Source organism: Hyperolius riggenbachi, chromosome 9 (assembly GCF_040937935.1).
Source record: "Hyperolius riggenbachi isolate aHypRig1 chromosome 9, aHypRig1.pri, whole genome shotgun sequence".
Taxonomy (NCBI): Eukaryota; Metazoa; Chordata; class Amphibia; order Anura; family Hyperoliidae; genus Hyperolius; species Hyperolius riggenbachi.
In genome coordinates this window covers 99,941,399-99,994,171 of record NC_090654.1, presented here as the reverse complement: position 1 = coordinate 99,994,171, position 52,773 = coordinate 99,941,399, and the positions used below count along the sequence as shown (strand labels likewise).

General features: G+C 43.1%; 1 protein-coding gene across 1 annotated transcript; it reads left to right on the top strand.

Annotated features, from left to right (window-relative positions):
* Positions 1 to 15,282: 15,282 nt before the first annotated feature.
* On the top strand, positions 15,283 to 51,913 carry LOC137531684 (cathepsin K-like). The gene is made up of 8 exons (XM_068251635.1): positions 15,283 to 15,350; positions 18,742 to 18,871; positions 31,944 to 32,066; positions 33,868 to 34,017; positions 44,654 to 44,872; positions 48,656 to 48,821; positions 50,329 to 50,434; positions 51,633 to 51,913. The coding sequence occupies exons 2-8, from the start codon at positions 18,746 to 18,748 to the stop codon at positions 51,730 to 51,732; spliced, it is 990 nt and encodes a 329-aa protein (XP_068107736.1). The 5' UTR covers positions 15,283 to 15,350; positions 18,742 to 18,745; the 3' UTR covers positions 51,733 to 51,913.
* Positions 51,914 to 52,773: the final 860 nt, after the last annotated feature.

The following is a 52,773-nucleotide window of genomic DNA, read 5'->3' as shown; positions in this document are numbered from 1 at the left end:
GACCGATGTGCTAGCACTCAATAGGGCTTAAGTGAGGAACAAGAGCACAGGCCTAGCTAATGCTTTCCCTACCTATCTGCAGCAAGTCTGACCCTGCTCTCACTAACAGTCAGCAACTAGCAGACAATTAATCCAATAGGGCCACCGCAACTGCTTTTTGATAGGGGGTGGGGGGTCCAGGAGGGGGTGCTAGCTGATTGGCTGCCATGTGTCTGCTGACTGTGAGGTAAGGAGTCAAAGTTAAGCTCAATTATGATGTATAGGGGGCAAATCGAACACGCCAAATGTTTGCTATTCACCGTGAATGCGAACAGCCGATGTTCATAGAAAACTGTTCGGGCCATCTCTAGTTTACAGTTTTTAATACTTTTCAGCTCCCACGCTGAAAAACCTTGAGCTATTGAATTTTGTTGTTTGTTCCTTGCCCTCAGAAGTGTTTCTACGCCCAAGGCCACAATGGCCATGGCCCAGGGCATTAGGAAGTAAGGGGCAGGCAGCGGGCTGGCACACTCGGGCAGGAAAACTGGCAAATATGTGAACAGCAGTGGCAAGCATAACTCGTGATGGCTGGAAAGGTCACGCTGGGGCTGACGCTAAGGAAGGACAGAGAAACTCCAGGGCGCAGATAGAGTGACCTCCCTACAGAAGAGTAAAAATAGAGTGCTTACCGCCTGGTGGGAGACTGACCAGGGGCTTGGAGCTGCAGCAGTAAAGGAGAGACACAATGATGTGTGCAAATTGTGTGTGCAATGTAATTTAAAAATATTAATTTATAAATTATTTAGTCACAGTTTCCCCATTGTAAAATCTTTCCTCTCCTTGATTTACATTCTGGAATTATTCACCAACAGCAACATCTTTAATCCTGTCAGGTGCACCTCTGTGGAATGTGTATGTTTCCTAATAGTTCTAAAGCCAGTACTAAATATACCTAGTCTACCAGAGTGATTTGGGAGGAGAATTGTGCATATTTAAACAGCCTAGGCTAGGCACCACTGGGAGGATGGGGTTACATAACAGTATACAGCAACGTATAGATATAGACAGTGTTGCTGATGCTGAAACCAGGCAAGTTACCATAAAAGTGGGTATCCTGAATAATTTACTGAATTCTACTATATGTCACTAGGGACGCTCATCCTGATTCTGCGGTTATGCAATTTCCGAGATTCCAATCATAAATTCGCATTTCTGCATTGGAATGTGGAAATACTAGTGCGTGCGGTAAGCGGATTTCCACGGAAACAGGTGGTAATTTCCACAGAAAATCTGCTTACCGATATGCGATAATTATAAGCCAATCAGAAGACTGAGAATGAATAAACCAATCAGAGAATGTGGATTTAGGTGGACATTTTGGCAGAAAATCAGCATTATAGATATTCGGTAATGCTGATTAGTGTGTAAACTGCAAATATTAGAGAATGATGCAATGTTATAAAAACACTATATAACTGAAAATAAAAATGAGAATATTTTCTTTCCTGCTAATGTTCTAGTAATTATCTATACTAGACAACCAATTCATTATATCATCATTTTTTTTTCGCTTCAGTGTCAATGAAAAGACTCAGAAATGAATAAGCCAATCAGAGAATGTAGTTTTTTGTGGAACTCCGCTTATTGTTATTCAGGAATTTTAAGCCAATCAGAAGACTTAGAATAAATCAGCCAATCAGAGAATGCGGAAATTTTCACGCTTTTCCGCACATGTGCAGACCTGTCACGCCAGTCGGCGTGATGACGTGAAGCGGCCGTCGTGATGACGCTATGCGTCATTAACCAGGAAGAGCCGGCCCGACGCCGGGTGACGCCGGTAATGGGGGGCCGGCGGAGGCTGAAGGAGAGGAGCCAGGAGGACGCCGGGGGACCTCGCCGCCTACGGTGAGCTGGAAGAAGCCCCAGGTACGTGTACTCTTTTAAATTCAAGAAGTTTTAAATCAGGATGATACCATTTCGGGCACTTCTCTGAGTCCCTTTAAAGCATGTATTTTAATTGCATTCAGTCCTGAAAGGATATACGGTATGTCTCTATATTTCCTACATTAGCCCAGACAAAATGTTTAGTTAATTAGCAGATATTTTTATTCAGAGGAAAATGTGTCATGTTGTTTCTCCTGCAGTCCAGGTCAGAGTCTGCTGACTGAAGATCATGTGAGCTTCCACAATGGGAAACAGATGTGACTAAACATCTGTCATTCCTCTTCCCATCCCCATAACCACTGCTCCATTCCTGCAGCATCTACACATACACTGGACCTGGAACGACTTCTGTCAGGCTGGGGGAAGCAGTGTGTGGCTGTGATCTGTATCATAAAGTGATCTTTAGGCTACGTTCACAGGAGGCGTTCTGTTGCGTACTATGTAAAAGCAGGAGCACAATGGAAATGTCCCATTGCCCGTTATGTGTGCATTGCGTAGCACACAGGGAAGCATACAGTCAATGAAAAGTATGCCCTGTGAACCTCGCATAGGTTTTGCATTGCAGTGCGACATTCCGTGTTAAAGTGGGCCTGTTATGTCACACCGCAACGCCCCTCTGTGAACAAAGCCTTAAAGTGAACCTGAAGGAAAAAAAGTGCCCCTAGGGCAGAGGTCCCCAACCTGGGGGCCGCGGCCCCCTGGGGGTCCGTGGGCAAATTTCTGGGGGCCCGCGGCGGATCTGGCCTTTCTTCCTCTCCCCCCCCCCCCCGCGGCCTCCGTTTCTGTTACCTTAAGAGCGGCGGCCACTTTCTCCCTTATATTCCCCATAGCCCCTCTCCTATCTCGTATTACAGCAGCGCTTCCTGTGTGGCTGCTGTAAGGAGGGAAGGGGGCGGGCAGCGGTTCCCATGGTAACGGCGATGGCCGCTACAGGAAGCCGCTGCCCTGTTTCCTTCCCTTCTTTACAGCAGCCGCGCGGGAAGCGTCGCTGTATTACGAGATGGCGATGCTGCAACCGAGGAGAGAAGCACCTGGGGGAATATAAGGAAGGAAGCGACCGCCCGCTCATAAGGTAACAGGAGCGGCGGCCGCGGGAGGGAGAGGGCACCTATCCTGGCTACACTGGGGCACTATACTGGGGTAACTACTGGCTACACTGGGGCAGCTTTACTGGGCTAACTGTACTAGCTATACTGGGCTAACTGTACTTGCTATACTGGGCTAACTGTACTTGCTATACTGGGCTAACTGTACTTGCTATTCTGGGCTAACTATACTTGATATACTGTGGTAACTACTGGCTATACTGGGGTAACTATACTTGCTATACTGGGCTAACTATACTTGATATACTGTGGTAACTACTGGCTATACTGGGGTAACTATACTTGCTATACTGGGCTAACTGTACTTGCTATACTGGGCTAACTGTACTTGCTATACTGGGCTAACTGTACTTGCTATAGTGTGGTAACTGTACTTGCTATACTGGGCTAACTGTACTTGCTATACTGGGCTAACTGTACTTGCTACACTGGGCTAACTATACTTGCTATACTGTGGTAACTGTACTAGCTATACTGGGCTAACTATACTTGCTATACTGGGCTAACTGTACTAGCTATACTGGGCTAACTGTACTTGCTATACTGGGCTAACTGTACTTGCTACACTGGGCTAACTATACTTGCTATACTGTGGTAACTGTACTAGCTATACTGGGCTAACTATACTTGCTATACTGTGGTAACTGTACTTGCTATACTGGGATAACTGTACTAGCTATACTGGGCTAACTGTACTAGCTATACTGGGCTAACTGTACTAGCTATACTGGGCTAACTGTACTAGCTATACTGGGCTAACTGTACTAGCTATACTGGGCTAACTGGGCTAACTGTGCTGGCTAACTGGGCTAACTGTACTTGCTATACTGGGCTAACTGTACCTGCTATACTGGGCTAACTGTACTTGCTATACTGGGCTAACTGTACTTGCTATACTGTGGTAACTGCCGCCGCCACTAGCCACGCCCCTCCCCCCCCCCCCCCCCGGGGGGCCCCGGAGAAAAATTTTGGGCGGGACAGTGGGCCCCGGGCTCAAAAAGGTTGGGGACCCCTGCCCTAGGGGATACTTTCCTCGGAAGGGGGAAGCCTCTGGATCATAATGAGGCTTCCCCTTCCTAATCAGCAGAGGCGATCCAGCAGTGAGACCCCCCGAAAATCCGCTTGTCGTCATTTTTCACTCAGGCTCCAGTGGAAATAGCAGAGCCCGATTGGGTCTGCTCTACTGTGCTGGTGCGAGACTTGATCGAGCCTGAGTGGAAAACCTCTAGTGCGCCTGCACAGGCTATTTTTATGGTTGTTGTCAGTTCAGAAGTCCCAGTACTGGAACGAGCTGGCTGAAGAGGACTTGGGACGCTTCATTAGGATCCAGAGGCTTCTCCCTCCCCAGGTACAGTAAGTATCAGATTCATTTTATTTTATTTAAGTCATGACTTTTATAAAATAAAAAGAACCGGATACATACTCCTCTTTAAACTTCCCAAAATGTATAACAGAGGTTTTAAAGGTACTCAAACACTCTTCTATATTCTGAATACATTAGATGTTGAAGTGGCCAATCGTTAGATGATTGTTTTGTGTATTGATCTGAGGTTTGAGCAGAAAATACATCTAATCAAAGTGTAATGAATGTAAAAATCAAATATCTCTCATGTGAATTTGATCAATAAAACACATTAAAGCTGATCTTAAGAAGAAAGCGGAATGTCGTTATTTTTATGAATGTCACCTGCTTATGACTGAGCCAACAAGGTGGTGGTACGATTACTGTATTATGTCCATTCTAGCTCAGTGTTCTCTAGATCGAATTAAACAAAATGATGCAAAAGGTTCCTGTCTAATCTAAGGTCAATGGTATCATTTTACTTTAGCTATGCAAATTTGATTCAACCGTGGTTTTCGACTGATAAATCTAATCGATCATGACATGGCATCCTTACAGTGGCTGACAGTTACAGTTAGTTGAGCTAGGTCTCGAGTGAAGCACCCAGGGCATATCAAAAGCACATTAAAAATGCATAATAACAGTGTGGTTCATTACTAAATAAAAATTCATTTTACCTATTTTTTTTACATTTAAGGGTTAATTACAGGCAGTATTCTGCTACTACCTCTACTTCCTCCATCCACAGCCCTCTGCAAGCCACAGAGAATGGAAAGCAGATAAGGACTCTTCTAATTAGACTTAATTGCCCAGAAGCTGAGATTAAACAACAGATAAGATAATCACACTTGAACTTCATAACAACAATAATGGCAGTGAAAAGGGGAAAAGGGAGTGTGGAGGGGGTTAATTTCTCAAACAGGCAGCCCTTTTAGCTATTTGAAACCAGGTGCTGCTAAGATCCCCTTAACTGTCCTTCAGATGGGCTCACAGTCTAATTCCTACCATATGCTGTGTATGTATCGTGTATGTAGTAGTATGTGTCGTAGTCTTGGGGGGATTTAGGGTCCAATTTAGGGCACAGCCAATGATTTTATCTGTATGCTTTTGACATGTGGGAGGAAACAGGAGTGCCTGGAGGAAATCCACACAGACATGGGGAGAACATACAAACCCTTTGCAGATAGTGCCCAGGCTGGGATTCGAACCAGGGACCCAGCGCTGCAAAGTGAGAGTGCTAAACATATTGGGCACATGTCCACTCCCTGGCAGATGTGTGGAGGTGGAAACATCAATCTACACTGGGCTTTACATGCCATTCAGCCTCCTTCCGCACTCTGTCACGGATCGGCCTAATTTATGCGTCCAACGCTATGCAGTCCCTCATACAAGATATCTCCTTGTTACCGAGAGGGATCTCGGATCATTGTCCCCTAAATTTGGTTTTAGACTTTGGTATCTCACATACTGAATGTGTATGGAAACTAGCTCCACACTGGCTGGAAGAACCACGAGTAAAATATATGGTAATGGACAGAATAAAAGAATACTGGAATGTACCCCATGACCCGGTTTCACCACTTATTGTATGGGACGCTTATAAAGCGGTCGTTAGAGGTGCCTATATCTCTAGCATTGCTGCGGAGAAGAAACAAAATAGAATAATCATGGAAAGATTAGAGGAGAGAGCGACGCAAACGGAGCGGCTGTACGTTGAGACTGGGTCCGGGGAATCCTACCAGGAGTGGAAAAATGCACTTCTGGCTCTTACTAGCAAACAAATAGATCATACAAAACAAGGACTTTTTGCCAAGCAAATAAGAATATTCGAACAAGGGGATAAAACGGGGAAATTACTGGCATATCTAGTGGGCCAAGAGAAACTCTCTGTACAAATAGCTATGATCAATACCTCCTCTGGGGATTGCCTGACTCATCCCGGTGATATAAATGACGCATTTAAGAACTACTACTCATCACTTTATAGCTCTAAAATAACTAAAAGCACTGAGGAAATATCATCATATTTGAGGAATATTTCACTTCCGTGCCTCACGGATGACGACAGGCAGTACTTAGACTCGGAGATAACCGAACCTGAGATAATAGCTGCTATAGGTGCACTTAAAAAAAGGAAGTCCCCTGGATTAGACGGACTCCCTTCGGAATTATATGCCACTTATAAGAAAACGTATACCCCTAAACTGCACTCTTTATTTAAACACATTCTGGAATTAGGTCAGGTTCCCACTTCTATGACAGAAGCTCTTATCACAGTTATTCACAAAAAAGGCCGTGATCCAGCCTTATGTTCCTCGTACAGGCCGATCTCGCTACTAAATGTAGATGGGAAGATATTAGCCAAAATACTCGCTGCCCGCCTCAACACTGTCATTACTAACTTAATACATAGTGATCAGTCGGGATTTATCCCGGAAAAAGGCTGTGACATAAATCTAAGGAGACTTATGACCAACCTCTCTATTACCCACACTAATGCTGGTACTAGGGTCATTGCGTCATTGGACGCCGAAAAAGCATTTGATACTGTGGAGTGGGCATATCTTTGGGAGGTACTTAGCAAATTTAAATTCGGAGATAACTTCATTAACCACCCTGGCGTTCTGATAAGATCGCCAGGGAGGCTGCGGGAGGGTTTTTTTTAAATTAAAAAAAAACTATTTCATGCAGCCAACTGAAAGTTGGCTGCATGAAAGCCCACTAGAGGGCGCTCCGGAGGCGTTCTTCCGATCGCCTCCGGCGCCCAGAATAAACAAGGAAGGCCGCAATGAGCGGCCTTCCTTGTTTTGCTTACACCGTCGCCATAGCGACGAGCGGAGTGACGTCATGGACGTCAGCCGACGTCCTGACGTCAGACGCCTCCGATCCAGCCCTTAGCGCTGGCCGGAACTTTATGTTCCGGCTGCGCAGGGCTCAGGTGGCTGGGGGGACCCTCTTTCGCCGCTGCTCGCGGCGAATCGCCGCTGCTCGCGGCGAATCGCCGCAGAGCGGCGGCGATCGGGCAGCACACGCGGCTGGCAAAGTGCCGGCTGCGTGTGCTGCACTTTATTTGGCGCAAATCGGCCCAGCAGGGCCTGAGCGGCAGGCTCCGGCGGTACTGGACGAGCTGAGCTCGTCCATACCGCCCAGCTGGTTAAGTATATCCAGGCGTTATACTTTAATCCCCGGGCAAGGGTGCGTACTGGCGGAAGAATATCTTCCTTTTTTAGTCTGGGCAGAGGCACCCGTCAGGGATGCCCGCTGTCACCCGCCCTTTTCGCACTTGCAGTGGAACCCCTGGCAGCATCATTAAGATCTAATAAAACCATAGTAGGCCTCTATGTCTCAGACCTAGAAGAAAAAGTGTCACTTTACGCTGACGACCTTCTGCTCTACCTAGCTGATCCCTACTCCTCCTTGTCCTCAGCACTAGGTAACAGTAAAAAAGGGCGCAGGAGGCTAGTGGACAAATCGGGCGCCGCCATTCACTCCCATAATAAATATCGTTTAATGGGCGCCCGATAGGAAAAAAGGGCGCCGGAGAAAAATAACGTTTTAAAAGCGGCGCCCGGAGACTTAATGTTTTATTACTGCTTCTCATGATTACACATTATTTAATGATTTATACATTTTTTAATATTATTTTTAAACGAAAAACAGTACAATATTTTTTTCAAACATTATTTTTAAACGAAAAACAGTACAATTTTTTTTTTTACATTATTTTTAAACGGAAAAAACCGCACAATATGTTTTTGAAACTTTATTAATGCTTATCACAGGGGGGTCTTAGGTTTAGGCACCAACAGGGGGGTCTTAGGTTTAGGCACCAACAGGGGGGTCTTAGGTTTAGGCACCAACAGGGGGGTCTTAGGTTTAGGCACCAACAGGGGGGTCTTAGGTTTAGGCACCAACAGGGGGGTCTTAGGTTTAGGCACCAACAGGGGGGTCTTAGGTTTAGGCACCAACAGGGGGGTCTTAGGTTTAGGCACCAACAGGGGGGTCTTAGGTTTAGGCACCAACAGGGGGTCTTAGGTTTAGGCACCAACAGGGGGGTCTTAGGTTTAGGCACCAACAGGGGGGTCTTAGGTTTAGGCACTAACAGGGGGGTCTAGGGGTTAGGGGTAGGTACAGGGAGGGTTACTTAGTAATTTTTTTTTTAAACGTTATTATACGTTTCACTATTTAAACGAAAGATTAACGTTTTTACAATTGCCGATTTAATGCACATTATTTAATGATTTATAACTTTATAAAACATTAATTTTAAACGAAATACAGTACAATACATTTTTAAACGTTATCCATGCTTATCGTTTAAAACCCTGCGCCCTTTTTTCCCAGCGCCCCTTTTTAACGTACGCTCAGCACTAGCCCTTATATCTGAATTTGGGGAGTATTCAGGTTTACAAATAAATTGGACTAAATCTCTACTTTTACCTTTAGACCCCCTACCAGGCACTCCCGCTATTACGGCACCGCTGCAGGTGGTCAGCCAATTTACATACCTCGGAATAGAAATCACTCCACGGGTGCCCTCGTATCTTGGTCTCAATGTGCTGCCGCTTCAGAACCATATCAAATCGAAATTTCGGGCATGGAAAACCTTACCTGTATCCTTGATAGGGAGAGTAAATTTAGTAAAAATGTGTATTCTTCCTCGCCTCCTATATGTCTTTCGGAACACACCTGTTCTGATACCTAACTGCTTTTTCTCTACCATAAATAAACTGATCACATCCTTCCTATGGGGCTCATCAACTCCTCGCATAGCTTTATCCAGTTTACAGCTGCCTGTAGACAGGGGGGGGCTGGCGCTACCAAACCTCAAATTTTACTATTGGGCGGCGGTACTTCATACAATATACTGGTGGTTTGCACAGTCTACATACAACCCAGCAACGGTACTGGAAGCCACCATTATCGGCTCATATATGGCATTATCTGCCCTTCCGTACCGAGGGCCTAGGGCCATCCCCTCCCTAACAACCCCGATGAAAACCACGGCACATGTATGGGAAATGGTGCAGCGATATTTATTAGAGGATAATCAATGGTCCCCCCATATCCCCTTGTGGAACAACATCAGCCTAAAAGAATTCACTACAATCCCTGATCCCTCTGTGTGGGCAAACAAAGGTATCCTCAAACTAAAAGACATTATAGGAGAACAAGGACTGATGTCATTTAACTCGCTCAAAGCACAATACCTACTCCCTAATTCTATGTTTTTTCGGTTCTTGCAGCTCCGACATGCGTTCGAGGCCCAGTTCTGTTCTAAGCCAGTAATTTTGCAAACCAGCAAGATGGAACAAATGATGATGCACTCAGGCCTCAAGGGTATTACATCACAAGTATATGATATCCTTATTACTCAACCCACTAAAGTGCCCAACAAATTATTTGCGGCCTGGAGTACTGATCTCCCGGATCTTTCTTTAAAAGACTGGGAAGGAACGATAGCGGACTTTGTTAAAATCCCAATAGCGGCTAGGCATAGGCTGAGTGCGATAAAATACCTATATAGGGTATACTATACCCCCCGCAGATTATTCAAGATGGGACTGGTTGCGGAGGACGCATGTTGGAGATGTGGAATGGAGGGTGCAGGATTCTTCCACATTTTTTGGGAATGTGGACAAATTAGGCAGTTTTGGGCCTTGGTCCACGACTTGGTCGCAGAGGTAGTGGATCCACAAATCCCATTTACAGCCTCAGCAATGTTAATTAATCACTTTGGGGAAACCACTCTCAGCGAAAAAAAAATTATATTTTGCAAAACTATTACTATTCTACGCGAGGAGAGTGATAGCCCTAGCCTGGAAAAAACCAGAACCGCCATCTATTTCTGAATTTAAATCCTCCATAAATATAGACATACCAATATACAAGAACGTATACGAGAATCGAGGTTCCATTAAAAAATTCTACAAGGTGTGGAAGGGGTGGCTAAAAAAAATTCAAAATTGATATATAATCCTAATGTGAAGACAACTATGTTGGGAGATGCTACCTTCAATATTAATGTATTTATAGGTGGTGGGGGGAGGTGGGGTGGGTGCGGGGGGAAGGGATGGGGAGATACTCTGTATGGGGTCATTGAAGTTTATCTGTTGTATGTGTTATGCTTTCTTGAAAATCAATAAAATGTTTTTTCAAAAAAAGAGAGTGCTAAACATTACGTCAAAGTGCTGCCTATAATGAAAATCTATTCAAAACATGGCGTTTACGATCCATAGTACAATCCAAATATTGGTCAATTATTCAGTGAATGTGCCCATTTTTTTGCTCACCAATCCTAGCATGAGTTTGCAGGGTGCGGGGAGTGGTGAGGCGTAGGCAGCAGCGGTACCACATCAAGATTTCATAGCAGCTGTGGGGATTCTGCTGAAAAACAGTAACTTGTGCAGGTTCAGTATGGCCATGCTTGTGCAGGAAGGGGGGCACAGTGACAATCTTTAAGAGGGTTCCGGGTAGCGGTGATGGTCTCCAGGAGGAAGTGGGGAGCCTCTGGGGGGGTCTTCCTTTTTCTTAGCTTAGTATCTTATTTTTATTGTTTAGGTTCTTTTTAAATGGAAGATCTGGGGTGTATAAAAAAGATCTACTTACCTGGGGCTTCCGTCAGCTCCTGGCAGCCATCCTGTGCCCTCACCACAACTCCGCTACCAGCCAGTGGTCCGGGGTCCACTCTGTTGCAGGTGCCAACCATCTACTGCGCATGCACAAGTGCGCAGCCGTGCCCACTCGCGACCGTGCACATGTATCCTGGAGCGTTCTGCACAGGCGCAGAACTACTGCGCCTGCGCAGAAGCCTCCAGACCACATGAGCACAATTGCAAGCAGCGCTCGTGCAGGGGCAAAAGATGCCGACCTGGCGAGGGGGGTCCCTTGGCCACCGGCTGGGAGCGGAGCTGCGGCGAGGGCATAGGACTGACTGCCAGGGGCTGGAGGAAGCTCCAGGTAAGTAGATTTTCTTTTTTTATTTTGCTCAAACCTTATAACTTAGATGTGTCAGTAATTAAAGGGATGAGTTGGCAACACTGATGGTAACATAGGTATGCATTTGTGTTACATAGGGTACTTCCGGCGCAGCACACCGCACCACTGGCAATGTGATATGACCCATAGACTTTCATTGCCATGCGGTAGGCTGCAGTGAAAATGCCACAATGCACTGCCCCAGTTTGAAAGGACCCTAAGGCTGAGTTCCCATTAGTTAGATTCCTGTCTGTTTCCCGGTACAATATTACAGCCCATTAAAATCAGTAAAGTGCTTCCGTATTCCTGCGTGGGAAAAAAAATGCATCATGCCTGCAAATCCTTGTAGCTGTGCATGGCTAGAGGGACTCAGATGCACTCTTGCATTAGAACAAGTGTTGGTGTGCGTTTCGGAGACGCATACCAGCGTAAGTGAAAACGGAGCCTAGGGGCTGACTTCTCACTGACTCGGTCATACTGAATAGATGTTTTACTCCAATGAAACTGGCAAGCAGCCTGTGAAACAAACAATGGCAGCCTCCATCAGAATAATATTTAGCTTAGTGTTACATTCCCTGAATAATTTTCAGATCTAAGCCCAAATGAGGCGGTACCTCCATTATGGAACTGATTACAGATATTTTCATGTATGAGAGTGTAAAAGTACGATTAGAGACAAGCCTGGCAAGAAGGATGTATACACACGCAAGATGTGCATCTGTGTTTTATTAAGTCTGGCCTTTGCTTTTCTCCCCCGCGGACCATATTGTTTATTAAGATTCAACATTCATTGAGCAATTTCAAACAAAATGATGTGACCGCGGTTAGCCTGTCCCTCACTTCTGCAGCAGAGTAGTGTAGCAGAGCAAAGAAAGTGTATTGGGCCCAGTACACTATCTGCATCGCTTTGTGATTGGCCAATCAAAATTGGATGTGTGTACTAGGCTTTAGCCTCACCTTGCTCACAGTTATTCCATCATTTGGATTGGTAATCCAAGTACCAGCAAGCTAAGATGGACATCACACACAATGTGTTGCTATTAACCTGTGCCCATGCACGCACACACAGATATCTGCCAACAAGTGTTTTTTCAGCAAACTGTGACACACCAGCAGTGATTATGTGTGAACACACCCATGGAAAACTGATACAAAACTGACAGGACAAGACAGTACTGGACTGGACCGGGCCAGCACCTATGCAGTAGGAGACCTTGGGCAAAACTCCCAAACACTGCTACTGCCTATAGAGCGCGTCCTAGTGGCTTCAGCTCTGGTGCTTTGAGTCCACCAGGAGAAAAGCGTGATATACTGTAAATGTTCTGCATCTATGCCCATATGCAATTAATGAGGAACTCCAATGAAAATAATGTACTAAAAAAGTGCTTCATTTTTACAATAATTATGTATAAATGATTTAGTCAGTGTTTGACCATTGTAAAATCTTTCCTCTCCCTGATTTACATTCTGACATTTATCATATGGTGACATTTTTACTGCTGGCAGGTGATGTCAATGGAAGTAGCTGCTGCTTGCTTTTTTGTCATTTCCCAAAATGCAACAAGGTTCACAGACAGGAAACTGCCAGGACCATGGTCCTTACAGTTTCCTGTGGGAGGGGTTTCACCCCAATATCAGCCATACAGAGCTTCCTGATGATCCGTGTTTTTGAAAAGGAAAAGATTTCTCATGTAAAAGGGGTATCAGCTACTGATTGGGATGAAGTTCAATTCTTGGTTACGGTTTCTCTTTAATGTTTTCTCCTAAGGGATATTTTCAAACTTGTCAATAAAATGCCTTTTAAATCACCAGCAAGCAAGAAAATACCTAAAATAGTTTTGACAGTACTTTTCCGCCTACTTTTTGGTACTTTTTAATTTGCAAAGTCCTGAAAAGTTTTTCTAAAAAGAAGATTAAAAATTATCTCCTATCAGAAAAATCCACAGAAAAGTTAATTGTATATGGACCTGTGTCTTCTATGCAGAGACAACTGGCCTGATCCAATTCACTTTTTCTCTGAAGTTTTCTCCTAGGAGATCATTTTTCATCTTCTATTTAAAGTAACTTTTGCACTCTATGGGTTTGATTCACAAAGCGGTGCTAGCAGTTAGCACGCTTGTGAAAAGCCCCTCTTCATGCCTAAACTGAGTTTAGGCGTGTAAAAATGAACTCGCGCGCAAAGTATCGCGCAAAACTTTGCGAGCTCACAACGCGTTGCGTGCAAAACGTCGCATCGCGGTGCGACAAAAACGGCCTTTAAGGTAACATCACACTATGCGACGTTAAGGTCGCACCTTATGTGACCTCATAGGCGCAGTTTTCGTCGCACCACGATGCAACATTTCGCACTCACCAAAGTTTTTCACGCAATACTTTGCGTGCGATTTCATTTTAAAAACGGTGCTAACCTAGTTAGCACCCTTCTTTACACGCCCAAACTCTTAAGGCGTGCTAAGTAGGTTAGCACCGCTTTGTGAATCAAGCCCTACAATTGAAAAAGTACCAACAAGTTGATGAAAAGGTACTATCAAGTATTTTCTTGCTTGCTGGTGGCTTAACCAATTAATGGCAAACTGACTTATTAAAGCGTCCTGTTTGAGCCTGTTAACGGCAACAGGACGTTTTAATAAGTCGCTCACTCCCGCCGACACTCCGCACGTGTGCGAGCAGGTCCCGCCACCGTTAACTGCCGGGTCTCCGTGTTCTGTGATTGGGGAAAAGCCCAATCGCAATGCCTGGAATGAATGGACGTGACAGCGATCAGCGATCCATTCATAAAACAGGAAGCCGTCACAGTTCAGTAAAATGTAAAAAAAAGTGAACGCTTCCTAAACAGGAGAGTGTTTACTAGCACCATCTTGTGGCCAAAAAGTAAAATTACAGATACAGGCACATACACATACATTTTTACACAATATTAATAAAATTAATAACTTACACTTGCAAAGCCCCCCCCCCCCCCCCCAAAAAAACAAAAAAAAAAAAAAAAAAACCACTTGTAAAAGAAATCAGTAAAAAAATAAAAAAAAATACATAAATAGTTGCTTTAGGGACTCAGTGTTCATATTTTATTAGGGAATATTACCATAACTTTACTACATATGGGGCTTGTAATTATGGACCAGATAAAAACACAAAACAAAACAGAAATATAACACCTATATTTCCACATAATATATTGTCGCCATACATTGTGATAGGGACATAATTTAAACAGTTTAATAATCGGGACAACTGGGCAAACAGAATTGGTTGGGTTTAACCACAGGAGAACTTTAATTTTAAAACTATAATGGCCGAAAACTGAGAAATAATGAATTTTTTCCATTATTGTCTTAATTTTCCTGTTAAAATGCATTTAAAATAAAAAAAATTCTTAGCAAAATGTACTACCCACAGAAAGCCTAATTGGTGGCAAAAAAAATTAGGTATAGATCATTTTGTTGTGATAAGTAGTAATAAAGTTATTAGGGAATAAAAGGGAGGCACACTGACAGGTGAAAATTGCTCTGGTCCGTTAGGGTAAAAACCACTTGGGGGTGAACTGGTTAAAAGGCATTTTAATGATAATGTGAAAATATCACCTAGGAGAAAACTAGTAAATTTGATTGTAATGAATGAATCTGGTTGTAATTGCCTTATTTTATATTTTCATTTTCAGCTCATAAGCACACAGTGAAAGAGAAGTAAACTTCAAGTTATACATTTGCTCATCCATTAAAAGTGCTGTTGTCTAAATATTTCCTGAAATACAACCATAAAGATTTTTTTTTTTACATTCAAAAGAACCATAAAGATTTAATCCAAGCGTGTCTATTAGATTAGGGGGATTCTAAATTCCATGGTGAGTCAGTAAACTCAAGATCTCCTACATCCAACTTTTCCACCAACACTTCCCTAGAAAGTACAGTATAAAATGCTGAGCAAAGCCAAGCAGGCATCTGTGAGGACAGCCTGAGGTCAGACATACAGGTACCGAAGCAAGAGGACATTTCTGCACTGTAAGTAAAGTATATATAGTCTAATATGTTACTACTTTGTGTAATTTTGCCATCGTGGAGCCTGATCCTCATTACATAACAGGCCTGTGATAGCCGCATAACGATTCACAGTGGTTTGGTTTCTCTTACAGACCCCTACCAGAAAATGATAGTTTTTAAAGCCCACCCCTTAGTACTATGCAGCTGGGATCTCAGGCAACCCCATTCCCTATTGTCTCATCCCCTGGCAGCCCACTGATGATCCTAATGATACCCATACACTGTACAAAGAATCTTTTTTTTTTTTTTCAATCAAGAAAAAAGACATATTATTCAGTTTTTTAGATAAAAATCTGATCGGAAATGTTGGAAAAATCTTGGTGATTATTTTGTGAAATTGTATAGTGTATGGTAGGCTGTATAAGAAAATACTGTTAAAAAACAAACAAAAAAACAACTTTTTCTTAATATTTAATTGTTTTTCTCAGATTTTTGGAAAAAAATCAAACATTCGTGTATAGCATCTCAAAAACAATTTTAAAAACTATTCGACCTAATGAAATAATTGATCAAATTTCTCTGATCGAAAAAACATGAAAAAATTGTACTGTATGGGCACCTTAAAGGAGTTATCAAGGCATTTAAAAAAAAAAAGTGCTACTTACCCGGGGCTTCCTCCAGTCCCAAGCTCCCAGCATGTCCCTTGCTTCAGCTCCATCGTCAGCCGTTCGCCGCAGCTTCCTCCCGGTCCCCAGCGATGACGTCAGGAGGTCGGCCTGTACTGCGCCTGCGTGAGCGGCGCTGTCAATCATCCCCACGTCGACTGGAGCGTACTGCGCCTGTTAGATCCCATCATCTCATTTTGGACGCTATGTATAGCATCCAGCATCGGCTGCAATTACGGTTCCATGTCCCCCTTAGTTTGTCCAAGAAATTCTCTGTTAGCGTCCGTGACTATATAAAGTCGCTGACCTTTGATACGGAGGTACTTGCACAGAGCGCATTATTTTATGCTAATTATATTGATATTTATATGATATGATTATTGACTTATTGAGATTAGTTTGGTTTTCCGTTCTCTATTCCAAATTCTTATTTCTCAACCAACAACTCTGAGACAATATTGCTTTTCTCTAGAGGAATCTGGAATCAATTTGGTATTGGTTGAATGATATGTTCTATTTAGTTCAAAAACATCGGCGTAGCTGAGGAGCTTGGGGCTCCAGTGCAAGATTTACATGGGGCCCCGAGGACTCTATTGATATGAAATCCCAAAACCTACCAAAGACAGTTTCAGTGTCAGAGAGATGTAATCAGAGTAAGGAATCCGTTTTTTAAGGGTTACCACTATTTAATGCACATATAGAGGTGTTCATTACCAGCAGAGCACCAATGAAAAGCTAATAATGTTGGATTAAGGAGGGCCCATACTAGGGGCCCCTCTGGTCCAGGGGCCTCGGTACGGTTGCAACCTATTGCTACGCCACTGTTCAAAAATATACTGACTTATTTAGTGCAACGGAAATCTGAGCTTCTACCTACATGTGAAAAGCTTGAAGCCTGGCCCTGCCATCTCGGGCTGACGAAGCTGAGAATCATGGGGTACAGTCATTAAATATCCAAGGTTACAGATTGCCCACAAGTTCATGGTGCACCAGAACTCCTAGGAGTGTGTAAGGGGCTACAAATGACCAAAAAGCCCTCCTACTAAAGAGATAGAGATAGAGAGAGAGACTCTTTTGGAAGCATTTTAAGCCATTTTCAGGTCACTTCCGGTTTTCTATATGGATATCTGAATCTGGCCGGATATCCAGGATATTGGGTTCGGATATCCGAGTTTACTTGGATACCAAAAAGTTTGGATTCGGATCTGGATATCTGGGTATCTGGATCCGAATCAATTCGGATTTTAAAAAGGGGTATCCAAGCACCCCTGCCCACAATGCATCATAACTGAATATGCAAATTGTCCTTGTGTTGTCCCTGAAAGCCTAAACACACCTCCAGAACCCCTGGAATGCAATGATGTGTCAGCCTTAATTGTACAGAGTTGCAATAATTCAACATGGATACAGACTGGTTGCAGACTGGTTGATCCTCATCAGTGCATGGCAAGGATTAATGTGTCTCTTTATGTGGTAGGGATTAAAACACCCAGAGCCACATAGAGCCACATTAATCTATGATGAGGACCAACCAGTCTGATACAGTCTGTATGCATGTTGGATTGTCGTAGCTCTGCACAATTAACAGGCTGACACATCATTGCATTCCAGTGGTTCTGGAGGTGTGCTTAACTTTCATGGATGACAAAGGGGTGATTTGCATATTCAGCATTAAAGGGAACCTAAACTGAGAAGGATATGGATTTTTCCTTATAAAATAATACCGGTTGCCTGACTCTCCTGCTGATCCTGTGTCTCTAATACTTTTAGCCACAGCCCCTCAACAAGCATGCAGATCAGGTGCTCTGACTGAAGTCAGACTGGATTAGCTGCATGCTTGTTTCAGGTGTGTGATTCAGCCACTACTGCAGCTAATGAGATCAGCAGGAGAGTCAGGCAACTGGTATTATTTAAAAGGAAACATCCATATCCCTCTCGGTTTAGGTTCCCTTTAAAGCATTGTAAGATACATCATATGCTCATTCCAACCTGAATAATCACAAATACCTTCTGTTTCAATATAGAAGGCAAAGGCACATTTCTGCTTTAAATATCCATGTTCACTTTACTAAGTACTGTATATTCTGGTGTATAAGACTACTTTTTAACCCTTGAAAATCTTCTGAAAAGTTGGGGGTCGTCCTATACGCTGGGTGTCATTGATGCCGGGTGATACACCCTATCCTGTTGCTGACTCTCAGATCTCGCTGCTGAGGACTGTAGTGAAGCGGTGAAGGCACACATGCGCGAGATCTGAGAGGCAGAGAAGGAGGTAAATAGAATACAAGAGTGGGCCAGAAGAGTGAAAGAGGCGTGTTTTATGGGCACAGTGCTATCTATTCTTCCATACCACTCTGATAAACAGGTAGTAGACAAGGAGAGCTGACCAATCTGCTTCGGGAGAGGGAGAGTTGACCAATCCACCCAGTCAATCACCAATATACTGTTATATACAGTGTACCAGTACAGTACCAGTATCTGTTCACACCAGTATATGATGTTTTTTAATGTGTATTTGGTGTGAGTTGGAAGAGGGGTAGTCTATCCCAAACCCTATATTTTAACTGGAAAAGTTGGGGGGTCATCTTAAACGCCCAGTCGCCTTATACGCCGGAATATACGGTAAATCCATGAACAGTAATTCCTATTACTAATTGGCTGTTGTAGGTTGATACTGTTGATACTGTTTATTTCTCCACCTTACTGCATTGGGTCCATTGTAAACATATAATTATGTTTATTTGCAGTATAATGTATTGGCTTTGTATGCTGGCTGTGGTACTTCCTTTGGTGAGGAGTGCCGTGTTCTGGGATGATGTACTGGACTCTGAGTGGGAACTTTGGAAGAAGACTCATGGCAAGCAATATAACAGTGAGGTAATGTGTTGTCTCAGGGTTGGGTTGTGGGGGATCCGATGACTTCTTTTGTTTGAGTATCAACAGGATTATTACCTAATCTGCAGGATAGTAAAACAACTAAAAGATGTCACTGTGTGTAAAGTGCAATGGTGATATTTATGGGATTGTCATTTCCTGTATTCACTCCATGTTCTCTCTGTTCTAATCATGCTGCATTATCTGATGGTTGTGTATGATTTATATCTGCATGTTCTCCTTCAGTAAAGAGTTCTAACTTGTTATACTGGGTGCCTATCTGCATGTAAAGAACCCTAAAGTGAACTAGAGATGAAGCACCCTCATGTATTTTACCATATTTATCAGTGGGAACATTAGAGAAAACACCTACCCTGCTCTCTATTTCATTCTTCACTGCTCAGCTTGCTATAATCATCATAGCTGAGTCATTATAGCAGAGCCAGAAGGGGGCAGGCTTGGGCTTGAAAAGACATCAAAGAAGACAGACTCAGCTATAATGATTCCTGAGCAAAGCCAGACTGAATGCTCAGTCGAGCATTTTATCAGGGCTGTTAACAAGCAGGCTGAGTAGTGAAGGATGAAACAGAGAGCAGGATAGGTGTCTTCTCTAATGTTTCCACTGATATATATGGTAAAATACATAAGGGTGATTCGTCTCTGGTTCACTTAAAGCGGATTCGAGATGAAAAACTAACTATAACAAGTAACTTGTCTATATATCTTATCTAAAGTTTACACAGCACATCTAGCTGCAAATAGCTTTAATAGAATAAGAATATTTCTTCCTGTGATACAATGGCAACGGCCATGTTGTTTGTAAACATTACACAGAGACAGGCTTATCTGCATCTTGAGCAAAGAAAACTAATCCCCCCTCCTCCTCCCCTCTGCCTCTGAAATCTCTGGCTAGCAATACCTCCCCCTCCTCCTGCCCAGACTGAGCTCCCATGAGCCCTTGCTACTGTCTGAAAATGCCTTGGCTCTCTGAAAACTTGTGGGAGTGTCTTATTTAGTTTATAGGGAATTAGAGCATTAAAACAAAAAAGTATTTGGCTTGAGGAATGCCCTATAAACAATAGGAAAGGAACACAATTATGCAATGAGTAAAAGTTAATCTCGGATCCACTTTAAGCTTCAACATCTTTGACTAGATGTCTGAAAAGTCATACCAACGTGGACTGCCAGACTGGCAACCACAGTATAAAAGCCTGTGAGGAAAGTCCATCCTCACTTGGGTTCTCGGGTCAGTCAACCATATAGGTTGAACTCCAAAAGAACTGTTGCAGTTCTGGGAAACAAATGAGTGGCTGTTGTAGCTAAATAACTGTAGAGAAGGAGGCACCCCCCAAAATGTTATGGTAGTACAGTAAAGGCTTGGATTGAGAATAACTTGGTTTAAGAGCGCTTTGCTATACAAGCAAACATTATTATGAAATTTTGACTTGATGTACAAGCAATGTCTTGATATACAAGCAAAAAAAGCCTACACGTGTCACGTCATCACAACTGAGCTGATAGTTCTTCTCCCTTTGGCGTTGCAGGATTGTAGTTAATCTCAGTATAGAGACAGTGCAAAGTCACCTTTCCATAAAATCTTCAAAAGTAGACAAAAGCAACTGTCACTGGATAAGTTCCTTGCTAAAGCCACACACAAAAATAAAAAAGGATGGTGTGAGCCAACAGATGACAATGATTCTGTTAGTTATAGTGAACATCTTGTTTACATTTTAATTTTTATACTATTTTACTATAACTGTTTTTGATTTGCGGAACAAATCAGCTAGATTCATCAGGGCCAGATTTAGGCCAAGGCCGCCTAGGCCATGGCCTAGGGCACCACAGGAGCAAGGGCTAAACTGTTGCAGCATTTGCAAGCTTGCAAATGCTGCAATGCAGGGAGATCAGGTGAGTGCCTTACCACAGTACTCTGCTGCTAGCTGCCTGTGCAGCAGCCAGCTTACTCTCTGTGCACGTTTGCATTGTGGCCGGCGGCTCTGGACTTGGGCAGCATTGGAGACAGAAAGAAAGAGAAAGCTTCTGCACTGGAGACGAGTGGATAAATGAATGACACTGATGGCTGCTGCGGTGTGAAGGTGAGCTGGCTACCTATACTGAAAGGTGAGGGGGAGGGGGAGTAAGGATTAAGGGAGTCATCAGGCTACTTATACTAGAGGGAAGGGGGGCAGCTGGTGACAGTGGCCTTGGGCAGTAAAGAGTACAAATCCGGCCCTGGTGTCCATTAACTCTTATGGGGAAATTTGTTTTGATATACAGTAAGAGTGCTTTGGATTACAAGCATGTTTCCATAACGATTTATACTTGCAAACCAAGGTTCCGCTGTATTTAAAAGCCTGACAGGGGCTCCCAGTTTACAAGCTCTGTTGTTGAGACACTTTGTTACTGATTAAAGCATGAAGCATGAAGGTCAGCACAGGATGAGGGCTGGAAACATTGGGAAGCTCCATCAAAGCTTTGCTGGGGGGAACCAGGATTTGTGATTACACCCCTCTCTCAGGTCTTTGATAGGAAATATTGTGCCAAATGCCCTGTATGAGTTCATCGAGATGTGTTGCTTCTTACAACCACACGTGTATCTGGGTGATTAGTTACTCCCTTCATATATTTGACCTATATATCAGCTTGAAATATATTTTCAGATGCATTATTAAACATGGGGGTGACGGCCATTAAATGAAATAGCGACGTGCTAGCTGCTTAAAGAATGACTGAAGTGAGAGGGATATTAAGGCTGCTATATGTATTTTCTTTTAAGCAATACCAGTTGACTGGCTATTATGCTTATCCTCTGCCTCCAATACTTTTAGCCGGTATTAACCACCCTGGCGTTCTATTTAAATTGCCAGGGTGGCGGCGACAAGGTTTTTTTTCACTTTTTTTTCTTTCATGCTGCCAACTCAAAGTTGGCAGCATAAAAGCCCACTAGTGCCCTTCTGATCGCTTTCGGCGATCACAAGTAACAAGAAATCCCGCGGAGAGCGGGATTTCTTGTTAGGCTTACCCCGTCGGCATGGCGACGATCGGGATGATGTCATGGACGTCAGCCGACGTCTTGACGTCAGACGCCTCCGCCTGAAAGTGTTTGGTCCAGGCAGCGCAGGGCTCTGGCAGGGGGGGGGCTCTTCCGCCGCATGCCGTTAAGCGGCGGCGATCGAAGACCACACGCAGCTAGCAAAGTGCTAGCTGCGTGTGGTGCACTTTATTTGATGTAAATCGGCCCAGCAGGGCCAGAGATACCAGCCTCGGTGGCAATGGACGAGCTGAGCTCGTCCATACCGCCAGGAAGGTTAACAGGTGTTTGTGACATTATTGTCAGATCTGCCAAGATTAGCTGCATATGTTTCAGGAGTGTGATTCATACACTACTGCAGCCAAAGAGATCAGCAGGGCTGCCAGCCAACTGGTATTGTTTAAAAGGAAACATGGCAGCCTCCAGATTCTTCTCACTACAGTTGTCCTTTAATCAGTTTATAACTTATAGAGAGGAGACTGTGTAGTTGGAAAGGGAAAATCCTTGAGGTTGAAACTTCATTATTAGTGAGAAATAGGCGATCCATTTACATTAACACCATACATTGCATCCATTATTGGCAGCCATATTTTAGAATCCTTACTATGTAAGATATACAGTATGCATGTAATGCATAGTTATTCCCAGTGTGATATGTGAGTATATGCGCTTGCTGCCTGTCAGTGAACTAGTTCAGGTGTAGAAAACAACTAACAGCTACTCTGTGTGCAGCTTATTTCTCAAGATGATATATTTCTGGGCAGTCTGTCCTCCACAAGGAGAATACAGATCCCAGGTTTGAACAGAACTTCAGCTTCACTCATTTTTAGAAATTCACAGCTGGCTGCTGTTAGAAATGCAAAGATATATTTTAACAACATTACATTTACAAAAAATCCTAGAATGTAATGTAGCAATTTTCAATGAAAGTGGAGTTTTCCTGTAAGAACTATGTACTCATTAGATCCTTTGCGATCCTTTAGGGAGACGTTGTATAGTGATCCAGTAAATGATCAACCAGTGGCATACCTACTACAAGGCTACAGGTGCTCACAGCCCCGGGTGTAGCCATGGCTAGGGGTGCCACTGTGGTGCTCAGCCACCTGAGACCATTTTTCAGCGTTCGGGCAACATTCGGGAAAATAGCAGCAGGCAGTGCATGGGACTGTACTAGTTCCTGCACTAGATGGAGCACCCCTCCCCCTTCCTGGGAAATGTGTTTCCTTGCTCTCTACACACAGTCTGCAGTGAGTGAATGTGCAGAGCAGGGTGAGTAGAGAGAATGATTTCTGAGCTGCAGCTGGGACATTAGCAGGGAGAGGTGGCAGGATGTGTTTAGGGCTTCATAAGTTGCCTGTCATTAGTAGCCATGTTAATTGGCTTCTGTAATACCAGAGTGCCCTGGACTATTGATTATTTATCCTAATCATCAGTATTAATCAATAATGCAGGGCAGTCTGCTGTTGTGGAAGCCAGTGATACAGGTGCTGACAGCCGACTTTTGTAGTGAGCAGAGAAGCAAGCTCCAGGGAATTTAGATTAGCTTGTGTAACGATCGGTGTAACACAGAGAGGGTCTGATTATTGGTGATCTGCAGTATCACCAAGAATACAGATATATACCCGATTATTGATGATCTGCCGTATCACCGATAATCAGATATATTACTAACCTCTGGACACCTGAGAGATATGAGTGTTTGGTGCAACAGTAATACTTTGAGAACAATACCAGGAGGACAGGTACAAGGCAGTAAGGAATACTGCTGGAGTAGTATCTTTCCACAGCCTGAGACTCTCCCGAGGGGAGGAGTCAGACGGGAAGAGGGAAGGACCAGAGCGTGAGTGACACCAATAGAAGGATGCCACTGATTGATCTGTGAACTATCTCTTAGCTGGGGAATAGCTCTCAAGGTCGGACAAGCCAGGTCGGCAACATACTGCCATACAAGGTACAAAGACAGGAGGCTGATTTGGTAATCCTATGGCAAGCAGGGTTTGGCAACAGAGTATCAGATATAGCGAAGTACCAAATCAGTGAACAGAAGAGTGGTTAGAAAAGCAGAAGGTCATAACAGATAATAAACAATGCCTAGTCTTGGGTTTGAGCTCCGTGATCATCAACACCCTGGAACTAGTCTGAAGTATAACAGAATGATAACACAAGTCCCTAATCTTTGGGTGTGAGGTCCGTGATCATCAACACCCTGGAACTAGTCTGAAGTATAACAGAATGATAACACAGATTCCTAATCTTTGGGTGTGAGGTCCTTGATCATCAACACCCTGGAACTAGTCTGAAGTATAACAGAATAATAACACAGATTCCTAATCTTTGGGTGTGAGGTCCTTGATCATCAACACCCTGGAACTAGTCTGAAGTATAACAGAATGATAACACAAATTCCTAATCTTTGGGTGTGAGGTCCTTGATCATCAACACCCTGGAACTAGTCTGAAGTATAACAGAATGATAACACAGATTCCTAATCTTTGGGTGTGAGGTCCTTGATCATCAACACCCTGGAACTAGTTTGAAGTATAACAGAATGATAACACAGATTCCTAATCTTTGGGTGTGAGGTCCTTGATCATCAACACCCTGGAACTAGTCTGAAGTATAACAGAATGATAACACAGATTCTGACAATAAGGTCTGAGTGCTTCCACGTAGTGATCGCAACGGCAGACAACCAGAGAATGGCCAGCACCCAGTATATATAGCAAAGCGCTCTCCAGCGCCTCCCCTAAGTGCTGGACCAATGAGAAGTGGTTGAATCGTCAGCTGACCGGCTTGGTCAGCTGACTCCCTTCTGGCCGTCATAAAAGTTCTGCCTCTCAGCGCGTCCTTCTGAACCTGTGTGGACTATCAGTCCCAGCCACACCAGACATGTGTTGTAAAGCACCCGCTGCGCTGGACGCGGAATCCGCCGCACTGCTATCAAGGCATGCGGCGGTTTCTCCGCGTTCGGCCATACTACTGGATGTAGGCCTATGCGTGCAAACCGCCGCGTTGGACGCGGAATCAGCCGCCTTGTTCTGAGTACACGTGGCGGCTTTTCCGCGTTTTCTCACAGTACCCCCCCCCCTGAGGAGTGGACTCCGGACAGCTCCTACCCGGTTTCTCAGGATGTAGGGTGTGGAATTCCTTCTTTAATTCATCCGCATACATGCGGCAATCAGGTACCCATGTTCTTTCCTCAATGCCATAACCCTTCCAGTGAACCAAATACTGTACCGAGTTCTGTACAATACGTGAGTCTAAAATCTTTTCCACTTCATACTCAGGTTGGTCATCCACTATCACAGGAGGAGGAGGAGTGGAATCTACCTGCACTGCTGGCTTAAGCAGGGATACATGGAATGATATCTCACCCCACATACTGGCAGGAAGATCAATGGCATAAGTAACATTGTTGATTTTCCTGGTTACAGGGAAGGGACCCACGAATCTGGGTCCTAGCTTGGGTGAAGGCTGTTTTAGGGCTAAATGACGAGTGGACACCCAGACCAAGTCTCCTGGCTGAAACTTCCACTCTATGGAACGTTTCTTGTCAGCTTTTTCTGTCCTTTCTGACTCTGGAAAGCCTTCTCTAAATTCTTTTTTACCATTCCCCAACTGTTTTTAAATGACTTTTGCCAAGCCTCCAGAGCTGTAAATGGAGTAGAGGCCACTGGCAATGGGGAGAACTTAGGCAACCTTCCTGTCACCACCTGAAATGGAGAGAATCCAGAAGTAGAGCTTTTCAAATTATTGTGTGCAAATTCTGCGAACGGCAAAAACTTGACCCAATCAGTCTGTGCATCCGCCACATAACATCTTAAAAACTGCTCCAGAGATTGATTAATTCTCTCGGTCTGACCATTGGTCTGTGGGTGGTAGCCCGGCGAAAATGAAAGTTCCATGCCCAACTGATGACAGAATGCCCTCCAAAATTTGGAAACAAATTGAACTCCCCGATCTGACACTTTATTCTCCGGAATACCGTGTAGCCGGAAAATATGCAGGACGAAAAGATCGGCCAATTCCTGGGCCGAGGGGAGTCCTTTCAGGGGCACAAAATGGGCCATTTTACTGAATCTGTCGACTACAACCCAAATGACCAACATGCCCTCAGACTTTGGGAGTTCGCCCACAAAATCCATGGACAAATGGGTCCATGGTTCACTCGGGGTGGGTAAAGGCTGCAATGTTCCCACAGGTGCCTGACGGGAGGGTTTACTTCTAGCACACACTGCACATTCTCTCACATACTCCTTGCAGTCAGTTGCCAATGAAGGCCACCATGCACACCTAGCAACAAGGTCCTGTGTTCTGGTGGCACCAGGATGTCCAGCATTTTTGTGGGAGTGGAACATCTGCAAAATCTGGAGACGGAATGGCAATGGTACAAACATGACCCCTTCAGGCTTTCCCTCAGGGACATCCTGTTGGAAAGGACTTAAGGTTTCAGTCCAGTTCCTCCAGGTCTCTGTGGCTGCCAACACCACTTTCTGTGGGAGAATAGTCTCTGGGTCTGAGGGCTGTGCTGTCTCTGGCTCGAAACATCTGGATAAAGCGTCTGCTTTAACGTTTTTACTACCCGGAGTATATGTGATTATAAATCTGAATCTCGAGAAAAACAGTGACCACCGAGCCTGTCGGGGACTCAATCTCTTAGCCCCCTCGATGTATTCCAAATTTTTGTGATCAGTGTAAACTGTAATCGTATGTTCTGCTCCCTCTAGCCAATGACGCCATTCTTCAAAGGCCAATTTAATGGCTAGGAGCTTCCTGTTGCCTATATCGTAGTTTTTTTTCTGCGGGTGAAAATCTTCGAGAGAAATAGGCACACCGGTGTAACCTTCCCTGCAACCCAGAACGCTGAGACAGCACAGCCCCTACCCAACCTCTGAGGCATCTACCTCTACAATAAAGGGATAGGAGATGTCAACGTGTCTTAAAATGGGTGCAGTACAAAACAATTCCTTCAGGGTGGAGAAAGCAGCAAGGGCCTCAGAAGACCAGTGGTTATTATCTGCCCCTTTCTTTGTGAGACTGGTAAGGGGTGCGATGACTGTGGAATACCCCTTTATGAACCTTCTATAGTAGTTAGCAAACCCTAAGAATCTCTGGAGAGCCTTCAGACCCACAGGCTGAGGCCACTCCAGAACAGCAGAGACCTTGGCAGGGTCCATAGAAAGGCCCAAGGTAGAAATAATGTACCCCAGAAAGGTGACAGATGTTGCCTCAAAAATGCATTTCTCCAATTTGGCATATAACATGTTTTGTCTTAGCTTGTGCAACACGAACCTGACATGATCCCTATGCTCCGAGAGGTTGGCTGAGAAGATTAGTATATCATCCAAATATACCAGGACAAATTTGCCCAAAACCTCTCTGAACACCTCATTAATGAGTTCCTGAAAGACGGCCGGGGCGTTACACAACCCGAAGGGCATCACCAGGTACTCGTAGTGCCCATCGGGTGTGTTAAAGGCCGTCTTCCACTCATCGCCCTCTCTGATCCGTACCAGGTTGTATGCACCCCGCAAATCCAATTTTGAGAAAATCTTAGCATTGGTGACCTGAGTAAATAAATCGTCTATCAAAGGCAATGGATAGCGATTTTTTACTGTGATTTTATTCAGGCCCCGATAATCAATGCACGGCCGAAGGCCTCCGTCTTTTTTCTTAACAAAAAAGAAACCTGCACCAGCAGGCGACCGGGAAGGGCGACTGAACCCTTTAGCTAAGTTTTCACGGATATATTCCTGCATGGCCAACTTTTCGGGCCCGGATAAATTGTAGAGATGACCTCTAGGGGGCATACAACCAGACCAGAGATCAATCGGACAATCGAAAGGGCGGTGTGGAGGAAGTTTATCGGCCGATTTAGGACAAAACACGTCCGCAAACTCAGAATACTGATCTGGCAATTCTTCCACATGAATCTTGGTCTCACCCAAGGTTACCTTCGCTAAACAATGATGAAAACACTGGGAAGACCAGCTCGTTAGCTGACCAGTCGCCCAGTTAATCTGAGGTGAGTGAAGTTGTGACTAAGGCATGCCAAGAATGATTGTGGAGGTTGTCATACGTAACACAAAAAACCCCCAAATTTTCCCTATGCAACACCCCGATAGCGACCCCTACTTCTGGAGTCCGTGACAGAGGACTGTTACTCTGCAAAGGGGAATCATCTACTGCAGTAACCTGTATCTGAGGTTCTACCGGGGTGACCGGAATACCCAATTTTTTCGCAAATTCAAAATCCATAAAATGTGCTGCTGAGCCTGAGTCAATGAAGGCTTCAGTGACCTCAGACCTATCTCCCCATGCAATGGTACAGGGAAGAAGCAAACGTTTATCATCTAGGGGTAACAATTGCTTGCCTAGGGTATTACCCCCGACTACACCTAGGCAGTAGCGTTTCCCGACTTCTTAGGGCAATTCTGTACTCTACGACCCCCTCTGCACAATAAAGACAGAGACGCTCTGAGATTCTGCGTTTCCGCTCCACTTGAGACAACTTTGACCGACCAATCTGAATTGGCTCTGGTGGAGGTGAAGTGGGTGGAAGTGGAGTTACTGGGGGAGCAGCGTGGGACACCATTCTTACATGATTTTTACCCCGGGTCTGACTCGGATATCGCAACCGGCGATCTATCCTGATGGCCGATGAAATAGCTTCATCGATGGACTTAGGTTCCGGCTGACTTAACATAAGATCGGAGACCTCGTCTGACAACCCTGATAAAAAACAATCTAAAAGGGCAAATGTGTCCCACCTGGCCGATACCGATCATCTCCTAAATTCAGCAGCATAATCTTCAACCGGACTCTTGCCTTGACGTAAAAGTTTGAGCTTCCGTTCAGAAGTCGAGGCAATGTCTGGATCGTCATAAATTATAGCCATAGCTTTAAAAAATTCCTCTACAGAGGTCAGGGCCTGATGACTGGTGGGAAGGCTATACGCCCAGGTCTGAGAATCGCCAGATAACAAGGTTTTAATAAAGGTAACCCTTTGGGCCACAGTTCCTGAAGAATTAGGTCTTAACTCAAAGTATGATAACACTCTCTACTTCTAAAATTTCGGAAGTCAGATCTGTGACCAGAACATTTTTCAGGTACAGGCATACGTATGTCTGTGCTAAGAGGAGATCGCATATCCTTAACAGCCGTATGGAGGGTTTGTAAAGATCCAGACAAAGCGTCCATTACCGTCTGGTGACTGCCCAGCACAATATTGATGTTTTCCACCGAAGTGGTAAGTGTGCCCAGACGGCTGGTGAGTGCGTCCATTTGCATCTTTTGGTCTGCCGTTCTGTAACGATCGGTGTAACACAGAGAGGGTCTGATTATTGGTGATCTGCAGTATCACCAAGAATACAGATATATACCCGATTATTGATGATCTGCAGTATCACCGATAATCAGATATTTTACTAACCTCTGGACACCTGAGAGATATGAGTGTTTGGTGCAACAGTAATACTTTGAGAACAATACCAGGAGGACAGGTACAAGGCAGTAAGGAATACTGCTGGAGTAGTATCCTTCCACAGCCTGAGACTCTCCTGAGGGGAGGAGTCAGACGGGAAGAGAGAAGGACCAGAGCGTGAGTGACACCAATAGAAGGATGCCACTGATTGATCTGTGAACTATCTCTTAGCTGGGGAGATAGCTCTCAAGGTCGGACAAGCCAGGTCGGCAACATACTGCCATACAAGGTACAAAGACAGGAGGCTGATTTGGTAATCCTATGGCAAGCAGGGTTTGGCAACAGAGTATCAGATATAGCGAAGTACCAAATCAGTGAACAGAAGAGTGGTCAGAAAAGCAGAAGGTCATAACAGATAATAAACAATGCCTAGTCTTGGGTGTGAGCTCCGTGATCATCGACACCCTGGAACTAGTCTGAAGTATAACAGAATGGTAACACAAGTCCCTAATCTTTGGGTGTGAGGTCCTTGATCATCAACACCCTGGAACTAGTCTGAAGTATAACAGAATGATAACACAGATTCCTAATCTTTGGGTGTGAGGTCCTTGATCATCAACACCCTGGAACTAGTCTGAAGTATAACAGAATGATAACACAGATTCCTAATCTTTGGGTGTGAAGTCCTTGATAATCAACACCCTGGAACTAGTCTGAAGTATAACAGAATGATAACACAGATTCCTAATCTTTGGGTGTGAGGTCCTTGATCATCAACACCCTGGAACTAGTCTGAAGTATAACAGAATGATAACACAGATTCTGACAATAAGGTCTGAGTGCTTCCACGTAGTGATCGCAACGGCAGACAACCAGAGAATCACCAGCACCCAGTATATATAGCAAAGCGCTCTCCAGCGCCTCCCCTAAGTGCTGGACTAATGGGAAGTGGTTGAATCGTCAGCTGACCGGCTTGGTCAGCTGACTCCCTTCTGGCTGTCATAAAAGTTCTGCCTCTCAGCGCGCGCGCGCGCGTCCTTCTGAACCTGTGTGGACTATCAGTCCCAGCCACACTAGACATGTGTTGTAAAGCACCCGCCGCGCTGGACGCGGAATCCGCTGCACCGCTATCAAGGCATGCGGCGGTTTCTCCGCATTCGGCCATACTACTGGATGTAGGCCTATGTGTGCAAACCGCCGCGTTGGAAGTGGCTTTTCCGCATTTTCTCACAGCTTGATTGCATGTAATCTTATCTCTTTTCCCAGATCCACCTCCCACACTGTTGTCTTCCCCTATGACCCTTTCCTATTTTCAGATTTCAGTGGCTTCTTTTACAGCATGTCCCTTTCAAACAGCACTAGTGATGTCTGCAGTCCTGGTGAGAGGTCTTCCTGCCATTTCTCCTCTCCCACCCAGCTCTCTGTCTTGTGCCTCTTCCTCTTTATACCCCCCATCTTCTCATCCCATGCATCCATACTTTCGTATGTCTCCCTTTTCTGACTGTCCTTAGAGAAGCTCACAATCTAATCGTACTATAGTCATAGTCTTATGTCCTACCATATTATTATTGTGTATTTATATAGCACTGCAGCACTGTATAGAGTACAGTTTCATGAAGGTTAGCTCCATCCACATCCTGACGACTCCTTTTCCCCCAAAATACCCCAAAATTTGCAGCAACACACTTGGCGATCCCAAACCATCAACCCTCCCATCAAGAAAATTTTTGTTTAATTTTTTTGTTTTTTTCTTGGGGGGAGGGGGGGGGGGGTTGTCTGTATAAAAATCAGCACCGAATGTCAAATTTCCTAGGTACACAGCGGCAATCAACATCGAGGACTTCTGTTGTCCTACTATTGCGGTCTCTACAGCGGGGCTCTTTGGGTAGACTGCTTTGTGTAAAAAAAGCTAAATGATCCCTAAATTATTCTTTTGAATGAGAGTGTTTGTATATGGGTCTTAAATTACAGAGGCAGAATATGATCTTGGTTCTGTTTGGTTCTCCAGGATGGCCCATTCCAGGACCGTTTTTATACAAAGGCATTTTAGGCCATTGACTGAAGTGCCATTAGTCCTGGGCGGCACCAATGCCCCTGGTTTAAGCACGCCCCGAAACAACAACCCGCACCCATGATTGTTCAATTACCTCCTTCTGCTGCGTGTGTGCAGCAGCAGCAAGTTTGTCCCTGGAGGGCAGACATCACAAGGCCCGGATAATGTATGTAAGTTGTGTACCTCTGTGCCACCTCCCCCCCCCCACACACACACATCCTTCTGTCCCCCTGGACAGGACTTATTGCCTGGGGAAACAAAAAGTCTACTTACTGAACTCTGAACAGAATAAGGCAGCAAGCAGCAGCAGTGACATTTTTCTCAACTGTCACCGCTTCTGACCACCACTTTAGATCTCTAGGAGGCTCATAAAATATAAAAAAGGTGACTCTATAATTTGTATTTGAAGAACTGAACACATACTAAACATCTGGATGGGCTTGTTTAGATATTGGCACCAAGTTCCCTGTATCTCCTATGTGTTCAGCTATTCATCCAACCCTCTCTTTATTGCGCGTCTTTCATACATTCGTTTATAACCTTGCTCTGTACCCCTTTCCATCTTCAGCTGGATGAAGCAAAGAGAAAGCAGATCTGGGAGAAGAATCTGAAGCTGATCACTGCCCATAACATCGAGTATTCCCAAGGGAAGCACACATATGATCTGGCTATGAACCACCTGGGAGACATGGTGAGAGATGCAAGCACTATTCAGATCCATGTGTGGTCCCAACTTCATGTCTGGAGTGCAGAATTCATTGTATGCTCCTTTGATGTCCTGCCTAGGAATGATTGTAATCACCAGTATACACAAACTGAAATAACAGTTTGTATGACTAATACATAACTGAATAATTATATAACTAAATGTGACTTGCAAGCCATGCTTTGCAATTTATAGCGATGTACAGAACATTCAATCTGGAACATCGAAGGTATGTGGCTCACCGAAAGGCTAGCAAGTATAACAGACTGGACTGGTCAGACATAGAAGGGGCTCACTTGTTATGATGGTCACAAACAATAGATGAGCCTTTTATGATCTAGTTGATGATCACATGAAGCACTTTCATGTCTGTAGTCTCTGCAATTGTCAGATTGTATTTTCTGGAGTATCCACAGAATCCACACACTCTTGTAGACAGCAGGGCCCATATGCAATTCACCTTTTCTCCTGAGTTTTCTCTTAAGCCCCATATACACGCTCAACAGCGGTCTTTTATGCTTTCACAGCTTTTGTTGTGAAACAAGTTGAAACACCTAAAAAAGTATTTTGCTATTGTTCAAACAGCTGATAAGACTGATTAGAAGTCCAACTGATGTTTTTTTTTTAATTTTTCAATGAAATGCCTTTCAAGCCAACAGAGAGCAAGAAAATACTCAAAACAATTTTGATAGTACATTTTCACCTGTTTTGGTACTTTTCTTTTAGTTGAAACATTCTGCAAAGTTATTTTAAATCAAAGATGAAAAATCATTTCCTAAGAGAAAACTAAGGTGAAAAAGTGAATTGCATATGGCCCCAGATGTCCATTTGATTACCAACTGCCATGACATTGGTACCATTCTGTTCTATTCCCCCACAAAAGGGGATCCACTGTGGCCACAAAACAGTTCCTACTGGCATCGATTGGGAGAAAAATGGCCATACCCTATCAATATTCAATGGATATTTTGATGTTAAAGTGACTTGAGCACCAGTAAAAAGCAGTGTCTCAAGCAGGTGTGCCAGAATGCTGGCCAAGCGATATAATCCATGGAACTGAGTACATCTCCTGGAATGCATTGCTGCACACACGCGAGAGGCACTGCCGCCCAGGAACTGCCGCCAAGTTCTAGTTCATAGGTTAAACTATCCTGGATTAATGTGCATAAGCAGGTATTGAACTGTGCAAGGACCTGTGGTGCAAAAGGACTTTTATGGATGAGCGCTATAACTATTATTTGCATAAAGGGGTACATGCTGTAAAAATGTTGAGGACCACTGCCTTAAAGCCACTATATAAAAAGCATTATTTCTAAGCTTTTTTATTAAACTCAAAAAACTAAAATGTGTCTTTGTACATTCGTTAAGTCCCATACACATGCTAGATGAAACTCGTCTAAGGCGCCTGATAATGACGGCCTCTGCCAAGAATCCGGAGTGTGTAGAGTAGCCCCTGACCCGGCTTGGCCAGCGATCCACTGAGGGTCGAGAGCATTGTTCTCTCCACTTACCCCACCCACCGTGTGACCTTTGCCCTCCACATACTGTAAGAACAAAATATGTCGCTAGCCTGCAGGCTATTGATAGGTCTGTCAGCCTTGGCCCAGCCAGGCAGCCTGTGAGATTGGGTAGCAATCCTCGATGGGTGGCATGCCTTATACGTATGCATGAAGCTTTAGGAACCAGACACAACCTCTCACTTTCTGTGCTGCACCGGGAATATGAATTGATTGTGATTGGCGGATATGATCACTGATTTATATCTTTAATATTGTTTTGTTAACAGACCAGTGAGGAAATTGTGAATACAATGACCGGACTGAGGGTTCCACCCAATCACCAGCCTAACAATACCTATGAGCCTGACTGGAAGGCCCGAATACCCAAATACATTGACTACAGGAAGAAAGGTTACGTCACTCCGGTGCAAAATCAGGTAAATAGGTGCCGCAACAGATTAGCTTTAACACAAGGACAGTGCTGCCAATGTGATTTTACTGGTGAAATGCATTCAATGCATCATTTTGTGAACCTTAATTGGTCTTTGACATGAGATACAACAATTGGGTACAAATAGTATAGTAGTTTTCTGAGGTCTCTTTTAAATGTTTACATTTTTAGGGTTAACAGAAGTAGAATTCAGCCCAAAGCTGTCCTGAAAGGTAAACACTGATGATAACAAGACAATCTCAACAACACTGGTGGAGGCGCCCTATGTGTATACTATGCAATTGCTATAACTTATAATTAGGGGGTAATATGCCTTACCTCTTTGGAAGAACAAACCAAATATATTGAAAAAATATTTATTCAATTAAGCACACAAGGACAATGCATTTTATGAGTACTTGCCTGCTTCCTCAGGTCAGTAAATGCTATATGCTTAATGTAAAACAAGGGTAAGCAGAGGCAATCAGGCTCGCTTTACATTTAACATAAAGCTTGGATTTTTCCAATAAGTTTGGTTAGTTCCTCCAAAGAGGTAAGGTTTATTACCTCCTAATTATAAGTTGTAGTAATCGCATAGTATACACCTAGGCACCTCTACTAGTGTTGTTGAGATAGTCAATACTCCTGTTAGGGGTCTATAGTTTTTAGGTTATACTTTCATGTATCTGGAACAGTTATTTTCCGCAGGCTTTGGCGATGGTTGCAAGATGTTTGCAACCCACTTTTGTGAATATAAGCCTTAAATCCCTTACAACACACCAACTTGTACCAGCGATATCGCACCATTGGGTTCCTGGTTCTCTCTCATCTTTCATATTATCAGAGGTTATGGTAGACCACCAAGAGTCATCACCTTCCATTGATAACAAGACAAGGCTGTAAAGTTCAAACAGCTATTATCTGTTTTGTTTTGCCACTGAATGAAGCAGATTCTACATCACACTGTCATGGATGTTGTTTCAAATTCTTAAAATCTTAGGCTTCGTTCCCATTGCGTTCCGCTTGTGTGTCCAACCGCATTGGGCTTTTTTAGAGGACATTTTTTTCCTCCCCGGCGCTTGGTTGGGCAATGCGGTTTTGTTAAAAGTGATTTTCTAGGCGCTTTTTCCGAGCGTTTTTTTAATTCACTTCCTGATGCAAGTGAAGGAAGTTAACTCTGTGACCCGGAAAAGAAAAAATACAATGTATTTATTCTTAAAAACGCTCACGCAATCGCTGCACAAAGTGATTTTGAGAGCGTTTGCCGTTTTTCCTATACCTTCCTAGAGGCGGAAATGCTTCAAGGAAATGCTTCAAAAATGGCCCATGCACCGCTTATCTGAGCAGATCAGAAACGAACCGCTCAGATGTGAACTTTGTCATAGAGAATCATTGCACAAGCACTTTAAGCACTTTCTAGCTCTTAAAAAATTTCAATTACAACCCTAGTGTGGACGAGCCCTTAAAGGGGCACTATGGCGAAAAATTGTCAAATTTAAACTATGTGCAAACATAAGAATTAAATAAATAAAAAGTATGTTTTTTTTCAGACTAAAATGAGCCACAAATTACTTTTCTCCTATGTTGCTGTCACTTTCATTAATTTTACAGAAGCAAAAGGTTTTGGACTAGTCCATCTCTTCATAGGGGATTCTCAGCAAGGCTTTTATTCTTTATAAAGATATTCCCTAAATAGGCCAGCTTCCCTGCTTGCTACATAGTTTTTTTGAGTGTGGAGTCGCACTTGCTTGGCTTCCATCAATTCCAGATGGTCAGGTGTGCAGATCTAATAGTCCCGGACACCATGGGACTCAAACTGTGGCAAATGAAGAGAAAGATCCGCACCACCTTCAGAAAAGCTTAGTCTGTTTTATTGGAAAAAAACATACAAATTTAAAAAGAACTTTAAGGCAGGACAGTCCACTGTTTCGGGCTCCTGCCCATCTTCATGCTGCCTAGTTCTGAAGTAACATACAAAAACACCAACATATATACAGAGAAACAACCAATCACTGAGTATATACTAATTAGAGGACCTGATGGGAAACAGCCTATTTACATATCTAGTCACACCTCCAACTCCCCCATTGGTGGATCTGAGCAAGATCCAAACATTCAAAAAATAACTGTCAATAATGGCTGAATAAAAAAATATCAAAATCAGGCATGCCTCTAAGATGTATTGGCAAGATATCAGCCAAAACGCCATGGTGGAATATGCTGAATAGCAGAAAAAAGAAAAAATAAAAGAAAAAATCCAAAAAGTAACATTTTATTAAAGAAAACAAAACATCAAAATCCGCATGGAAATGACACATAAACGCATCAATACGACGCGACGCCATACCCGCATACGCGTATAGATGACGTAATAATGCATATCCTCTATCTAGACTACTGACGATCAAAAATACGCATCTATGCCGGACGTATATACACATGAGACAAGCGCTCAAAAAAATGACGCATAAACGTATAAAAAATACGTATCAATAAAACAATCGCCTAGAAAGTGCCACATGAACGCGTCCTAACTATACGCAATCTTTGCGACTAAAAATACGCGTAAAATTAACCAAACACCAAAAAAATGCCGAAAAAATGCCGAAAAATGCCAAAAAAATGACGAAAAAATGTCAAAAAAAGCCGAAAAAATGTCAAGAAAATGCTGAAAAAATGCCAAAAAATGCCAAAAACATAAAAATGCCATATATGAAAAAATCATGCCATATATGAAAAAAATTAATTCAGCACTTTCCACCAATGGTATATCAGATGATTGGTAGTATAATAAAAAATATCCAATAAAAGAAAGCTAATAAGGCCTATAAATATCTATGAGTCTATCAGTATCACCAATCTAGTCTCAAATCATACTCTTTATTTAACCCACTATTCACAGTGTCAAGTTCTCTGATCCATTTAGATTCTAACTTCAACAATCTAGACAATCTATCACCCCCTTTATTATCCTGTTTAACCCCATCGATGACACAAACCCTAAGCTGACTAACATTGTGTCCAAAGGTAGTAAAATGCTCTGAAACGGCCTGATCCATATTCTTTTTGCGAATGGTAGATTTGTGCGAGGCCAAACGATCTTTCAATCTCTGTGTCGTTTGGCCAACATAGCACTTACCACATGGGCATTTAAGCATATAAACCACCCAACGAGAATCACAAGTGTACCTATCTCGTATGGCATATCGTTTACCACTCATAGGGTGAAAAAAGGTATCACCCTTAATGAGGCTATTACAAATATGACATTGTAAACAGGGAAAAATGCCACATTGCTTTGGTTGTTTATTAATACTGATATCAGAATGAACCAATTTACTCCTAAGGGAGGGTGCTCTTTTGTAACAGAACATAGGGGGGCGATTAAATTCCTTAATATAAGGTAATGAATCCCTAAGAATATTCCAATGTCGTTTAATACAACGTTCCACTTGACTACTGACTACACTATAAGTGGAAACAAATGCAACCCTATCTTGTTTGTCTTGTCTACCAGAGCCTCTCCTTCTCCTACCCCCACCTGGTCTATTATCAAGTTGGTTAAGAAGTAATTTGGTAGGGTATCCCCTTTGCTTAAAGCGTACCACCATTTCGGACAACCTCAAGTCTTGTTTGCCCTCCTGGCTGACAATTCTGTCAACCCGTTGGAACTGTCCACCAGGGATATTATGGATCATGTGCTGCGGGTGAAAACTCCTGAAATGTAAAATAGCATTCCTGTCGGTCTCTTTACGAAAAAGATCGGTCACCAAGTGTCCATCTTCCTTGATAACCATGGTGTCTAAATAAGAAATCATCAACTGATGATAATTGATGGTCATTTTAATGAAGGGACACTTCAAATCTCCAGTTTAGGAAGTTCTCGGTGTATACGAGCTACCATATGGACCATCGAGTCAAAAGAGGCTTTATTCCATATTTTCGCCCACACATTGGTAAACTCCACATCATCTGAAAAAAGGAAAGGAGCCACATGTGATCTACTTGACCGTGGGATAACACCTGCTCGATGATATTCTGCCAGTGTCTTTGCATGCAGGTCCAATGTCACCCACGATTTGTGTGGCCCCTGTCTATGCTAACCTTTTTATGGGTCTTTATGAAGAAGCCTTTGTCTATACCAATTCTTTTTTTCAGAAATATGCCAGATGTTGGCTTCGTTACATAGACGATGTTTTTTGTCTGTGGGCGGGGCCACACTCGGCCCTAGTTGATTTTGTCAGTTCCCTGCATTTGAAGTGTCCCTTCATTAAAATGACCATCAATTATCATCAGTTGATGATTTCTTATTTAGACACCATGGTTATCAAGGAAGATGGACACTTGGTGACCGATCTTTTTCGTAAAGAGACCGACAGGAATGCTATTTTACATTTCAGGAGTTTTCACCCGCAGCACATGATCCATAATATCCCTGGTGGACAGTTCCAACGGGTTGACAGAATTGTCAGCCAGGAGGGCAAACAAGACTTGAGGTTGTCCGAAATGGTGGTACGCTTTAAGCAAAGGGGATACCCTACCAAATTACTTCTTAACCAACTTGATAATAGACCAGGTGGGGGTAGGAGAAGGAGAGGCTCTGGTAGACAAGACAAACAAGATAGGGTTGCATTTGTTTCCACTTATAGTGTAGTCAGTAGTCAAGTGGAACGTTGTATTAAACGACATTGGAATATTCTTAGGGATTCATTACCTTATATTAAGGAATTTAATCGCCCCCCCTATGTTCTGTTACAAAAGAGCACCCTCCCTTAGGAGTAAATTGGTTCATTCTGATATCAGTATTAATAAACAACCAAAGCAATGTGGCATTTTTCCCTGTTTACAATGTCATATTTGTAATAGCCTCATTAAGGGTGATACCTTTTTTCACCCTATGAGTGGTAAACGATATGCCATACGAGATAGGTACACTTGTGATTCTCGTTGGGTGGTTTATATGCTTAAATGCCCATGTGGTAAGTGCTATGTTGGCCAAACGACACAGAGATTGAAAGATCGTTTGGCCTCGCACAAATCTACCATTCGCAAAAAGAATATGGATCAGGCCGTTTCAGAGCATTTTACTACCTTTGGACACAATGTTAGTCAGCTTAGGGTTTGTGTCATCGATGGGGTTAAACAGGATAATAAAGGGGGTGATAGATTGTCTAGATTGTTGAAGTTAGAATCTAAATGGATCAGAGAACTTGACACTGTGAATAGTGGGTTAAATAAAGAGTATGATTTGAGACTAGATTGGTGATACTGATAGACTCATAGATATTTATAGGCCTTATTAGCTTTCTTTTATTGGATATTTTTTATTATACTACCAATCATCTGATATACCATTGGTGGAAAGTGCTGAATTAATTTTTTTCATATATGGCATGATTTTTTCATATATGGCATTTTTATGTTTTTGGCATTTTTTGGCATTTTTTCAGCATTTTCTTGACATTTTTTCGGCTTTTTTTGACATTTTTTCGTCATTTTTTTGGCATTTTTCGGCATTTTTTCGGCATTTTTTTGGTGTTTGGTTAATTTTACGCGTATTTTTAGTCGCAAAGATTGCGTATAGTTAGGACGCGTTCATGTGGCACTTTCTAGGCGATTGTTTTATTGATACGTATTTTTTATACGTTTATGCGTCATTTTTTTGAGCGCTTGTCTCATGTGTATATACGTCCGGCATAGATGCGTATTTTTGATCGTCAGTAGTCTAGATAGAGGATATGCATTATTACGTCATCTATACGCGTATGCGGGTATGGCGTCGCGTCGTATTGATGCGTTTATGTGTCATTTCCATGCGGATTTTGATGTTTTGTTTTCTTTAATAAAATGTTACTTTTTGGATTTTTTCTTTTATTTTTTCTTTTTTCTGCTATTCAGCATATTCCACCATGGCGTTTTGGCTGATATCTTGCCAATACATCTTAGAGGCATGCCTGATTTTGATATTTTTTTATTCAGCCATTATTGACAGTTATTTTTTGAATGTTTGGATCTTGCTCAGATCCACCAATGGGGGAGTTGGAGGTGTGACTAGATATGTAAATAGGCTGTTTCCCATCAGGTCCTCTAATTAGTATATACTCAGTGATTGGTTGTTTCTCTGTATATATGTTGGTGTTTTTGTATGTTACTTCAGAACTAGGCAGCATGAAGATGGGCAGGAGCCCGAAACAGTGGACTGTCCTGCCTTAAAGTTCTTTTTAAATTTGTATGTTTTTTTCCAATAAAACAGACTAAGCTTTTCTGAAGGTGGTGCGGATCTTTCTCTTCATTTGCTACATAGTTTTTGGCAGTTGGACAGAGCAACTGCCATTCACTAAGTGCTTTTGAAAATAAATAAATCCCTGAGAATCCCCCATGAAGAGATGGGCTAGTCCAAAACCTTTAAAATAAAACTCATGCGCCTATGCATAAAAATAATGCACTATTTATTATATCACAAAGAAAATTAATAATCTGCATATAAAGTGTAAACCGCAAACTTAGTTTCCCAGGCTCAAACCCAGACGTCAAAAAATCTCAGGAGTGGTAACCTAGACTAATCTGCCGGCTAATACCTCATACATGCATGTATCATAAAAAACGATGTTAAAAAAACGTAGTAAAAAATGTAATTAAACATTCAAAAGCGGATAGCTATTTAAAATGGTGGCATAATTCATCTACTCATAGAGGCTCCACACCACACTTAGGAGTTAGTCACAGATTTCCAAGGTCTTAATCCAGTACATGTGCATACAGGCAAGGTTGTATATGATCTTCCGACTCTGATTATCCCCATTCATGGTCGGAGGTTTCTTAATGAAATATTTTTTAAGACATAATTGTCTCATATATTTTTTAATGCCAATATAGGCATCAAATTTATTTAGCTTGTTAGTGGGTGCGAATTTTAAACCTTTCTTGAGGACAGACACTTCAGTGGAGTCTAATTTTCGATCACTCAAGTTGTATATCCCATCTCTGATTTCTCTAGGCTCCATTGGGATCTCAATATTTATCTTTTCTTACTTGGATTTGCCCCCCCCCCTCTACTCCCTCTATATCTCTTCCTTCTTTCTTTCCCTTGTATAAAAAATGGTTGGTAATTTTATTAGTAGCATCATATTGTGATCTTAATTTCATTTTCTCAATGGTCTCTTTTTTATCTTTCCTATCCTTCTCACTCCTCCTGCTCTGTCTGTTCTTCTCTGATTTCTCTACTTTTTCCCCTTGTTTCTGATCCAGAACTGTCCTATAGTCAATAAATTTCCGTTGACCTTTAGAGACATCCGGAATCCTGGTTAGTTGGTTGAATCTGTTGCGAGTGGGGACCTGTACAATCACTTCAGCTTCTATTGGTATGACTTTCCTAGCCCTATCCATCTCTTCCAAAGCATTCGATTCATGAACCTCCTGCGTCTCACACAACAAGGGATCCTTTTCCATTCTCTCCCCCTCTTTTACAGAGGCACTAAGTATTCCATCCTCCAGTTTCTCCTCCATACTTTCTTCTGCCTGTGACTCATCATTCAATACCTCCAAACATTCCACCACCTTTATTACAACACCTTTTTTGCATTCATTCACCCCATTCAACATCCCTAAACTTCCTCTATCCTGACTCTCATCCTTATGATCTTCCATTCCTCTAGACTCTTCCCCCAAAGACCCGACATATTCATCCAAGGTTGTCAAACTCAGTTCTTCCATATCTCTCTGAACTTCTTCACCACTCTCTAATTCAGCATAATTACCAATGATATGCAGATCTTCGCATTCAACAGCATCTCTAGAGAATTTTTTAAGTTTCCGATACATAATTTCCTCTTCCAACTTCACTAACCTACCCTGAATGCTGCATTCCAGATTCTTGAATACCTCAGTCTCAGCATGTGGTTCTAATTTTGAATGAAGTTCTCTCCAGGATAGGAGAGCACATAAATAACATCAAAAGTGGAAATATGAAACAACCTTTAAGCAAACATTTTAAAGAAGTATATGGGAAAAATCTTGAAACCTTTAGATTTTATGCTATACAGCAGGTGGATAAAGATTGGAGGGGTGGGAACTATATAGACAAGATGTCACGTAAAGAAACGGAGTGGATATACACTATGAATAGTGGAATTCCACTGGGACTTAATTCTGATATTGAGATCTATGCATTTTAACTAATTTGCCTATTAGAAACATCGCTGAAAGATTGCCGAGAGAGGAGGGCGGAGCTATACAGTATAAAGAAGGGATACAACCAATAGGAACACGCCCTGAAGAAGGTAGGCGGATCCTACCGAAACGCGTTGGCTATTGGCTAAAAGTGTGGTGACGTCACCCCCGGACTCCGTGTGCTGTAACAACTCTATCATCCGGAAGTCCGTGAGAAGCCTGTAACGTGGGAAGTTTGTAGCGAGTCGCCGGCCGGGACTCAAGCAACTCCGTTACTTCCCGAAGGATTGTGGACTCTCTTTGCCCCTCCTCTCGCTGAAAGAGACTGACTAAAAACATCAGCGCAGAGCTAACCAAAAACCGTGAGTTAACTATTGGGTTAGCGGAAGATCATATACAACCTTGCCTGTATGCACATGTACTGGATTAAGACCTTGGAAATCTGTGACTAACTCCTAAGTGTGGTGTGGAGCCTCTATGAGTAGATGAATTATGCCACCATTTTAAATAGCTATCCACTTTTGAATGTTTAATTACATTTTTTACTACGTTTTTTAACATAGTTTTTTTATGATACATGCATGTATGAGGTATTAGCCGGCAGATTAGTCTAGGTTACCACTCCTGAGATTTTTTGACGTCTGGGTTTGAGCCTGGGAAACTAAGTTTGCGGTTTACACTGTATATGCAGATTATTAATTTTCTTTGTGATATAATAAATAGTGCATTATTTTTATGCATAGGCGCATGAGTTTTATTTTATATGTTTTTTGGTATATAGTGACGGACTCTATAGTAACTTACTGCTGCCAAGTTTAATAAATATAAATATAAGCGCTACAGCCATTATTACCAATCCTAGTCCAAAACCTGTCGCTTCTGTCAGATTTGTACTACCTACTGTAAGTGACAGCAACATAGGAGAAAAGTAATTTATGGCTCATTTTACTCTGGAAAACACATACCGGTACTTCTTATTTGTATATGTTTGCACATATTTTAACGTTTACAATTTTTCACCATAGTGCTCCTTTAAAGAGAGACAAAAGTAGTAAAAATCTGGCCAGATTAATTTACCTGGTGCTTCTTTCAGTACCCTAAAATCCTCATGGCTTCGAGCTGCTCCATTCAGTCATTGTTCCTCTGTGAAAACTGGGAATGTTCTGTGCATGCGCAGTAGCAATTTTTACTTACTGCGCAAACGCAGAACACTCCAGGTTATGGGAGTGTAATAGAGGAGACGCCACTTTTGGAGAGGCAGAGAGCCAAGGGACCAGATTGACTACAGGGGGCTGGAAAAAGACCCAGATAAATTAAACTGGCTAGATTTAAAGAGACACTTGTCTCTTTTTTTTACCTTATTTTCTTATCCAGTCCTCTTCAGCATTACATTCTTAGCTAATTTGCCGCATCCCCATGGCAGAACGAGTTATTATGGCCCAGAACTAGCCCTGCAAAGTTCCACGACTTTGCAGGTCGCAGATTTTGCTACCCGGGGGAGGCAGAGCTTTGCGCAGTAGCTCTTCCTCTTCACCTGTCAATCTTTGCCGATCTCCACTTCTCCCCGCTCCTCTCAGTGAAAGGAGACTGAGAGGGGCAGGGAGAGGCAGAGATCAGCGAAGATTGACTGGAGAGGAGACAGAGCTACTGCGCAAAACTTCTACCAGGAAGAAAAGAGAATCGTCTCTTTAATTCACTTTAGGTTCCCTTTAAGGATGGGCTGGCTGACAAGGACAGATTCTGGTGAGAATCTAGTGCATGTACGGAAGCCCCCCTGACATCGCCTACAGCTCCAGAATGCTGAATCTTTAGCAACATTTGATGTCTGGTGGACCCAAAGAGCATTGTTCTCCTACTCACCCCGCCCTTCAGAAACTGCTTTATTATGCACCAGGAGTTGTCCCTCATCCCCACTCCATAGTGACAGATACCAAACCTAGCGTTACCTTAGGCTAAGGGCTTGTTTCAGGCCTGATCTGTTGCTTGGGGTATCATATCCCCATCCCAGCAGGTGACAGCCCTCAAATATATGTCCAAGGCTTTAAAAATTCAGCCATTAGAACTCTCTCGGCGTCGCATATTTTTATTTTAAGTTTATTTACCATCAGTACTACATTACAGTAATATGATAAGTAGCATGGTCATATGACCTGTGCATCATTATAGTTTCCCCATCTCCTACTCATACAAACAGCATAGATTTCTGTTAGGACAGGGTGTGGCTACGCTATGGCCAGCGGGAGTGGCATTGCTTGGACAACAGATGGCTATGGTGGGAACCTGCCTGTCTTTTGATAGAACACTACAGTCATATGAGTCATGTGATCATGCTGCCTGCCTGAGCTTTTCATAACTTTTACCATATGCTAGTGCCGTGTTTGGAGGAAGACCAGGGTAGGGGTGGTGGGACATTTTTTAAATGTAAAGGGGCCTTACCTAGCCATGTAACTACATCTCCTCTCTCTTTGTGACAGGGTGCCTGTGGATCGTGTTGGGCGTTCAGCTCAGTGGGGGCACTAGAGGGTCAACTCATGAAGAAGACAGGAAGTCTGGTCTCCCTTAGTCCACAGAACTTAGTGGATTGTGATATTGATAACTACGGATGCCAGGGAGGATACATGACTAACGCATTTGGTTATGTGAGGGATAACAATGGGATAGACTCGGATGCCTTTTATCCCTATATTGGACAGGTAGGTCTCAACTAGAAAGGCTTAAGATGACCATACATAAGGCGACTTGGCAGGTGATCGACCATCCGATTAGATTATTATAACTGAATTGATTGAAAATCGGTGCCGTCAAGTGCATGCCCGACCAACAATGCGACCAATTTCGGGCCGAAAATTGGTCGCATTGTCGATCGAGCATGCTGCAAGATGTTGGGCAGCCTTACTTGATCATGTGCACAGTGGGAACGATGAGAAATTTTATGACGATCCACAAACGTTTTGTCCCCCGCTGGCTTTCGGGTGCATTCCGCTGCCCCATGTGGTTCCCTAGTAAATGCGCGCATGTGACATCACCCCGTTACTAGGAAACAACGTGGGGCTTGTGTCTATGGACAGCGGAATGCTCCTGGAAGACAACGGGGGACAAGTGAAGGCCACAGACAGGTAATACTTTACACTGAGCATTTTTTATTAGGGGACAGCGTCGGGGCAGCGAGGCGGTTGGATGCAGCGTGCAAGGCCGTTTCCAGATCGATTTCATCATGAAATTGATTGCGAATCGGCCTGTGGTGTACGAGCAGCTGGCAGATCACTCTCTCTTATCAGATTCGATTGAAGAGAGATTTGTCTCTTGGTCATATATGCCCATACATCGCTAAGATGTATGGCTCCCTTTCATTTTCATATCATCTCTTACCAACATCTTCACTTCATAGCATATCTGGATACAATATGTAGATGTCTCCATGTGGCCATTATTCAATTCACTCTTTCTCATTTTTTTTCTAAGAGATAAGTTCATCTTCTGTTGAAAATAACTTTCAGCACTTTGCAATTAAAAAGTACCAAAAAGTAGGTGAGAAAGCACTGTCAAAATTATTCTGAGTATTTTCTTTTCCTGCTGTTGGCTTCAAAGGCATTTTTAATACGTTGTGAATATATCATCTAGGCAAAAATTTTGTGAAAAAAGTGAATTGAATAAGGGCCTCCTTAATTTTCTGAAAGCTGATATTTTCACACCTTCTCAATAAAATGCCTTTATACCACCAGCAAGCTATAAAATACTCAAAATAATTTTGACAGTACTTTTTCACCTACTTTGTGTCACTTTTTCAACTGCAAAGTGCAAAGTGCTGAAAAGTTATTGTAAAGAGAAGATGAAAAAGTATCTCCTAGAAGAAAAATCAGGAGAAAAGGTGAATTGAATAAAGGCCAATGGGGCTGATTCACAAAGCTTTTCTGTTGAATTATTTCACCTTACATATAAACTCATGATTTATCTTTCCTTATATGACCTAACTCATGATTCATCTCTCTCCTTATCTAACTTACCGTAACTCACAAGGGCCCATATGCAATTAACGTTTTCTCCCTAGTTTTCTCCTAGGTGATATTTTCAAAATTGTCAATAAAAGGCAGTTTAAACCACTAACAAGTAAGAAAATACTCAAAATAATTTTGATAGTACCTTTTCACCAGCTTTTCAGTACTTTATCAATTGTAAAATGTGTAAAAGTTATTTTAAAGAGAAGATGAAAATGATCTACTGGGAGATAACTGAGGTGAAAAAGTGAATTGCATATGGGCCAATTACTCTCCTTAACTGACTTAACTTGTAATGTATCTCTCCATGGCCTATATGCAATTCACTTTTTCACCTGAGTTTTCTCCTAGGAGATAATTTTTCATTTTCTATTTAAAATAACTTTCCAGCACCTTTCAACTAAAAAAGTACCGAAAAGTAAATGAAAAAGTACTATCAAACTTATTTTGAGTGTTTTCTTGCTTTCTGGTGGTTTAAAATGCATTTTATTGACAAATTTAAAAATATCATCTAGGAGAAAACTTAGGAGAAAAAGTTAATTTGCATATGGGCCCATGGGCCATATGCAATTCACTTTTTCAGCTGAGATTTCACCTAGGTGATGTTTTCAGAAATTGTAAATAAAATGCTTTTTAAACCACCAGCAAGCAAGAGAATACTCAAAATAATTTCAACAGTACTTTTTCATCTACTTTTCGGAACTTTTTCCATTGCAAAGTGCTAAAAAGTTATTTTAAATTGAAGATTTAAATTATCTCCTAGGAGAAAACTCAGGAGAACAAGTGAATTGCATATGGCCTCATCTGTTTAGCTTATGAATTATCTCACCTTATTTATCTCATGCATTAGTTCTCCTTACAGTTAGGCTCTGTTCCCAAACGGACATTTGTTGTACGTTCTCTGATCCACAGTGAAAGGCTCCTGTTTTATAGAGCCGTTTACATTCGCAGGATCCACTGAAGTAAGTGGACCGCACTTCTGAGCAGTCCGTGATAATCCTGGGCCAGGCCGGATGCGTTCCCCTATATAGCCTATGGGGTAGCGCATGTGCCCTGGGCTACAAGCCGGACCAAGGCAGGCCATCAGCTCCCGCTGGCCGCATGTGGTCCGGCACAAATGGGAACACAGCCTGAAGGTAAAAAGTAAGCAACCTATTTAGATCAACCCCTGGGCCCTGTATGTCCTCTAAAGGATGAGAGAATAATATTAAGCTTTCTATCCGTTTTTTCATAAATTGGTGTTTATTGGCACATGTAGTAATCTACCTTATTTCTACTGTAGGATGTCCTAATAAGGCGCAAAGTCTACTCTCACCGAACTGAATGACTGTATTTTATTATGTTTAAAGTCCAAAATCACAGTCAGCTAAATGTCTGATGTCATTTACCGTGTCAGCACATGAATCCTCTGGATGGAGCGGATACTGGAATGGACAAAGGGATGTAAACAGGAAAGATGAGTTTTCCTGTAATCTTGGTTGGATTACACGGTTCTGTAAAATTAGCACTACAGCATCAGCAAAACAAGAGGCAACAAGCTATCTCAGTGCTGTAGTTCTATTTAGTTGTGGCTTCCTGGTCCCAAATCCATCCTTACCCTGAGACAATCCAACAAACCAATGAATGTTTAGGGTCCACCAAATCCAGGAACTATCTCTTGTTTATTGGGCTTTGTTATTAACTGCTGAAATTTTGCGAAATTGCGAATTTACGGTTCCTGATGAGGTTTACAAGCTAAATTAATTACGATTTTACCCGAAATTTCGCATTACGATTTTGCATCATAATTGCGAATTATGATGCGATTTGCAGTTATGCAAAATTTGTGCTCATCGCTACTCGCTATTCAGGGTATTAAAGGACAACTGTAGTGAGATGAATATGTATGCTGCCATATTTATTTCTTCTTAAATAATACTAGTTGCCTGGCAGCCCTGCTGATCTATTTGGCTGCAGTAGTGTCTGAATAACACGAGAAACAAGCATAATGTCAGAAACACCTGATCTGCTTCATGCTTGTTCAGGGGTTACAACTAAAAAGTATTAGAGGCAGAGGATCAGCAGGACAGCCAGGCAACTGGTATTGCTTAAAAGGAAATAAATATAGCAGCCTGCATATCCCTCTTGCTTTAGTTGTCCTTTAAAGACAGTTTTCACTGGCAGATTCACTTCTACCAGCAAATCAATACTATGGCCACCTTTACTTTTTGCTCATGTGAGGCTGAAGTCTACAAATACCGGTTCTAATACTGGGTCACCTTATCCTGCAGGCCATTTGAATAGCAGGTGCTGTTTGGTGAGTCAGCATTGCCTTGTGTTTTTCTCTCTAAGTCCCCTGGCTGCATGCTTGTGATGGGTGTGTTGCGTAGACATATTTATACAAAAGGATATCAAGGTTTTTTTTAAGTGAAGTAAGTCGTCTGTTGGTTTCCGAGTTGCTCATTGGCTGTAGATGACCATATACTGATGTTATCTTACCAGGATGAAGGCTGTCTCTACAACCCAACTGGCAAAGCTGCAGGCTGCAAAGGTTTCAAAGAGGTGGCCAGAGGAGATGAGAAGGCTCTGAAACGAGCCGTGGCACAGGTGGGCCCGGTGTCAGTCAGCATTGATGCCAGTCTGCCCTCTTTTCAGTTCTACAATAAAGGTGAGGAGTACATCTTTCAAAATATTATAAACAGGAACCCTCTGCACACAGAATACCACATAGGGGCTTTTACACAGAGAACAATAAAGTGCTGCTACCTTTGTTTAAAACTGGAAATATTAGTTCACAAAAACATGTAGCGAAGGTGATCACCAACTTGGCCAAGTTTTTCCCAGAGCAGCCCCTAAACTAAAGCCACGTACACGCGGTAGATAAAACTCGGCCGAGGCAGAAGATAACAACCACCTGTGCTGAGAATTCAGCGGGTGCTGAGAATTCAGCGTGTCCACAGCAGCCCCAGATCCACCTTAGCCTGGTGCATTGCTTCGGCAAAGCAATGGCGAGAACATTGTTCTCCACCCACCCAGCTTCTGAATGACGTCACACCTGCACCACTCTGTATGCCACACTGCCCCTGCCTAGCAATAGAAGGCTAGCGATGATTCAGTACTGCCCTGCAATGTAACCTGAGGGATTGGATCCTGATCCCTGCCAGGCCACATGCCTCGTACATGTTTATGAGGCTTAACTCTGCACCTGAGATGAACAGTAGTGCAACACATTCTTACCTGGTGTTTCCTCCCGCCCCATGCAGGTTAAGAGTTTGTGCACCTGTGCATTAGTAGGCATGGAAGCTTCCAGCCACAGGAGCATGACAGGGAGTGCGCAAACAGCTGGGCCACACATGCGCGACGGACCACGACATTTCATTTCCTTTGGCAACATTTCAGATGCTGACCATGGGACAATGGAGAAGCCAAGGAGGACGGTGAGAGAGTCCTCGGCCTGTAGGGGGCTGGAGGAAGCCCCAGGTAATTATAAATGGGGCTCTACCATTTATCTCAGGTGCACTTTAACTCTGCAATTGCACAACATGGAAATTGAACAGTTTAAAGCTGGAAGTTCTTTTCTGGGGCCTACCAACCCACTTTAAATGTGGATATGAACACTCGATGCTAGACATTTGTTTTGCGAGGTCTCAACCAAGGATGTAGTCTGTGCATAGATGCCCTCAATGATATTTAGTGCCCATACGAGTCTATGCTACCCCGTGTCTGCAGTTGTTCAAAGACGGGAGCATTTACATGATCTTCCAGAAGGTCCTGTTGCTGGATCAGTGGTCTCGAAGAGGACGTCCGAAGCATCTTGAGACTCCCCAGGCTTCCCTCTACCAGGGTAAGTATCTGTTTGCTTTTTTTTAAACTTACAGTTTTACTTTAATGGTAATGATATAGACAGGAACAATTTTAACAAAGTAATAAACTAGCTTAAACTGACTGATTGAGCAAAACACTGCATAGACCACTGATAATGTGCAGTGATGACATAATACATATCTCTGTCCATAGTGAAATCTGATGTTTTGCTACTGACTACTACACTTTGCACGTCTTTGCCATATGACCGGTGAGAAGGAGAAGCAGAGGTTTATGGCATTAAGTGTCCATTGTTGGTGGGAGATGGTGAGAAGCTTCTGCCTTTGGTAACTCATGTGTTGTTTCTGCAGGAGTTTACTATGACAGGAACTGTAACCCTGAAGGAATCAATCATGCTGTGCTGGCGGTTGGCTACGGAAATCTGAAGGGAGTAAAGCACTGGATCATCAAGAATAGGTAGGTGGATTGTATTCTTTTTCGCAACTGGCTGAAGTTACGGGACCTGGTACCGAAGAGGGAGAAGACTGAGGATGGCAGCGTGGGAGCGTTCCGTGCGCATGGGGCTGGAGGAAGCCCCAGGTATGAATAAAACTCTTAGGGCCTGATTCACTAACTGGCGCTAAGTGTTAGTGCCGGAGTAAAAAAGAGTTTTCCGGCGCTAAGCTGGTTAGTGCGCCTTATCTGAGGTTAGTGTGCCTTATCTGAGTTAGTGTGCCTTATCTGAACTTAGTGCCCCTTAAGTAGCTTTGTGCACACTAAATAGCTTTGTGCACACTAAAAGATGCACAAAGCTACATCGCACACTGCAGATAAGGCACACTAACCTCAGATAAGGCACACTAGCTCAGATAAGGCACACTAACCTCAGATAAGATTAGCGCTGTAGTTTGTGCCCACTAAGTGATAAGGCACACTAACCGGCTTAGAGCCGGTTAGTAAATGAAGCCCTTACAGTTCCTCAGCTCTGGTACACTTTACAGTCCTGGACACAAATGTTTCCCTAGATTTTTGTAGACATCACCTCATTTCCTCCATTTTAGAAAAGTGGTCAGGCAGATCATATGTTTCCCATCTATCACATGAATCTACAGCCCTCCACTCAATGGTCTTCAAAAAGCCTACTGGTATTTCCACTATGGCTGAATCTGCAGCATTTCGCCGCAGGCAAGAGGGGTGGGGAAATGCTGCTTATCTATTATGTGGCCTGCCGTCCAGATCTCACTACGCTGCGAATCAGGACAGCAAGCTGCAGATTTCTGCGGTACACAGCCAAATCAATATAGTCATGCATGGTACAGCTTGCCGATTCCGGCTACAGCTACACAGCAGAACGGGAGCCACGGCCAAATTGGAAATGGATGCGGTTCCCAATAGAATTATCCCAAATTCTTTTAGCCTCCCCTATATGGCACATGGGGCTGCCCTATCTCACAACCAATCTGTCCCACATACCCACTTGGTCCACCAGTGTCCTTGCCTTTCTAAAATGATCACACATATCGATTTTCTGGTTTGGCACAAAACAACCCTTCAGGATGGACCATGGTAGGAACAGATGTGAATAATTGTGTGTAAAGTGCTGTAAATATGTTGTACATACCGGAATAAATGAGCATGTTTATTGATCCATGATCATTTCGCTAATCTCTTCCAGCTGGGGTGAACAGTGGGGAAGAAAAGGTTTTGCACTGTTGGCAAGAGAAAAGAAAAATGCCTGTGGAATTGCTAATCTTGCCAGCTTCCCTGTGATGTGATGAAAGCAGCCTTGTCATTGGTAGAGACTGAGCCAATCCTGAAGCACTAAAAGGGTCAGTTCACAAGCAACTGATTTCACCTGATAAATATATTCCAAATCTAAGACATCTTTGTGAATAGGTAACTTCTGGATGAATAATGGATATTAGTCAACTGAATAAAGGCATCTGGCACCACAAATTTGTGCGGTGATTTCTCTTTGTACCGCCCGACTTGTGAAATGTAGAGATATGTGCATTAAGCTGTATTTATTTCACTAATACCTCATTTTATAATGTTCCTGGAATCCCACAGTCTTATTTTGCATTTAAAAGCTAAAACATCAGTTTAAAGTTTTTTTTTTTTTCATTTTCTCAAGCTATTTATGTTTTGTAGCTCCTATTTTGAACTATTGACTTTTTTTTTTAATCTGTAAACAGAAATCGGAAGTGTTTCTCCTTTAGGCTGCATCCACACAGGGACGTTAAAGGCGCATGTTAGTGCAGCCTGTAACACTCCCCCAACGCACAGCAATGCAACACAAGTGGGCTGTTCACACTGCCGACGTTGCGTTACATGTAACACTGCACATTGTAGTGAAAGTGCAGCATGCTGTGCGTTCTAGCGGCTTTAGCCGTGTTAGACTGTTTGCACATGCTCAGCGGGGGGCGGAGAGTAGGCGGGGAGATGCCGCTACAGTAGCCGCGCACATAGCTACTTAATATGCACTGCACGGCGGCCGCTGATTGGCCGGTGGGACCACGTGTTGCGGAGTGTCTCGCTCCACATCACGTGGATTCCCGCCGGCCAATCAGCGCCACCCTGGGAGACCTTATGCGGATAGAGCCGCCTAACGCGGCTCACTCTACCGTTCTCTCCCGCAACACCATGCGTTGCGTTAGGGGCACGTTATGCGACCATAAAGTCCCCTAAAACGCAACGTCTTGGTGTGTAAGTAGCCTTATACAGTAGTTTTGTGGCCTGACATTAGTTATCATTGAGAACAGTGCCATAGTCTGACTCAAGTACGACTTAAAGCGGACCCAAACCAAACATTTTTT

Excerpts from the sequence above, each read along its gene's own strand:
- LOC137531684 (XM_068251635.1), top strand. The coding sequence starts at position 18,746 with ATGTATTGGCTTTGTATGCTGGCTGTGGTACTTCCTTTGGTGAGGAGT. Across the intron at positions 18,872-31,943 it reads GCAAGCAATATAACAGTGAG|CTGGATGAAGCAAAGAGAAA; the intron begins GTAATGTGTTGT and ends TTCCATCTTCAG. Across the intron at positions 48,822-50,328 it reads TTTTCAGTTCTACAATAAAG|GAGTTTACTATGACAGGAAC; the intron begins GTGAGGAGTACA and ends TTGTTTCTGCAG.